This window comes from Thunnus albacares, chromosome 19 (genome assembly GCF_914725855.1).
Source record: "Thunnus albacares chromosome 19, fThuAlb1.1, whole genome shotgun sequence".
Lineage (NCBI taxonomy): Eukaryota > Metazoa > Chordata > Actinopteri > Scombriformes > Scombridae > Thunnus > Thunnus albacares.
In genome coordinates, this window is record NC_058124.1 from 4,558,339 (window position 1) to 4,619,286 (window position 60,948).

Genomic DNA, 60,948 nt, shown 5'->3' on the forward strand with positions numbered 1-60,948 from the left:
CTGTAGTTTTAGATTTTGAAGGTGGGACTTTTACTTGTAATTGAATATTTTTATTGTGGTATTGTTACTTAAGAATGAAATGATGTGAGTACTTCTTGCACAACCGCTGAAACATCTCTTTGGGAGTTTTTCTTGATCTAAATCAAGGCTCTATGGATAGAGGATGCCATATGGTGTGCAGATTGTAAAGCGCTTTTTAACAAATTTATGATTGGGCCATATAAATTTGACTTGACATGACACCAAAATGGCATTTACTTTTATACAGACTAATATACAGAGTAAAACTGAAGGAACCATGAATAATAACCCTCCCTTTAATTACTGTGTCCCACTTTTCATAAAGCAAATTGATCGGTTTAAAACAGTGTATGTGCGACTCAGTACTTTCTATCTCAACATCATTACAATTAGTCTTGTTTCTGTTATTTCAGGTTTGTTCATAGCCTCTAATCAGGTTATATTTAGCAACATTCAACCAGAATAAAATTAATTCCATATTCAACAAACATCTGTGTGCATGAATCCTTAATATGGCGTCACATTTAATGTGACTGATCCAGGACTTTCATCAAAGCACCACCAGAGGGAGACACAGACTGCAGTTTTAATGAAGCTGATGCACAGACTGGACTAGTTGTGATGTCACTGATACACATCTATAATCAGCAAAAACCTCTTTCTAAATGTATTTATTCACTGGATCTTTGATAATGATACATTATTTTTAACACTTGACTATAGAACATGTTATCAACGCTGTGAGGGTCTTTGGCCAGTTTTTCCACCTTTCCTCCAGCAGGGAGCAACATACATTTGAGCATCGTTTCAGTACTGTCCACTGTAGCGGTTTATATATAACCAGTCAAGAACAATTACTTTACAAGAAGTCAATATCAAAAAAGTAGATATTTCGGTTTGTCATGTTATTGAAGCACAATTAAGAAATGCTGAACCTTATAAGTTCAGTCTCATTGACTGGAGAGGTTACAGTGTCTGCTTGAAAACATGGAAATGTAGACATTTATAAACTGGATTTGTTCATGGAGAAAATGCTTTGTTGCTCAACCTGCCACAGTAGGACAACACACACAATAATTTCAACACCAAGCAAAACAGTTTGTTTGCATTTTTTTTTAATTTGTTTTAGTACAACAGTTCAAGTCAACTAGCCACTGAATCTATTGAGATGCCAAAGTGTATTGCTCTTATGCATTCCATGTGTAGACCCCTGTTCAGTGATATTCAAGATGGCATCCATTTACATGTCTGGCATGTTAATTCACAGCTGTACAGCAAGAAGTCATGTGCTTTGAAGACAACCCCAATATTTTTACAAAAGCGAAGAATCAGCAGTGGCACAAAACATGATCTGCAGGAGCAAACTAGCAGAATCTGGGTAGCAAAGCTGCACTAAAACACCTGTATGTGTAACAGCCAACGCCTTGATCAAACCTTGTGCTACTTTTTTTTTGTTGTTTTTTTTAAAATACACAGTAAGTGCAGAGAACAGGTGTGGTTCACAGGGACAGTTTCAAAATGCACTATGAAATAGGCAGGGATAAAAGACCTATGCATAGAAACATGCTTCCTCAAAAAGGATAAGTACACACTGCTAATTTTCAAAAAGGGCAGAAGCTGCACTGACAAGCTACATATCAGATGGATTAGACTCGACAAGGGGGGAAAATAATCCACATGTAAAACCAGCGCAAGTACACTTATAGCAGGAGAATTGAAAAATTCACAAAGTGGAACTTGTTTTATTTCAAAAAGGTGGGTAGTGAACACAACAAAAATACTGGCCGAACAAAAAATAAATCAATCTTTGGATACGTAAAAAACCCTATACAATCCCCCGTTGGTGACTTTCAGTCTTCCGAAGTGCCTTCTTCTGAGTTCTCTTTGGTTTCCTTGTTCTTTCGCACCTCTTCAAACTTTTTGTCCTGTTAAACAGAAGATGAAAATGCAAGGTTAAGTCCCAATATCCTGGCAGCAAACTATTTTAGAGTATCCATTTACTATCATGTGAAACACTAACCTTCTCCTTGAATTTCTCATTCATCGCTGCCATAATTGCTGTGCGGTTCCCTTTGTTGGCCTCCATCTTCTGATTGAGCTTCTCCTCTGCCATCTTGCTAAAGTTGTTGTTCTCCTCCATAGCTTTCTGTAGCACTTCCTTTTCATGCTCACGCTTCTCAGCTAAGTGCTTCAGAACCTCGGCTTCATGGTTCTGAAAAAGCATAGTTAAAAAAAATATCACATTTTAGTTTTCCCACCCAACATCCTCCACACACATTCAAATGTATGAAAACTGATGAGCTTCAGATTTTAAAATAAATAAAAATGTATGTTTTTGTTTCTGTGACAATCTGGGCTCAAAGATTATTATATTGAAGACATTTTTACCTTGCGTCTCTCCTCTGCAGCGTCCAGCTTCCTCTGGATTTCCTCCAGTGAGACATCCTTTTTCTTGGGAGGAGACAGGGGGAACTCACCCTTGGCGTCTGGGGCAGGAGCACCCAGGATGACCTCAAAGGCCTGGCCAGAAGCCCGCTTGTCGAGCTCTTTGACCTGGATATCTGCACAGAAAAAGGCAAGACAACGCATTACAGCACACTGAACCATTATTCAGAATGATTTACATTTTTTAAAAAAGAAACTTAAGATATAATTCACCTTCAGAGGCTGCCATCTTAAGAGTGCGCTGCAGGTCAATTTACCTAAAGGGGAAAAATAGAAGAAAAAAGTCAAATTGTTGTGACAGTGATTTACTGTCTGATTAATTCATGTTAGCAGATGCCTCTCAAATGAGTGACCTCTAGCGGCTCTTTCACAGCATATCCTAGCAACCACCTCCTTCAAAAAAAAGCCAGATTAAAACAAGGCCCTCAGTCGACACCCCATGGCCGTCTTCAGCACTGCAGCCAACCACCGCCCATCAATCCACATAACGGCAAAGGCATTCAACGCCTGCAGGACACACACACCATTGTTTATCTTCAAACTTGTGGCAGCAGTGACATTCAGATCAATCTGCAAGCCATTGAGCCGCTTCACTAGACAAGAGGAAGGCCTTTCAGAGACCCATCTACCGCCGCCTTAATTGTTAATGAACGACACAAGCCACATTTTGTTGAAACAAAAGGCTGTGATCAGGGTGGGTACAGCAGGCAGTGCCAGGTGCAGACAAGGCCTACACCCGGCCTACTAACAGCCAATATCCACCATCTGAAATCAGATTAGTGAGCAATGAGAATATCTGGGGAAAATCATCATCAGGGAGCACCTGTTCTTTTCACCATGTGTTTGAGCCACAGGAGGGGGGGTGAATACACAAGTGTACAACAACAGCCGACTAACCATGCAGGAGGGGGGAGCTGGTATAGACTGATCCTCTAATGTAATAAATATATAATTTGAAAGACTTCCAAATTTCAAAAATTGACTATAAATCTAAGGAAGTGATAGAACAATGACAAACAGCTGTCATGTCATTTGGTCAAGTAGTTAATGAGAGTCATAAACGATCACCAAAACCAGCTGGGCTCATTGAAAGAAAAGACCCCTCCCCTGATATTGCATAAAAGGCTTCCAACTAGCTAAATGTGTCTCTTATTTGACGTCTGCTTCCCATATAAATCCAAAAAACCACTATAAAAATCTCATTTTGACCCAATTAGAATGAGATTTGGCAGATGCCCACACCTTGCAAACACCAATTTGCCACCCACGGTTGGCATTTTTTTGAACTGTTGCCTGGCATCGTCTTAACAATGTCCTCGTTGACAATGACGATACGTCTCCTTCATTCAGACACAGGTTTCAGTCAGTTTGCTGGTGTCATTAGCTCAAGCATAATAAGCAGCATCAAACAAAGGCGCTTTTGACAGCGACGTGACTAGCAGCTGCAAACAAAGAAGAGCTGACGGCAGGTTGCTTCCACAGAAAATGTCGAATAAAAAAAAGCTTTTCACACACACACATACACACACACATACACACACTGGTGCGGTGGAGGGTGTGTATAAGAATTGGGAAAATGTGGCCGCAGCCCACCGATTTCACCGACATGAAAGAAGCCCTCCAAGTCTGTCCTCGTCTGTCTGTCTGTCTGTCTGTCTGTCGGTGCTGTGCCAGTGTCTCCCACCATACAATAGGCGAACCACCCGCCATAAAGCACACTGCCAGGCGCCGTTTCTCTCTTTTCTTTCGTTGAAATAATCCCAAACGAATTTTAAAAAAAGCCTCACTAAGTCGAAGATATCCACCTACAACTTATCAGTCACAGTGTTAGTTAGCTCCAGTGCTACACTAACAAACACACAATTCACAACAAAAAAGGATGAACAAAAATTCAAACAGACCGTCCAAAAATAATGCCTATAACATTAAAATATTAAACTTGTCTCGGCTGCATCTCTTTACAACATCATGAACTCAGCTATGTTTGTACTTACAGACTAAACGAACAATTCCTGTAGACTTTTTGGAGGGTAATAAAGATGCTGTCTGTCACACCCACCTTCAACAAGCCGTGGATGCTGTGCTCCTCTCTCACAGAGTTTACCGCGAGCCCTCTGCACGAGCTGTAAAAGCTCGCACATAAATGGACCAACGCGAGTGCCGTCACGCCGTTTGCTGCCAACCATTGGTTGGACCCCAACTCCTGGGGGCTTCTGGGAATTGTAGTTATTTGTGACTTTATGTGTAGACAATGAGCTTCAGTTACTCCACTACAAAAAATGGGTTTAATAGAATTTATCATGACTATGGAGGGCAAATTATGTGAAGTAACAATCCATGATAATCTACTGAAAGCTATATATAAGAAAAACACATATTATGGGAGTTTTAGAGTTCATTGTTCCCCCGAAAGTGATTGTTGCCCCACCCAATTATTAATATAAGTGTATGTTGGAAGGTTCAATGTCACAAATGGTTTTATTTTTTGCATTTGAAATATTATGAATTTAAAAATGTTTAGTTCATGTCCATGACTGAAGCATTACATGATTTCAGGGTTTCACTATATTACACAGCACTAGAAGATATGGTGTAAAAACTAGAATAAATAAGTAAATAAAAACACAGGAGATTCTTAGCCACAAAATCTAAGCAAACTCCCCATTATGATAACTAAAAATACACATTTTGATATGTTTGGTTTAGGCTGTTTGGAGATTTAGATTTAGGGCCTTGATGTTGGCACACCCTGTGCAATGAGACTGTTGTCAGTATGATGTCAAAATAAGTGCAGGACAAGACTGAAAAAGGCCAATCTTGAGACAGATCATGCAGGTTCAAGCCCCTACATCCCTACCAGCTCTGACCCTGACCTTTGACCCTTCTGTGAGGAAAAGGAGGAGCAGAAACAGTCAGTAAGGTAAATATAATTTTACATTTAGATGCAAAGGATTCCTGTAGGGAAATTGTGACATGAATGTAACACAGGTGGCAAAGTCAACACTGGAATATGTAAGGATGTATAAGAAGGATGACTGTGCTGCTATCCTTGTTAGTTTGAGTCCTCACTCCTGACACAACATTTAAGTGAGACATGTGGACAGCAGATGCCCTGAAAGCAAATTGAATTTATTGGGAGCAGTCAGCTGTAGCCCAATGTTCCTATATAGCTGATCAGTGACATCGACACACACAGTCTTTACTCTGTAAGTTAACAAAGCTGAATTAGCAATAACAACTGGTGCATGATTTAAAGGCCAGTATGCCAGGCATGCAAGGGAAGTAGAGGGAGGTGCTGTTGTGGTATGATATAAACTCAGTCCATGGTGTACATTTCACTTCTAGTGCTTAAAGGTCAGAAGGTCACATTCACAAGATATTTGACGTGACAGTCAAAAATTACATCCTTGGAGAAACAGGCTTATTGTCATTTTCAAGTGAGTTGACAGTCGCCCTTTAAAGGACTGTCAGGACACATTGTAACAAGAAAGGATGAAATTAAATCCTTAGAATTTATCTTTTCACCCTCAGAATCTATACGATAGTGCCTCAAAAATACCAGGTCACGGAAACACCTGAAAAATTTGGCAACCCACTAAGCTTCGGAAAAGAAGTTATATTTTATATCAACTTTTCTTATTTTTGCTGTCATTATAATGCCTTTTGCGTCTGTAAACACCCAACAAGCCCTGTTCCACTGTCTATACTCTAAATAATAATTGGTCATAAGATTCAACCTTGTGTTGCTGATTTGTTTCCACAAAACCCAATTTTGGTCCTTCTCAGTTAAAATGTTCTGTCCCTTTTAATCTGATTAATTATCGAAGCTGTTGTTCATCTATGTTTCCCAGAAGTTGAAGTACTTCGTGTGCTCTTCTTAATTTGTTCATCTGCAAATCCAATCTAGTGTTAAAACTGTAGGTTTTAAGTGATATCTCTGAATCTTTGTGGCTCCTGGCAACCAATTTCCAATGAAACTGCCAGGCATTATGTAAATGCCAATGCCTGGACTGAATTCAGCTTCAATCGACCTAACCCAGAGTATTTGATTTATTCTGTTCTATTTTTAGTATAACATTATTCTGATGACAGGAGGAGCAGATCAGTGTTTTTTCAGTCATCTTCAGTTGAAGATGCACTGAAAATATTTGTAACCACAGGGCCCAAGTTAGATCTATTTTTACTGTCACCATTTGGATGTCATTTCATCTTGTGATTTGGGCCACTGATTTATATTTTTGTTGAAGGGACTTTCAGTTGGATGTGTGAGTGCAGACAGGGAGAAATCAGTCCATGCTGCACAGTGGATGCATGTCCTCTCCTCCGTCGTGTCACTGAGTGCAGCTCTGGCTGGACTGATCAGATGGTCATGGATAGCCTGTGGACATTCAGCTTGATTCAGTCTCACACTTTACAGTAGCAGAGTCACCAGCACGGCTGCATGGTCTCACAGTCTGAAGTGAATTATAATTACTCACATCAGCACTCAGACATCATTCTTCACTCCCCAAAGGTCACCAGTTCAAATCCCCAGAGTCTGGGTGGGAAAATTGAAAGAATAACACACTCAGACAGATAAGGGTAAAGGTGCCTTTGAGAAGTAAACCCACTGTTACTGCAGGACTTGCACAGTGGTCGGCAGTGCAAGAGTGCAGCTACTGAACAGTGTGAATGTATTAACTATATAAATGCAAAGCAGTACAATTTTGTCCAATTTTGAAAAATAAAGATAGTCAGGAAGAAAATAATCATCTTTTAATTCTTTTCTAATAAATGATTATTTTTTTAGTCTGTAAAATTTCTAAAATGATGACATTTACTCATCACAGCTTACAAGAGTTAGTTACATATTTTGTGTTGTCAATTTCTAAATTATATGAAATGTAGAAAAGAAAGCAATCCTAATATGACAATAAAGACTGTGGATTATCCAGGACAACCAAAACATTGCTTCTGCTGAGTTTTTAGATTCTTAGCATGAAGAAAATTCAGTTCACGTCCATCACGGTCTGAGGCATTAGAAGTCTCAGACACTAGAGATTACGTTCATAACACTCATTTGCAAAATACATTTTCTAAGAAATGTATTGTTGTCTGGATTGCATTTGTTTATTGATTAAATAATGTGCAAAGTCACAAAATGTTCATACTGAATGTATCTACTAAGCTTTGAGTCACTTACAGCGACTAAAGCATTATTAATGTTTGTGTGGTTCTGTTTAGGCACTCACAGCACTTGATGTGAGGGAAGGATTGTGGTCTTGAATATTGAAAAAGACAACATTGACTTTAAGCACAAAACTGGATTTGTTTACTTTTTCAATATTTAACTGAAACCACTGTCTTTTTCTAACCTAACCAAAGTCTTTTTGTTGCCTAAACCTAACCACACACAGGACTCAGCATGCAAATCCTCGTCTCTAATTTCAAAGGCCTGTGCTCTGTGCACCAAGAATGTAATGCTTCCTACACTGAAAAATAACTACAGTGAACATATCTGCAGGCAGCAATAATGTTTCTTTTAAAGGTGCAGTGTGTAGAATTTAGTGACATCTAGCAGAACAGACTTGGCAGAAATGGAATACAATATTCATAAGTATGTTTTAATTAGTGTACAATCACCTGAAAATAAGAATCATTGTGTTTTTGTTATCTTAGAATGAGCCCTTTCTATCTACATAGGGAGTGGGTCCTCTTCTATGGAGCCCGCCATGTTGCACCACCATGTTTCTACTGTAGCCCAGAATGGACAAACCAAACACTGGCTCTAGAGAAGGCCTTTCGCATGTTACGCAAGTTTTGCGCTTGGAAGGGTAGGGGAGGGAGGAGGGGTATTCAGTCGGTTGCAATCTGCAACGTCACTGCTAGGTGCCACTAAATCCTACACACTGGTCCTTTAAAGTATATTTGGAGGACTGTCCTCCCAAGAAAAACGACAGCTTTCTAATTCTTGCAGACACATACAGTTTATTCACCTGATGCACCAGATGGTTTGTTAAACAGAACCATCTGAGAATTCATCCTTCAAACTGTTGGAAAAGGGCAGGCACTTTAAAAAAATACTTGGCATGTGATATGATGAACCATCTGTCTATTACTATCTATCATGGGGTCGTGTAACATGCCGTCAGGGTGACAGCATCAGGGCGTTGTGTCATATAGTAAAGTGGGTATGTCATGTAGGGTCATGGTGAGTCTGCAAGACTGCAGCTAGACCCTTCTCCCTGTCGTCACACCTAAACCACGCCCACAGCTGCCAGGAGTTCTTCATAGGATGCTGATTGGTTGATAAGGGTCTATCTGAAGTCTTGCAGACCTACACAATACACCCACTTTACTACATGTCACGCCCACTTTACACATGACATATACCCCCTGATGTTGTCACTGGAACAGCATGCTGCACAACACACCACCCTGACCCCTAACCCTAACCATCTCACTGCTCATGCCTGAGTCTAACCAAGTGGATGTGTCATGTAGATACTGCGAGTACACAGATAGACTTACTTGGATTGGTCCGAACCACCGTGGTTTGGCCACAGGTGCATAACTTGAAGACTGACGAGGTGGATTCTTGCATGTTAGGTGTGATCTAACATAACACGACATAAAACAAAATCTATCTGCAATGCAACCAGTGGTGGAATGTAACTAAGTACATTTACTAAAGTACTGTACATTAGTGCAATTTTAAAGTACTTGAACTTTACCTGAGTATTTTCATTTTATCCTCTTTATACTTCCACACTACATTTCAGAAGAAATATACCTTTTACTACACTACATTTGTTTTACAGCTTTAGTTACTTTTCAGATTAAGAATTTACATAAAAAACCATAATGATGAGCTTATAAATTGCACTGCATTGTTAAATAATTGTTAAAGATTAAACAGTGGTTCCAAAACTTTCTGGCCTGTGGCCCCTTGCAAAAAATCCATGTATTTATGTCCCCTTATCATGTTTCAGATGTCTATGAGTTTCTAGCAGTTCCACCAAAGAGACATTTTCTCTCTAAATTCCTCCTCACATGGTTTCAAATAAATGATTGTTTAAGGTAAAACTTTCCAATAGTTCACAAAAATACAAAGATTAAAGAATGAAAAAAATAATCCAAATGTATGTAACAGGACTATGTTTTTTCTTCTTTCCTACCCAAGTTATCATCTCACAACTGGTCAGTTTTATCTTGTGACCCTTTTAAAGCAGTTCAGACTAGCTCCACCCTGACCTGCTACAACTGTAAGATGCTGGTTATGAATGTATTTAATATATCAGTCACAGCCAAATTATCTGCAAAACCAGTACTTTAACTTCAGTACATTAAGTATATTTATTACATTAAGTTTATTTAGTGGGCAATACTTCTATACTTTTACTTAAGTAGGATTTTAAAGGCAGGACTTACTGATCCTTTAACATCATCATGTTTATCTTGTCTATGGGGATCAATATTCTGTATATACTGTAGGAATTCTATAGGGTGGATACGCTGTGTAGATTTTATCCCATAAGCTAACTTAAAAAAGCAACATGGTAGCACCTTATGTGTCACTTTTGGTGCATCCAAATGTACAAAATCCAAAGAGAATGAATTGGTACATAATTTGTACAGTAAATAAAGATCCAAACAATACATGATCAAATCTAAAAACCACTCAAGTCAATCTGCTATAGATCGATGAATCAACTAATCATTACAGCACTTACATACAGTGTTACGCCGGTCGAATGTGACCCATCTTACTGTTCTTAATGATGTAAACAGAAAAATAATAGTTGTCACGTAGTCTTTCTGCAGTATTTTTCACCTATCAATAGGAGCCTGTTGTGTCTTGTGTGTTCAGTCATTTCAGTGCTCTGAGCGGCTCTGTCTTGGTGAAGAGGAGCAGATGGTGTTCACGGCCTGCCAGCATCAGTCTCCCTCACTAACTGGATCTGTGGTGCTTCACAGGACAAAGACGGGCAAATGAGAGAGGGGCAGAGAGATGGGCAGGGCGGGGGAAGGCACAGGAGGGCTGTCTGTCAGCACGGTCCAGTGGCGGAACCAGCCAAAATTTGCAGATGTGTGTGTGTTTGGAAGAGGATTTGGGTCTTGGTAAAGTATCTTGTGTCTGGGGGAGCAAGTGTTCTGGACTTTATGTGTGTGTTTGTGTTGCTGATTATCTTTTCATACATTCAGCCTTGTGGCTAAGATTTGAAAAATCAGTTTCGGTATTCAGGTCATTGCTTTGAAACAGGAAATTTACTTGCTCATTTACATTTTTCGATGAGTTTTCAACAGCAAAACTGAACATTTTCAAGGCCTCACATTTCCAAAAACAGCTTGGCAGAAATGATTCATGGTCCAATTTGATCATCAGGGAGTAAATTCTGCTTGCTCAGAGGTTTCTTCCAATGTTAAGGTTTAGATTTTATGTTTATCCGCCTTGATTTATTCATGCTGTCTCCTCAGAAATGAGTTTCCTGCATTGTGAAAGTGTTAAAAACATTTTCACGCTAAAGGAGGATGCTGTCCGATGAAGCAGCGCATTGGGTTAACTGCATTGAGATCTCAAAGCTTTGTGATAAAAGAGAGGGCAAGTGGTTGCATGATGGGAAACAAGGGGGGTTACTAATAATCTATGTATCTCCTACTGGGCTGCCACTGTGTCACACACATATCAGCAGCTGATCCACAGGGTGCATTCCTTCTAAGACGGCGGAGGAGTGAGACCCTCCTTTCAGAAGCACTCAGCCATGCTGGTGTGTGCTGTGGCTGGAGCTGGAAGCCTGACCCATTTTTAGTCCACACAAACATAGTGTGGGCCACCTCCCCACCCTCCCATTCATTCCCTCCCGTCCACAGAGGCAGCAGGATCCAATAGTGAACAGATCAGGGAATATGGGGACCGGGAGTCCTCTGTGTTCCTAGGCTGCGCCTCTATTGGTTGGTCCTGTAATTGTTCAGATAGGAAGCCTGCAGGCGTAATGTGTATGTCTGGGGCATGCAGAAAGGAGGCTGTTACATGTGCAGGTTGCCAGAACACAGCAATTACACATATTCCACAGAGGTTTATGTATTGGCACAGTAACGTGATGAGCGCCAATAAGGTATTCAACCCTATGAGAAATCAAACACTGATTCACAAGGAACACAAAAGCCTTTTTTTGTAAATATGGCATGCAAGGCGACACAGTATGTTCCCTGTTTCCATGAATCCAAACCTATAGGGTAGTCATGTTTAAGTATAGTGATAACTTTTATGTAACTGTGGGTTACATAATCTCTAACTCAGCGGCTCTCCTCTCTGGGAGGCTGCAGGCTGTCTAGAAGTGGCTTCAGCATCCCTGCCCCCACCCCACATTTGCTCTGCATGTGTGTGCATACTGTAAATGTGTGTACGTCTGAATGATGGCTCCTCATGTGCTGAATGTACAGTGTGTCGCACAACAGTGCTGTGCTGTCAATTCTGAATAAGTTGTGATTTTTTATTTAAAGCTGGATCACAAAAGTCATTGAAAATACAATATATATAAAATATTTGTGATCTCTCAAATAATAGATTAAACTATGGATTATTCAGTCTTAATATTATTGTTCTTAAATACATCAAACAGAAACAAAAAGATAATATGATTAAATCCTGAAGTCACACACATAACCAACAATTATGACAAAACTGCAGCAGAAGTGGAGGACTTTGGTAATTATGCACATGGAGACATCATGTTAATCCTGGGAAGCTAAAAAAAAATAGTTTGAGTATTTCTATATTTTAAGTTTTGTGGTAACTTTGATATATTTTATTTATTTAATTATTACTATTATGCCAATGCTGTGTAATAAGTGATGAATGCCAGTGTGATTGCCAGATGTGAAAACTATTTTAAAACAGTAATATGTGGTGTGACACATGTGTCTCATACTGTACGATAATTTCACATACAGGCACATTATGCACTGGCCAATGGTGCTTTTGTAATGATAATACACTAATGTCAGTGATCTACAGAGCCCCCAACCCAGATAGCAAAATTGCTGTGGCCCATATCCGGCCCACACCCGACACTTTCATGTGGCCCACAAACCGCATGGAATGATGGCACTTGGGCTGTTTGCTAGATCCGGCCCACAAGCAAACCATAGCAATGCCACATCTAAACCAAAAACCAAACAAATAAACCAGATCTGGCCCACATCTGGACCACAGTTAATTTTTATTCTGGCCCTGATCGGGCCCACATTCCATATCCTCATTTGGCCCACATACTGCATGGAATGATTGCACTGGGTCGTTCCACTCCTGTTTGCCAGATCCGGGCAACAAGAAAGCCATAGCAATACCGCATGTCAACCAAGAACGAACCCAATAAACAAGAACTGGCCCACATTTCTAATGTTCATATGGCCCACATCCTGCATGGAATGGTGGCATTTTGGCAATGCACCCCTGTTTGCCAGCAACAGGCCTTGCAACATTGTTTTTGCAGTCACCACAGTCAACATGGTTTGCAAATTCCGAGACCTGTGGATCAAGCATTTGTGTATCACTGGAAAGACAGCTGCCTTACGCTGTGCAGCCCCCAACAAGGTGCTATCAGTTAATCAGTTCAATTGGGTACATGTGGGGTTCAACCCTAATTGCACCAAACAAGGCAATGGAAACCAGTTCATAGACTAGAGGTGGGGACTGTGGCTGGACTGTTAGGACAATGATCTCTGGACTAACATGGAACAGTAAATTCCATGTTTATAAGAAGAGGAGGCCAGGGCACGCTTTGCTGTAGAAAAATAATCTTCTGGGAGCAGTGTGCCATATCTTGGCCAAAACTGGCCCAGATATGTTTTAAGATGACCGGGCCACATTGGCTGCATCATATGTTGGCCACCTCAGGCTCATTTCCAGATTAGCCAGTACTAATTGCGCTGCATCTTTACCTATAGTGGCCCAATACTGTTCAACCATATTTGGGCCATATTCACCATTTCAGATATGGGCCATACTAGGCTCACACCCTGATTAGCTAGTGCTTACTTAAGATAAACGGGCCACATTTGCTGCATCATATGCGGGCCTCTTCAGGCTCACATTCAGATAAGCCAGTACCAGTTGTGCCACATCTTTACCTAAAGTGGCCCAATAATGTTCAGCATTATTTGGGCCATATTTACTATCTCAAATGTGGGCCACATTGGGCTCACACTATGACAGCCAGTGCTGACTGTGCCATACAATGCCAAAAGTGGGCCAAATTTGTTGTATAGTATTTAGGCCATATTTGCCATATCATATGTCGGCCACTTTAGGTTCACATCAAGTCAAGCCAGTACTTATTGTGCCGTATCTTTGTCAGAACTGGCCTAGGTATGTTTTAAGATAACCGGGCCACATTTGCTGCACCATATGTGGGCAACTTTTGGTTTACACTCGCAGTGCCACATCATTGCCTGAAGTGGCCCACTTCCGTACGCTATCTGGGAAAGTACTAAAATATGATGAGAACATCTTGTGCTAACAAGACATTCATGTGTATACATAAATTATAATCTTGTGTGCACAAGTTATGGATCTTATGCAAATCAGATAATGATTAATATTACAAACATTGATAGTATTCAGAGGTTTGTGTGAATGTTTGTTTAGGCCCCCTTGAAATCAGCCAAATTCTGTGATCATAAGCATACCATAGTAAAAGTAAAAAAATATGGACATGGCCACCGTGACGTCACGCATTGGTTTCTGAAGAGCAGTTTTGGCACACAAAGTGGGCGGCTCTGGTCATCACCATTGGCAGTGCCTGACTCCACCTAACTCCCAGCTAATCCAAATGGGCAAAGAGGTGGACCGGAGGCAGACCAAATGAAGCCTGGTTGCTGAAACAAGCCACCTAGTGGCTAGCGACCTGTCACTTAAAGCGGCCAAATCCTTAATTATGCATAACTTTACAACTTAATAAAATTTAAAAGGGTGAGTTATAAAAAAAATCACTCGTACAGTTGGGGTCTATGGGGATTGACTCACTTTTGGAGCCAGCCTCAAGTGGCCATTCAAGGACCTGTTTTTGGCACTTCTGCACTGCAGTGGTTGCCACTTGTAAACAACATGTGCTTGGCTAGCTAATAACAGCATATAGTAATAATAGCATATACATTTTTAACATAAAACCTAGTTATGTGGCTTATAGCTTATTACATATATGTGCAGGCAGTGTTGTCAAGGTGGACAGTAGTGACAATTCTTGGAGGCCACAGCAGCCCCTAATAAATGCCAACAAAATGTTATTTTAAAACCAGAGAAGCAGTGAGTAATGATATCAGGAATTCCTTTCTACATCCCTGCATATACTGTTTTTTAAAAACACTATGATTTTTAATGCCATGTGTCATATTTTGTAATATTAATATTTACATGTTTTGCATATAAAGACTATTGCCCATTTAGAATACAAACCAGAGCCAAGAAAGCAATTGGTAAAACATAAAATGTAGTTCAAATATCATCATCATAGTTGATATGAGTTCATTAAATTTGATACTTCAATCATTATATTTTATTCATAATCAATAAATGATAATGGCTTTAATAGAGATTAGCAGATAGAGTGGAAGTGTCTTTTTGAAATTATACCTATGAAAAGCTTCATATCGATTTGATTAAGATGACGGCAAGGACTGAGTGGTGTTTTGGCAAGGTATTCTGTAATTGTAAAAAATGAATGAACTGACCCTTGAGGTCAAAGCAATTGCCTGTGTCAATATCTAGATTCCTGACCACAGCTACCACTCCTGCGGTAAAGCCCATTCGTCCCATTAGCTAGTCCTTTGCTCTCTCCTGATCTAAGACCCCTCCCCCCCGCCCACCCTTCCACCTTGGCCTCGACCTCCCACTGTCCTGTCGCTCCAGGCATTTGTCTGCACACAATAGTCCTGTTTTGGGTTTTTTTCCCAAATGAGGCCCAACAGATGGGACTCACACCCATTGAAACAGCAGGCAGGGACAGAGTTGAGAGTAATAATTCTGTTTGTTCCGCTGGCTGTCAGAGAACAACAGTGCGTGACATAGATATGAGAGTGGTATCAGTCTTCTCATGTAACTCCAGCAAAAATGGGAATATGTGTATTTTCCAAAATGGTGAACGATTACTTTAAGATGCATGGCTATTTGATTCTAGCTCTGGACCAAATTGAACTGAAGGACTGGACATATTACACAGAATGAAATTTCCCCCCATGGGCCAAAATCCCAAATGATTTTTAATTTGGTCTCAATAGAATGTACTAGTGTTTTCTAGATACACATTTGAATAGTAAAAATAGTCATAGAAAAGAATTACATTTGATTACTTATAAACAATGACCTCTGAGTTATGAGTGTGTCAAGGTGAAGTTATTACAAGGACAATTGAATGTCTTCTTTCAAAAATATTGCTGATGAGGCAAAGCTGACAAAATGCCATTATCCTCATGTGCTCCCAGCATGCATTATTAATCCAGGCATTTAAAATATAAACCACTGCTCAATATTTTGCTCCTGGTCGATGTTCTCTCACATGATAGCAGGACAAACTACTGTACAGTAGTGTACTGTATGTTTTGTACGGAGCTGGATTAGCCTAGCTTAGCATAACAATTGGAAGCAAGGGGAAACAGCTAGCCTGACTCTGTAGCCTACTAACACCTCTAAACCTAACTAATTAATATGTTACATCTTGGTTGCTTAATTTGTGCACAAAAAGAAATTAAAAGACAACTATTTATGGTTTCAGGGTGAGTCTGTAAGGGCACGATAGTACCAAACCTGGCAACCTCACTGAGATGACAAGACAAAAACAAGTCTTTTTTTTTGCATTTTTTTTTTTACATTTTGGACAGAGCCAGGCTAGCTGTTTCCCCATACTTACAGTTTTTATGCTAAGTTAGGCTAATTGCCTTCTGGCTCTATCTCAGTATTTAAAGGACCAGTGTGTAGGATATAGTGGCATCTAGTGGTGAGGTTGCAGATTGCAACCGACTGAATACCCCTCCTCCTCACCCTCCTGTTCCATGCGTGTAGGAGAACCTACAGTGGCCGCATAACTCGTGAAAAACACAAAAGGCCCTCTCTATAGCCAGTGTTTGGTTTGTCCATTCTGGGCTACTGTAGAAACATGGTGGTTCAACATGGCAGCCTCTGTGGAAAAGGACCCACTCCCTACGTAGATTTAAAAGCTCATTCTAATGTAACGAAAACACAATGACTGTTATTTTCAGGTAACTGTACACTAATTAAAACATAGGCTTCTCATGAATATTATATTCCATTTCTGCCAAGTCCGTTCTGCGAGATGCAAATAAATTCTACACACTGCACCTTTAAGTCTTAAATTAAGTCTTTCTTTATGCATCCATGTAGTTAAATTATTACGCTATACTAATGGCAATTGTACACAGAGACGTCATAATAAAAAAGAACATATACAGTAAATTATTTAAAAACTGATTACTTCAATTTTCTCTTCAAATTTTTATAATTTGCAGACCCTAATGATACAACCCAATTTACAGTGCATTACCACAGTGTCACAATATTTTTGTTTAGCATTAGTTAAAATTATATTGTTTTTAGTGCTCTTTGAATTATTCATCATTTAGCTAATGTGGTTTAGATGATGGTACTATACAGACAATAGTTTGCTTAGACCTCTCTTTGTCTTCATTTGTTGTTTTTCTTTTTTGCATCATCACAGCTGGAAACTTTGAATGTTTGGCAGGTTCGTGCCCTCTCTGGCCTGTGTTCAGCCTCCCTCCCCATTTTACCGGTGCTTTTAAGCAACATTTTTAAAAATTCATTTCAAGCCCTCGGACTTCTTATCTTCGAGTTCTTTTCTGTAGTAGACATTTCTTCACTGCAAGTGAGACACAAATGTTCTTCCTTGAAAATGGGAAGCAATCTTGTCCGAAAAGACGGTGAAATGTAGAAGGTAATACTTTGATGTTCTCTTTCATATTCATGCTTTAGATAAATATTTCATTTTGGTGTTGCCCTGATGTTTCCCAGTAATGCACTGTAGCCACCCCAGGCACAGCCTATGGTGAAATAAGAGCCCTGCCCACATGGGAGAGCTTGTTTTCAGCACAGTAAAAGCAGTCTGAATGCTGGAACCTCCTTAAGGCTGGAGGGGTGGAGGGGTAGAGGGGTGATGGGCATGTTGAAGGGAGGAGGGTTGGAGGGAGAAAAAGATAGATGAGGAGAGGGATGCAATATACATGGGGAGCAACCGCTGACTCAGAAGTGATGCAGGATGGGAGCATAGACGGGACTACTTGGTGCTGAATCAGGGCTTGTTACCATCACAGGGCTCCTCTGGGACCATGATGTCAGCCCCGGGACAGAGAGAGGAAGGGAGACAAACAAAGGGATGAGAAGGGAGAGGGAGGTGGAGGTGGCAAGGGAATCCACGGGGGGATTGACAAAGACCTACAGAGATGATCCACAGATGGCTGCTGAAAGCTGCAGGAAAACACAAGGCATCAATAGAGACGTATTGCAGAGCTACAAATCAGATTTTCGTCCCCCTTGATGAAATTAGTTTCATGACTAGAATGATACTTATTGGTTTCTTTGTAATTATGGTGATTGATACAATGGCATGGTGCTACAACCTTTATTTACTTGTTACTGATTGGCCCAAACTTGCACTGACTCTGCCTTGTTTACGGTTGCCTCGTTAGATGAGGCCTGAGGTATGGAAGAAAGACTGTTTGTGTGCTGGTGAGTGATAATCATAATCCCAATCTGGGCGATTAGTGTTATCCTGATATTATAATATTATCATACCAACATCCACTCATACAAGCCAGATGTCCTGATGTGACGCTCAGTTCAGTTCATTTCAAAGTATTATCTCAGACTGTGTTAGCGTTTTAGTGGCCCTTAGCTTTCAGCTCTTAGACATTGACACTGATCTCTTTAGCATCGTTGAGGGACAAAGCAAATCCCATACGACTGTAACTGACGAAGGAAATGAAGTAAAGGTGTGTGGGGAGAAACTATTATCTCAATCTCAACAGATAACTTTGACTGCTGCCTCAAAGTATTAGAATTTGCAATAAACTTTTGTTCCTACATGCAGCAGATTAAGATATTTGGTATTAATTTGCATTAATCAGAGTATTAAGCATTACAGCAAGGCACCATAGGTGAAAATGACAATAATTGATCAAATCTATTGTTGATTAATTAAAATTTTAGATATGCTGTCTATCATCAAAATCATCTATCAATATTTTGAACACACCATAACATGCCCACTGTGTACTGAGTACACAGCACAAAACTAAAGATATTAGCTGCCATTTTCTGGAGAATGATGTTTACGTTTCCAAGATAACATCTGTCAGGTAACATTTGCAATATATATTGATTTTAGCTACGCTAGTAGCATTGCTTGGGCAATGTCTGTCGGTCAGTCTGACACCACTTTGGACCAAATATCTTACTTTTGGATGGATTTCAAATAAATTTGGAACGTTTATGTTTCCCACTGGGTGAATTGTTATTTACTTTTGGTGGTCAATTTGTTTACTATGATCAAATATCTGCAAAACTAATTCCCTTCAGCCTCACTTGTACTTTGTGTTCATGCTAATTAGCAAATAGGTTACTAGAATGCTAACATGCTAAACTAAGATGGTTAACATGGTAAACATTATACCTGCTAAACATCAACACGATAGCATTGTCGTTGTAAACATGTAAGCATGCTAACTTTAGCTTTAAGTCCAAAGCATGGCTGTAGCCTCTGTAGTCTTGTTTTCAACTAATTTTGTGTTTATGGTCATCAAAGTTAGCCTGCTGCCTCTTACCAAAATGTAGCTGGTAATATATAAGTTATAATGATGATGCTATTGATGTTGTTAGTTCTTGTTGTTATTGAGATATTTAACAAAATAGTCTGATAATTGCACAACAATATCATCATTTTTACATATTGTAAATACTGTAGTTAAGTATTACATTGACAAAATAATCTTAGGTCCACTTACTTGCTTTTTCCCACAGCTCATTTGTCATAAAGTCTCTTTAATTCTGTTGCCAATGATAAGAATAAACTTTTATCAACTGCTAACCATTACAGCTAAGTGAACCATCAAGTTTTTCCTTCAATGAAACTCAATGAGAAATTAATGTAATAATGAGCAAATTCATACATTTTAGTGAAATATTAGCTTATCTGAATATAATAATAATAATATAAGCCATAATACAGGAAGTGATTTCTTCATAGAAATATTATGATATAGTGCTAGAGAAAAAGCCTCCCCAAATTTTACTTAAATGCTGATACATTCAACTAATAACAGTGTCATTTGTATTTCTGGGCTCTGGTAGTTTCTTATTCTAGTGGATAATTAATGAAAGTGAGTCACGATGTATTTCCAGTGCTGTTACAAAAGGGCTTGATTGCCATTCAGCAATCTACATCATCGTCAGCAGTCATACAGACATGACAGGAGAGACAGCTGGATGCAGCCAAAAGAAACTGTCAGCCACTCCTCTCTACATCCACAGACAAAAACGAACTGACATGCTTCAGGCACACAGTCTGAACATTGAAATTATTCTGGGAGGTGTAGGAGCTCATTAACTGATGTAGATATAAGCGAGGCAAGTTAAGAGAAAATTTAATTCCAATGCTTCATCCCAAAATAACTTCTGGGGTAAATCACAGATTTTTGATGTCCTACTGAGTATGAACATCTCTGCACTGCAGTAAAGTATCTAACAGATATCAAGCTTCAGATACACACGATAAGATCTAGTAGTTCAATTCATACTGCATATGCACTGGCCTTAAAAGTCTATAAAAGGCAAAGTCTGCAGACTAACAGTGAGTCCATTGGCCATTATTATGCAGAGAGAATATTGATGAGATGGAATAGGGACAGGGGCATTCCTTCCCTCAGAGGCTGCAGTTGAAGATAGCCAATTAAGAACAGAGGTCAGTCGGAAAGACAGAGGAGAGGGCAAGATTTGGGGGGGGCGGGAAAAGTCTGCCCCTTTCATCTGAGTATATTATTACCAAGAATATGCTGGAGAAGAGGAGGGAGATTTTAGAAAAAGGCCAGACATGGCAGACCATGGTGATAGCACCACATAATGTCAGCGCAAAGTGACTTGGTCTCCGTGAGAACGGGGTCAGGCTAATGCTCGTTTCATCTTATTGGGGGAGAGTGATGCCAAGCTGAGCTGTCTGACAGAGAGCTTATGGAGGGAGAGGAGTTGTGCTACCCCACTATGTGTGTGTGTGTGTGTGTGTGTGTGTGTGTGTGTGTGTGTGTATGTGTGTGATGCCAGGCTTAACGCTGCCAGTCTCCGCCCCATCACTGCTTGGGTGATGTCATATGTCTGTGTGTGTGTGTGTGTGTGTGTGTGTGTGAGCATGTGTATTTGCAGCCTTGTGATCCATCTCTGGACAAAGAATCAAGTCACTGCCAAGCTTGGATGCAGTGGAAGGAAGGAGGTAGGCAAATTCAGAATAAATCACATGGGTAAATAAACAAACTGAGCTCATTTTTAACACATTCTTTTCTCAGTTTCAGCCCCCCTTCAGATCTTGACAGTCTTGGTATCTTCCTTACATTGAGGACAGGGGATTAGAATGATGTTTTGGTCACACTTACTTAACTTGATTGATGCCTGGCTGGTGCTTAACAGCCTGTTCATAGAGTACACAGCGCAAAAGGTCTGATCTCTGATTGTCTGTTCAATTAATTGTCACCAAATGCTTTCATGTGATTGTTTTTCACTCTATAGCCCTTGCAAATAAAGGATAGGGCTGACATTATTTTATAATTTATCTTATTATCAATGACCTGAACGTACAAAATGTGTTTTGTACGTTTTGTACCTTCCAGACTTCCCCATCCTTCCCCAAGTACATTCATTCCTACTGAAGATGTAAATATTTGTAAACAGGTCATAAATGAATACTTTCATTTTTCAAAAAGGCTCAATAATTTCCTAAAACACCTGGGCACTCTAGTTTTTTAGCTAATATTACTCAACAGGAGTAAATAGTGCATTTGTTGGGGACTATTTTCAGCTGTGGATTAATACACATTGTTGCTCTAGTGAGTATTCACAGCAGCAGAACAGTGTATGTGGGATTTAGTCAAAATAAATAACACTATGTGTGTTCATGGTAATGAAGGAACATGTCACCCAGTACAACTGTGTGGCCCATTGATGTGTTTCTAATAGTTTTTGGACAACAACGGGGTTCTACGGCACAGGTGTTATATCAGGCACAGGCACAATATTTGTTAGAAGGATCAATTCATTGTTGATTTTGGTCTTTTCATGGGATTAGTTAACTATGAGAAAAATATAGAATGTTTCTAGTCTTATGATTCAAACCCCAAGGCTCCTGAATCTCTGGGAATTTTCTTTGTGACTTCAACAGAAACATTCATTCATTCATGTCATAATGATGACTCATGCAATTTACATTTACAAGGATACATTTCTTTTATGTCACTTTTTTTTCCTTCTACACTGTTTAGGGTCAATCGCACAAAACGGGGTGTAATTATAGATTAAAAAATCAGGCAAAAACTCACAAGGTAGACGGGTGACCTATATTTAATAATTAATTACCCTGATGAAATCACTACACATCTTTGTGTTGCTTCACAGAAATGAAAGGATAAGGCTGGCACTATTGTTGCTGTCTCTTATTGCCCAGAAACCCCATGAAAAGACAGAAACCAACAATGAATTCATACTGTTTAAACAGGAATTATGCTTTTGCAAAGATAAATGTAAAAGACCTATGCAGAAGAGGGTGCTATAGGTCAGTATAGGTCCCAGAAGAGCCAACGCACACATCTCCCAAATCTCCCAAATGCTTATTATGCAAGTTAATTTGTTGATCTGACTTCTGTCGATAGATGTGTTTGAAGCAGAGACAAAAAAGGTAAAATATATATAGTATAAGTATAAAAGAAACAGCCATGCAAATGTCCCAGTGCACATTCGCCTACATGCAGCCCAGAGGACCATGTTTCAGCCTTAACAAAGCTTGATATAGCTTATTCCTTTGTCTATTGATGTTCAAAACAAACATAAAATCACATAAATGAGCCATGATGAACATGAGCACTGAAGTTTATTATGAGTCAGTCCCTCTTAGATTACTGCTGTAAATACTCACTAGTGCACCCAATGTGTATTAATCCACAACTGAAAATAGTCCCCAACAAACGCACTATTTATTCCTGTTTGAGCAATGTTTCCTAAAAAATATGGATGCCAGCTGTTTTAGGAAATTCTGAGCCTTTCTTTTTAACACGAAACTATTAATTTGTGACAAATTTGTCAAGAGTTACATCTTTAGCAGGAACCAATGGGAAAGTATTATGAGATGGATCAACACAACGTTAGATTTGGTCTTTTCAAGATATTTGTCGACAATAGAAACATATAGAGCAATTCCAGCCTTCTCCTTTTGTGTGTGGATATTTTGCAGCAGCATTTCCACGGCTCAGGAGTTTATTGAACTGAAGCTCCTGTAGCTTACAAAGTCTTTTCCTATCTCTCTATCTTGTGTTTCTATCCTCTCTCTATTTCTCCCATGTCTACTATCTTTTCTTCTTCTCTCCATCTTTCCTCCTGAGGCTCCTGTGTGTCGGAAATGGCACGTTGACTTCCACGTGAAGGCTTTTCTATTCGCTGGGCTGCCTGCCTGCCTGGCATCCTCTCTGTGACCCATGTCTGCATGGCCTCAGTGCCAGTCTTATCATCCAACCTCCCTCCCTCTCGTTTTGTGTCCTTCTCTACAGTATATGTCTCTCTATACTCACTGTCTCCTCCAGAGCAGCTGGATTTCTCCTTCATTTGCCTGGCCATGGGGGGTTAGGGACTCACAGAGAGCAATAGAGGCTGAAAAGCACAGAACAGTTGAGTACCTAAAGGCTGCTGCTGCTGTAGTTCATTCACTTAGGTTCGATTGACAACACAGCGTTTGGCTCTAATCTGCCTGTGAAAGGAACCGCAGTGCATTTCTGAGGCAATCACACAACTTCCTTAACGTAAACCAATAGCTAACCGCTTATACCAGGCTATTCAATTATGTAAGAAGACAGAGAGCTTTCCTCTCCTTCTGCTCTGTGGAATTACAAACATACTGTCTCGTTTCTTTAGATTTGTAAAAGTGTGTACAGTTAGATTCTCAGTGTAAGAGCTGATGGATGATTGTGACATTTAGGCCTGACAATTCACTGCATCCACAGCTACATGTGGATATTGCATCCACATGAATTTCTTGTCATTTTGGTTTATTTTTCAATTTTTTTTTTTTGTGTGTGTAAACTGCTCACTTGAAGCTAACAGGGCCCCACACCTTACCATACCCAACTGACATCATGCATGTCCTTTGTCCTATGCACATCATATGTCCTCAGTGCAGCCAAATCTATTTTTCACTTTCTCTCATACTCTAAAAAAAACATGATTGCATACAATGTCATAAGGCCCAAGCTTCTCTCAAGGCTAGGTTACCCTAGCAACAAGTTACGTAGCAGCAGTCTGGGCGAGGGGAGCTACCTCAGAGGAGAGGAGGATGCCTGACAATGGAGGTGGAGACTAACAGGGACATTTTAGCAAAAACAATAAGTCACAAATGGATTACACATTTCTGTTTTGCATGAATAAATTATGAAGATTAATACATAAACACACCATATGCAGTAGAGCCATTGCTATATGTTAAAGAAATAATGTTTCTCTTCTGTAATATATGGGCCAAAGCATTAGCTAATATAATGTAATTCACACAAGTGCTTTACTGTGTCTGCAGAGAGACAAAGAGCCATGGGTGTATGGTCTCATCTCCTGTCAGCAGGGATGCTGGGGCGCAGCCAGACAACCAGCCTGCACAAAGGTTCACTCATGGCTTCCAGACACACACACCCTCTTCACTATCAATCTCCACCTCCACAGGTTAGAAGCAGCATTCGAGGTGATTAAACCGAAACAAAGTCGAGGAGTGAGTTTTCTTGATACTATTCCCTACTAACGTCGAGACAACACTGGGTGTGTCCAAGTCAAACTCCTCACTGGGTTTAATACTAAAACCCCGTGCAAGAATGTAAAACTAAAACCTTCAATTCATGGTTTTAGTCACCACATTTATGTAACAAAATGTATTTATGTCAAAGTTGATGTAAAAATTGCATTTTAGCCATTTTCTTTGTACCAGACATAACAAAAGAAATTCTCCCGTCGGTGTGGAAGCATGATGTGGGGTGAATGATAATTTAGTGAATGTCTCCATCTGCTGTACACCCAGAGGAACTGCTGCATTATGTAACAGGAGTGTGCTAAGAAAGCTACTACAGAAGGAACAGAAAGAAAGCATGTCTTGCCTTGTGTTCCCTTCAAGTGCTCTTTTTATGTTCTTACCTTACACTTCAGAAGATGTAAAATGATTGGCACCATTTCAAGTGCCTTTCAATGGACTGTAATCCAATACAAGGCAGCTATGTAGTACTTAGCATAGAAGAAAGAAAAGTGTATAAATTATCCTGTTATTGTGGCAACACGATCTACATCATAAAAGAACTCAGGCTCTCCATGCTGTATGCTTTGATTTGCCATTTTGTGTGGTCAACTTGTGATATATCCAATAGCTGTAGGCAGCATGAGACTGTGGTTAATGTATAGCACATGAAATCTGTATTGGCTGTGCTTTAAGCAAAGACAACATGTAATGTCAGGTCAGCAGATTGTGGTAAAAAAAAAAAAAAGAAGTAATTTTGCATGATTGCAAATCTAAAGGTCTGCTAGTATCCACTAGAGGCTGCAATGTTCATTATACCCCACAATATGAAACTGTGGATGTGATAACGAACATACTGATACCTGTAAAAAGCTATTGGGACATTAAAATAACATGAGTTTGTTTTCTGGAAAGAATGAATATATATGCTCATCAAAATTCATGGCAACCTTTCTAGACTAAAATATATTTGGTTAAAGGCAAGCAGCAACTATCACGGCTTGAGGCTGAAGCCAGTGTGGAAGTACATTAAAGTGCAGTACCACTGACGGTCACTAGATGCTGGCTCAAAAAAATCCCTGGACCCAACTGACTCCTATTTTTCAAGTCATTATGGTCTAAATTGCTAAATTTGAGCCCTCTAATAAGTACACTGGTGGTCATTTTGAAAATTATTGCTCCTTGACATGATTGATTCACAATTCACTCACCTGCTGCTCTCCCCGGTTCTGGGACTCACACTGAGTCAGACTATTGTTGCAATATTTCGGTAAATTTAATATTACTGGATTATGATACATGCCATGTTTTTAGCCCGAGTGTGCAACACTAGCGTTCCCAGTGAGCGAGCATTTGCTTTGGTCCAAGGTAGCATGGTGTGTTTCCAGATTGTGAAAGGCAACACCCTGCACTCCTTATTTGGAAGGTCCTGGCTCCAAACGGAAAAGATGGCACCGACCATAAACTGCAACTCTGGGCTTCAAACCTAGTCCAATGTAAACCAGTGCATGATGTTAAAGGTGGTGTTTTGACCTGAGGATGATGCAACAGATCTTCATCAGTTAAATGAAAATTGAGTGGATTCATGAATTTTACCTGATGAAGGTCTGAGAACGGAAACATCACAAATAAAGTGAGTACAAGTGATCAACAGTGTACATTTGGCCTGATGGTGGTGCTTTGACCACCACCATCAGAGAGAGAGAGAGAGAGGAAAGGTCAGTGAGGTCAGCGGAAGCATTTGAAAACCTCTATTAATATTCATACTGAATTTCATGGCAATCTGGCCAGTAGAGGTCAAGATAACTTTTTTGCACTGTGTTGGATGTTGGATAGATTAGTCCACCAACATGACTTCCATAGACCCCCTCACTTGAGGGATCTAAGAGCTAAAACTAGAGCTGCAACAATTATTTGATTTGTCGATTTTTGAGTCATTTTTTAAGACAATAATGTCCAAATTCTGTGATTCTAGTTTCTCAAATGTGAATATTTTCAGGTTACCTTGGGCTCTGGGTCGACATTTTTCACCATTTTCTGGTAAATGGCTGCATTAATATGGCACTTTTATCCAAAGCGCTTCACAATGTATCTGCTGCTCATTCACCCATTCACACACCAATGCCTGCAAGCTACCATGCAAGGTGCTGGTACAACCATCCAGAGCAATTTGGGGTTCAGTTTTTTGCCCAAGGACACTTCAACATGTGGACAGGAGGAGTTGGAGATCAACCAACCTTCTGATTAGTAGCCAACCTGCTCTACCTCCTGAGCCACATCCACGCAAACAAATGATCAAACTAATCGATTAACTGAGAAAATAACTGACAGATCAACCGATAATGAAGACAATCGTTAGTTACAGCCCTAGCTAAACAATATTATTGTATGCTGATATCATTATCATAATTTCAAAAAATCACCATCATTATTGTCATCTAACATACAGCAAGATTTCTCAATACCACTCCAAAAAGCAAAACTCAAACTAAACATTTTCTGAAGTTCTGCTCTGTCTGTCCTTCCTAAATTATAGTCATAATCATTTAAATATCATCCTTATTTTCAACATACCTTACCGAATGTACGCCAAAATGTAAAGGTCAAGCATTAAGACTGTGAGCCTTGTATAGAAATAAAACAATTGAACACACTGATATGTAAAGCTTGTGGGTTTAATATGGCAAGTTCCACCACCGGATAGAATCAACATATGGGATTCAATCCAGCTAAGTAAAATATATGCACCACTTAGAGATCAGGACACTACAAAATACACCTCTGATTCATCAACCCCCAAAAAAGTGTTGCTCATACAGCTTCAGATAGACCATGAACACTTTCTCTTCAGCATTAGTAGTAGTACAGCATCAAAAACAGAGGCTGGGCAGCAGCACGCCAGGCTTTCCTTGTTGCATTTGTGAAACACATCCACATAAAGACACGGCCACCGGTAAGACATCTTCAAATAGAGACAATTACACAACATCACTTCCTTGTGGGTACAGTATGTGAATAAAGTCTGGTAATCATACAGGCAGTATGTATGACACACATGGGTTATACTACAATATAGTATATATACAGTAGCAGTGAGTGAATAGCTGTCAACTGTGGACTCTCACTGTGTTTCTCGCTCTCCGTCTTGTGTCTTATTCACAGCTCTGCTTATGTGTTGATGAGTGTGAACAGACTTTTCTCCGTGCAGAGCGGCAGAAGGCGAGTGTGCTGCCGTTTTCTGCACTTGAAACACATTGTGGCTGTGGTGTTGCTTGATGCTTGCGCCCGTGCCCATTCAGTGGGCATATGCTGCTGATGCTATAAGCACGTGCGAGGAGTCTTGCTCTGCAAAAAGCCCTGCTCAAGTTTACGCAAAACTGCCGGCTTTTCCTGACAGATAGTAAGATCTGCAAATGCAGATTTGCAGAATGTTACAAAAGTATTTTTCTTTGTTTTTCTTCTTTACAGTTTAAGCAGTAAAGATGTGTTGTGATAACTCCCATTAAAATTGAGGAAACATCAGTAGCCCCAAAAGAGTTGATAACAGTACTTCACAGAGAAATAACACAACACACATTTTCGGTTGTAAACTGCCACTAGGCACATTTTCAGAGGTTTGGAAATGAAGAGACTTTTAAAAGCAGCCTTGAGCAAAGAACAAAAAGGAAATCTTAGAATTTTTCCCAGTATTATAATGAAGCAGTGTGTATATTGTTGGCAGTGGAACACTATTCTCTAAAGGAATGTCTCAAGATATGGACAGCTCTTCCACATTATCACCTCACACCATATGGACACCTAAAAAAAATGGATCAAATCCCTGGTTGTTGTTACTAGGATCAAAACAGTCTGGTGATGAGGGGTAAAAACTGCACATTTACAATGTAGATATACTGTACAGCCTCAGATTTTAAAACATACAGTAGATCAAAAGCAGAAGTGAGCAAGACAACACAGAGAGTTCCCAGTTTTCTTAAATCCACTGTTTTCTTATTTCATGTGTTCCATTTTGCAGCCAGTTAAATTAAAAAGCTTTCAGCACTGCCGGCTGCTTTAAAACTCCCTCCTACTATTGTCAATGTAAAATAACACACATCACTATAAAACAAAAATCAGCAAGAAATGTAAGGAAATGGTACATATTACAGTTTGACTTATGAGATCTTTTTCTTTAGAGATTTAAATAAATCATACAAAAATAGTAGTGTACAGTTTACAATCTGTCATGGTCCCTTTGATTCTCAGTGTAGTGTCCGTGGTGAGTGTATAACACACACACACTCACTGGTTCATAACTAAGTGATGTCTGACTCTTTTCAGATAGTGCTGAGTGCCAAACAGTCCTAAGCTCGTGGCTTCAGTCCTTCAGGAGTCGGTCCGTCACTCTCCCTCCGTGGTTCAGTTGTTTTGCAAACAGACTGACTCTCCACAGATCATCAGTCTTTCTCCCACAGGTCTCCCTCTATCTCGTTGTCCGTCCCTTCTCTCAGGTTATCGCTGCAGGCCTCCCGGGAGGTAAATAAACAAGTCCCTACGATCCCTCTTTCCCCTCGGAGCTCTCCGGCGGTGCTGGAGGCTCCTCGGCTGTGGGTGACTGGGCCCCTCCTGGACCATCTGCGCACAAACCCAAGAAAGACACAATAAGAAATATGTTGCTATGCTGTTGTTATTTTCAAGTGCAAAAAAAATGTCATTTTATGGGTCCTATTGTATGAAAGAATACCAAAACAGTTTCAAAATCACCAATTGCACCAATTGCTTTAAACATGAAGTGTGTTTCTCAAACATCTTGGACTAATTTGGGGCTATAGTGGGAAAATTCATCATGTCCAGAAGTCTAGGATCATGGGGAAACAAATAAGTGTATGCTTACTTTAGATTGTTTGCACTTTCATACACACAATGTTCCAAATGTAACGGAACATTGTAAGTTAATTGACTTAAAACTATTCAGCAGGCAGAATTGGCTGGTAAACAGTCTTAAGATTTGACAGTGCACAGAGATAGGCTTATAAAGACAAGAGTGAGCAAAGCCAGAATTGTACTTCATTACATTTTGGAGCACACAAGACTAAATTTAGCACACCTGATAGCTACTCTCATGCCAGAGTCGTGATGAATGACTGAGGGATGATTCTGGCTTGCAAGGAGCAATCCTAGTCCAGAGCTGGCCCAAATGCTTATATCTGGAGCTGATTCTCAGACCAAAACAAATCTGAGACTTTGTCATATCTGACAGCCATATATGGACCAGGGCCGGGGCCCGGGGGGCCAATTGTCACAGCCGAATGCACAAACACTCAGCTACCTGGGTAGCTAGTGGTGTCAGGCATGGGTTGGATTTGAATTGGAAGTGAAACATCATCACATTAGAATAGGTTTTTTCTCAGTGTGCCCCATCTTCTTTTCTTTGCCTGAAGGATTTTAACTATTAAAAAAAAATCTGAACATGTAGATGTAGGTCTGGTAAAATTCTTGGCAGGTAACATTTCACTTCAACTTAAGTACTGAGAATCTAGCAGAGTCTAACAACTGACTTTAACTACAATTTTTTTTGTTGTGCCTTTGCCTTATTCTCAGTATTGTAATGATAAAAAGAAAGAAATCGTGGTGCTCTTCACCTTTGAGGGACAGCTCAGCCAGTTTAAGAGGCAGGTCACCAGGGTTTACACCTGCTGGAGAGCCCAGAATGTCAGGCAGGGCATTTCTCCTCCCCGAGCGGCCCGAGGAGGCAAAGTCCAACACCGGCTCTACTTCCGTCATTCCGACCTGACCCTCTGCAATAAAAAGAGGGACAGAGTACAATGTCACATTTTTGGTTGTCCTTGAAAATAGTCCTCTACAGCGAAGAAAAAAAGAGGGTGATTGTCAGTTAGAATGAAGCACACAATATTGTGCTCCATAAATCACACATGTTCAGTTCCGTAACATCTATGCTAACGTGATGGAAACATAAATAATGCATTATTTCACTTTTTTCAATGTAAATCCTCACAGTTCTGAGTGATATTAGCTGAATTAGCTGAATATTAGCTGAATAGCTGTGCAGTTAAAGTAATACTGCTGTTTGCTTGGTTTGTTAGTTAGCTAGCTCTTGCTAACTAGTTTGTTGGAGAGCTGAATAGCAAAAGAAACAGATTCGTAGTAATGCTAAATATTAAAGATCACCTGGATTGGCACCAATTACATGAGGCTGAATCTTTAACTCAACAACAAGGATTTTGTTCTTTTAGCATGCATGGGAAGACCTATGTGTAATAAAGTAACAAACCTGCACGGAAACAGCAAATTAACTCAACATTAATTCCCTGTTAATTCTCAAAGTTATCCATGACACAGGTTAATTAGCATTAGCTGTCCAGTTACAATTTGTGTTTGTCCAAAAGACTAGCTAGGGCTAGCTAATCAATTTATTGGACTATTGCATAGCTAATAGAAAAAGAAGCAGAATTGTAGAAATGTTGTTGAATAATAAAGATGTGTATTTTAGTCTGATGTAACAAAGATTTACATGATTTACATGTATTTCTCGGTCTTATTTTTATAAACTTATTTTTGAAAACTAATGAGAAAACCTCTATATACTAGTACAGTAACTAAATTCCACTCCAAATACATTTTAAATGATGTAGTTAGTCTGTTATTTTTCCCTTAGCAGATATGTACACCGGTATTTTTTTTATGTTTTTTTATGTCATTACTTCTGAAATAATCTATAAATTACACTTTCAGTAATACGGAGCCCAGCTGTGGCCGTTTATCTTGACATATATATCTTTAAAACAACATGCATCTAATCTGTGTAGTGATTTGAGCGTCAAGAGAAAAGATTTATCACTGAAGCAGAGGATGTGTCTGTCTGGTCTCATGGCAACCAGCAGCTGGGGAGTCAGCTCTGGGCTACACTGGTGACAGGCAGAATTACATCCCTTGTCACACACACACACACACACACTCAAATACAGCGAGCCGCTGTTGCTATGGCAACAACACAGAAAAAGCACCACTGGCAGGTAAACATATGACTCCGACCCATTCTCTCACTATCTCACTTTCTCTCCCCGTCTCTCCCTCTTTTGTTGTGTTGCCTCGCTTTAAATAACCATACCATTCTGTGGAGCAAAATCCCATTTCCCATCGCTCTCTTTCAACAAAGGAATGACATGTGAGTTAATGCGTACTTGCAGCTATAAACTCACAGACATACACACAATTTAGATTTCTAGAAAAAGGGCCACAGGTTGGCCATCTGTTAGCCTCAAGCACACTTGCAGCTTAGCCATTGAGCTCATATAAGCCACACTAGTGTATTGTGGCCTATTTTTTTTAATAATTCCGTGAGCATAAACATATTTCCTCCAACACTTTCACATAATCACATGTTAAGTGCTGAGCCTGTGACTCTGCACATAGAGGGAGGAATGACTGTAATGGCAGGGCAATGTAAACACAATGAAATGGCAGCTTCTGCATGGCTTTGATTGATTAAAGGTGACAGATGTAGCATTTTTAAACGTCAGTACATCATTATCAAATTTAATTGTGCTACCCATCATTACCATTACCATTACCATCAATTTTATTCAATTCAAGCCCATTACTTCACTGCCCCTCCCCCAACACAGCATCCTTGGCTTAACTGAACATGATAAACATACAGTAAGATACTAATAATTAATGTAGTCATGATTTATTGATGTCAGAATGCTGCAAATTTGTTGCACATTTAATGTCCTGCCCTGCAGGACACCCTTACAATACTACGACCAGGGCTGTAGCCATGATTATAACAATGAGGAAAAGAGTTCTCCCAACACACCTCCCCACCACTCTCAAATTATTTTAAATGGAAACCAAAAAGAAGTAAGCATATTTTTATAAATTATTATGATTTTCATCTTATTTATTTAGTTAATTTGTTCTAAATGCCATTTCAAAACCAGGAATAAAATGATGGGGGTGTTTAATGTTTTTACAATATTTATTGATGAATTTCCTGTCAAATTTAAATGTATTGTATCAAAAAATACTGGAATCAGCCTATAAAATATCCACTACAGGGCTTTAAAAAAACTGCAAAAAACAAACAAAAGAAACCCAAGTTTGAATAAACATCTGATTCTGAACCTTATCCTAGTCCTACACTATTTGGATTGATGTTGTTTCGTTCATTCGGTGTGCCTCACTTGACTGACAAGCTAACATTACAGTGAGACATCTGCATTTTACATTTTCAGCAAAGAAGCCTTACTATTAGCCACAGTTGTTGTGGTGTCAAATCAAAAATGCTTACAAGCATTACATTACATGCTTACATTACTTCTTCATGCTAGTGACTCCATTTTGCATTAGCTAAAACATCAGCCTAGCAATGGTGGTCTATGGCTGTGTCTGATATCACTCTTTCATTCACGCATTTACTATTGTCTATATACTATAATAGACATTCAATAGTGTACTGTACAATTGAGGTTTCAAGATGTATTTAGCATCAGCTTTAGTCATACATTGGTAATTGTTGCATCTATAAAATGTGGTGCACCGCATAGTGGAATTGTTGCAAAAAGTAGTGAACATACTGTGGACACTACTTTTTTTCCTTTGTGGAATTACTGATAGCACTATATAGTAGATACACACACTCAGATAAAATGTTGATACATTTAGTACACTATAATTCAAACAGATGATTATAGAATATTTAAAAAAAACTGAATAATAGTTCACATTTCAAATAAAAAGTGACTGCATAATCCACCATGAGTGTGATTTAATTGTGGAATGTTAAGTCCACCCATTTTACTTAACTCCCCAAATGAATATAAAGTACAGCTGGCGTGGCCTCAGTGTCCTCAGCGGTAGCTTTGGCTAATTTCAGGTCTTTGGATTGAAGTGGTGTGGTGACCCTGTCTGCTCAGTATTAAACATGGCATTCAGTAGGATTGTACTGTAGGTGTCCATGTGAGCCAGGACATTGTTCCAGTTTTCCTTCTTAGGCCCCACATGTCAAAGCTCCTCTTTGTCTTGGATCAGAGGCTTTAACTGAAAGTCAGACACAATAGGAGTGTAATCACAGCTGAGCAGCAGGTAGGACACTTCTCACAGCTTGTCTCTCTGTCCTGCTTCGGTCTTTCTGACAGGCTTGTCAAACTGAAAAACCTATTGTTAATGAAAAGCTAGGATTTGTCTGTTAATCTGAATAATGAAAACTAGACCTTTACTGATCTATTGACTTTCCGTAATGTCAGGCCTATACTGACCTTTTATTTAATACTACACACTGGCCACAGTCACACATTGCTGATGTGACAGCTTTCTTGTATGAGGTGTGAGGATTTTCCTCAGCAGCTTCAGGGGAAGCTGCCTCAGTCCTCCTTAAGAAGCTGTTTCCCCAGCTATAGAATTGGTTTTAGCATCCAATGATGTTTTAAGTGTAGCATAAAAGTCTTCCCTCTTCGTAATTTTTTAGATAAATATTCACGGGGCATCAGTACAAATCACTGGCTTTCAATGTTTTCAATCCAGAAATATCAGTGTCAATAACAACCTTGGAACACCACCATTAGTCAAGTCCAATCCTAATTAGAACATCTGTTGGGTAACTTTCATTAAGCCATCCGATTATACATTGAACAGGCAGTGACCCGTCATCTGAACAGGTTTAGTTTAGCTGTTAATCCAACAACAGTTTAGATAGGATTATCCTGTCAAGAAAATTGACCTAGATACTGTGATGTCTGCGCTAGCTCAGTCAGACACAGGAACAAGCCGCAGGTATGTTACGCAACAAGGTAGAGTTATAAAAGCCTTTTGATAGAAGAACTGTCAGAAGTCAAGGATTGTTTACTAAGAGGGTGCAAAGATGCTGATTTAAAAAAAAGAAGACAAAAAGACCATCCTTCTTGTTTTCTCTAAAACTGTGAACATGTGACAGCATTGCAATTAAATAAGAGCTTATTAATATTGCAAATTGCTACCTGGGCTATTTCTAAACACAGTGACCTCTATAATTCTGCAACAAATTGTACAGTGTGTACTTGAAACATCATCCATCTTGCAGGGCCACTGTTTAAATAATCATGCAGCTAAAATTATTCGCTCATATCTTGTCAGTTGGACACGTGCAAATGAAAAGAGGCCTTTTTATCCATGTCTTCTCCTGTGCATTTAAGAGAGCAGGTCTGTTGTATCTCTGATCTTAAACAGCCCTCACTGAAAGCATCACATTCAATGTTGATGGGTAATTTTGACCACAACAGCAGAGGGTACTGTCTCTGATCAAACCGCACAATAATCTCAACGGCAGTGAGAGTGGCTCTATTCAGAAGAAGCCTTGGTGGCTTTCGAGAGAGTGCCTTTTATTTTAAATGGAATACATGTCCAAGGACCCTGAGCAACAAGAAAGCTTGTCTCAACAAACATTGCACTGACGGTGAATAGAGGCTTTCAGCACCACGGACAGAGCAAAAGAAAGAAAACGGGTGAAAACAGACAGAGATGCTGGGAGCTCGATAACCTGTCAACCAACACAGACACCTCTTCTGGTGTGAAGAAAATGTCAAAACCAAACTCTATTCAAGAACCTGTCAGGTAAATGTGTAACATTTGTTATTGACAAATCCTACACACCTAGTATAACATGACTGTAGACCTTTCAGAAACAGATTCATTCTTACCCACCAGGACACCAAGACACTTGTATAACATTAAAGATTCAGCTTTTAGAGCTGGTTGGCCACAGTCTGCTGCCACCAAAACAAGCAAAGTAGGGCAGTAGAATTGCATTGAATTCATCTGTGGTTCTTTTTTATATGTAAAAGACCAGTCAAGTGTGCACAATATGTAGGAAGTGTATAGTTTGACATTTTTTGATACTAGTGCCAATACAATGCTTGAAATTTGGCACTGGTATCAAATATATACTATTTTAGTACTTTTCATGGAATATTTTTTAAAAATTCAACAAAACCCTTTTCCTTTAACAAAAGAAGCATGAATCAGACCAGGCATTCCACCAAACATGCACTGAGGTTTGATACCAAGCTGTTGAAAAAATACAATTGTTTTTTTCCTTAACTGCACAAATTAGCAAAGCCATTCAAACAGTCACAGTACCCGCCATAAAAAAATCATTTAAACCTCAGATGTTAAAAAATAATTGGTTCCTAAATAATTGGCCCAAATATAAGGTGACCCTGATGATAAGACGACCCCCCCTTTTCCAACTGCTGGTTTTGGAGAAATACTTTTTGAATATAATACTCACACACTCTCCTACCAGGCTCCGTTTTGTTAAACCTGCAGTAATTTATTTTTGGCCACTTTAAAGCAACACAACAAACACAGGATTGACATATTAGCACCTTATTAAGTTAATATAGCAAACACGTTAGCGAACAGTTTTTTATTACACGTCAAGTAGATGCAGAGCAACATAGCCACATGTCAGTCCACCTGATGAATGTAAGTCCAATATTCATTCTTTTCAGCTCTGTTTTGATCTCTACCAACTCCTGAGAAAAATATCTGGCTCTTTAGCTGCTAAATGCTCTGCTATGTTCATCAACTAGTCGCTAACATTGTCTGTCTACTGTTTGGTGCTGGGAAGCTACTGTAGGCTACAGCTGTTTTTTGCTGTCTGCTATGGCTGGAAACAAGGCTGATATGAATGAACCAAAACAGTTAAGTTGCTGGACGTAAAACCAAAACAATGAGCTGACAGTCACTAAAAAGCTCCGTAGAGCTGAGGGGAACTGTAAAGTTGGGTCATTTTAACAAGCCACACCTTTAATATTACAGATCCATTGTTAATAAAAAATACTGATTAGAGCTTGCTCCTAATAAAGTCACAGTAAAGTCATCTCAGTGGGCGGTGGTTAATTTTGATTTTCACTGATTAGAGCAGCTTTAACATTTTGTTGTTACACAATTTGACACAATTTATCAAAAATACTGGTATTTTGATAGAAAGCACTATTCAGATTACTGGTTTCAAGATTAAAATATATTAACTATAATTAGGAATAATATCAAAACTACAATAAATGGGGTCATTCTTGATATGTGTAAAGAGTTGCATAAGAGAAGCTTTTAAGGATCCACCTGCTGTACAAAAAAGCATGAGCGAGGTTTTTGAAAATGTCATGCTCATTACAGTCAGTGGTTATGTCAAAATAAATGAGACGTGTTCTGCATTTACTGTGTCGGAGTCATGTGTTCTTATCTCCTTGAGTGATTACAGACACTTGGAAAAAAGGTGTTGTTTCGCAATAAACCAGGACAAAGTGCTGAGAAAACCACTCTCTAAATGGCTCAGGAAAATCTTTGCTGTTTGACTCCCAAGTCTCAAAGACATTTTAATAAAGCAGAATACTACAAAATGATTTGAAAATGGAAGCAAAATGCACAATCTAAGACACCCTAAGACACTCATTATCATTGCTGGATTGAATATATATCAGATCGTGACAGCAGAGTAACATATCAAATCAAACCATGATTTCAATGAATTGTCACCCCGCTATGTGAAGGTGTACTTGCGTTTTTATGAATTTGCACTAGGCATAAAACAGTAAAAGAGTTAACAAATATGAAATACTAGCACGACAACTAAACTAGCTAATGGAAACTTTGACATGAAAATATCTGGCACTGACTTTAAAAAAAGCCACATCAGTCAAAGCTTTCTTCTCTTCAAACAAGAGACAATGATAGATATCAGTTCTCTGAGCCAAGCTGCCTGGCCCTGCCTGCTGCCTGAGGCTGACCTCTATTCTGCTTCTCATCAGTCTAGCACTCACAGTGTGACAGCCACAGAGAAGCAGCCGACGTCACCGCTCACACTAGAGCTTCACTATAGCCTTTACATTACGGAAAAGTGCATGTAACATATGAGCTGGCAATGATTAAATTAAACGCGATCACATTCTCTGGTCATTTATGGCATTATTTAGAGAGATGTTAAATTAAACGTTTGCAAGCTGTCACTTTGGATGTTTTTCAGTGAAAAGCAGTAGTTTGGTCCTCATTACACAATCCCATGCTTTTCTCTCTTGCTTCCTCTTAAAGTGTTGCAAAAACTGTTTCTTAGAATTAATAATGAGGAAGTAGGGAGGTTAATATAGGTTGCTTGGGGTGATCAAAAACCAGTTTCTTTTACTATGCAGCCTGTATATGTCCATCCAGTGTAGTCTTCTTGTAGGAACTGTACCCCCCTCCTCCTATAGTCATGGTGTTGTCAGTCAGTAAGACTGTTGTGGTTTAGGTCGAAAAACTGCCTGCCTGCCTGCCTGCCTGCCTGGCAAGGAACTGTAGAAGAAATGATGTTTACACAGCCTGCACAGACACGAGAAGTTTTAGATGAATAAATAATGCCTGGGATTAAGTCCCTCACTATTTTTAGTCCCTCATACCCTGTGATTATTCCCTGTCCTTCTCCCCACTTTTTTCATGGTTATCCTAAAGCTTAACATGCTCTAGCTGCCATGGAAACTGCACCATTGTTATAAAGGCAGCCATATAGTGGAGGAGGGGAGCCAAGGAGGAAGCAGACTATCTTTATACAGCCCTGGTATTGGTTTTTGTCTGCTCGTGGAGGTGTCTTTCGTTATGTTAACATCAGATTTGATGTTAATATGAAGTTTGGGAAAACTGGGATTGTTGCTGCAGGTATCAACAATAAAAATAATACAGAAACACAATAAAACAGTGAGGATTTTGTTATAAAGGAGTGTATAATATAAAAAACTGGTTAAATAGAAAAAGATGGTTGAAAAATGCAGCATTTATAATGAGAAAATGTAATGAAATAAGATATATGCAGTGCAAATGAACGATATACCAGCTGAGAAAGAATGTGAAGAAAGAAAATGGGCTTCACTCATCATATTCACATTACACATCACATAACTGCACAGAAGGTCATATATACAGTACACACAAAGGCTGGAAGGTGAAGCACGACTCTGATATCAGCAGTTGATTTTCAGAAAAAGCTGTTTTTTTTCTTCTCCCAGAGCAGCAGCAGAAAGAAAGAGAGGGAGAGAGAGAAGCAGGGAGGTGAGACTGATCTAATGAGACAGTGTGATCACAGCCTCCCTTTAGATCTCGCAAACATCCCGGGCAGATCTTCCCGTCTTTTCCGCTGATCCGCGCAGCCCTTTTTCTCACTATGGCTGCCTGCTTTCATGTTTCAGAAGCCAGGTCTTGCAGACAAAAACACATGAGCGCAGGCTTTTACTTTGTAGATAATTTGCTTAGGAGGGGGATCATTTGAGAGAGAAATCATCAAGGTCTTGTGCTACAGGTCCGTGCATGTACAGTATCACCCAGATAAGCCTTTCAGTGGGCGAAATGTCTTGAAATAGAAGAATTTTCCAGGAATTTTATCAGATCAGTCAATACCACTCTTAGAATTTGATGGATGGATATTTTCTTCTTCTTACTATTAACAATATTATTACTTTTAGTGTCCTGTGAGGGTCCCCCCAAATAGGAATTCAATTCTGGGGGACACCTGTCCAATTATAGCTTACTGTAAACTAGGTGCAGCAGGTCTGTCATGCTAAAGCTGTGTGCACTGGGCTCTGGTGACAGAGATACTTGCTATTGCAAGAGTTCACTGGGTGACTTCATTTTTTTAGCCTTTTCAAAAGCAAAAACACAATAGCTAACGACAGTATGTTAGCAATGATACCTTTTGTGGGGTTACAGGTTACATTAGAAAAAGCTCCATTCAGGACTAAACCAAGATTGTGTTACGTTTGCCAAACTCATCAGTACACCCTCATTCTCAATTTTTTTCTCTTGTAAAAATGACACATATTGTTTGAAAATACAAACGATAAAGCTCAAATGTAATAGATGCATTGTTTGCCTGGGACATGTAGCTTTAGCATTAGTCATTTAGCATTATGTCATGTATGTAGCTATTAAGTGCGTATAACCTTTTTCGTACAGGGTTTGTGTTTTAGAATGAGTCAACTTAAAATCTAAAAAGTCAGCTGGAGTTTTCAGCAAACTCACAGAGTTAATTAGCTAGCCACCAATAGCAGACAAACTTTTGTATAACTTCTGTGTAACATTGAAGACCCATTGTTTTAAAAATTACTACGAATTTCAAGTGGTAAATCTCCAGCTGTTATCAAGGTAAACTGCATATATGTCATGCTAGGTTGGAAAGCTTGACATGTGTAGCTAGCTTAGCAAAGAGTCAATTCTTGTCTATTTAATCCTTGTTTATTTTTTAATTCTTAAAAGCAATGAAAAAAGACAATCAATATAAATATTATAGCTTTCAACTTCAATCTCCTGAATATTAGTATTCTTTGTCAACACTACAAGGAAGTTACAAGCACTGACAAGCTCATATCATATAGCTATATTGTTTACTAGTACACAGGTCCAAAGAGCACCTCATGTTGCAGCCCTTCAAGTAGCACCTAAAAGCAAACCGCCCTGTCTGTAATTAACTGCATTTAATGTGCAATAACAACAAGCCATTATACAAAATGAGGCCAACAAAGTGGCCTCCACGTTGCCAAATATGAGACAGATTGAGCAGCTTTTCATAAGGGTCAATCACAACAAACGGAGCACCCAGCTATTTACAGCAATTAGCACACTTGACAGAGAGCTGTAAAGAATGGCTGGCAGGCAGCGCTGGCAAAAGCATCAGGGGCAATACGAAGAACAGAACATATCGAGCCAGAACAGACTGTTTTGGTGCATGTACAACTTTTACACTTCCTGTTCTGATTCAACTGTGATTATCAACTGATCCCGATCATACGCAAAGAGCCTTCCTATTTGTTAGAAAGGTCAAACATGAGAGAATCACAGTGTCCTCAACCTACAGAATGTCCTATTTTTGCCTGGTGGTGGCAGCACACGTGACACCACTGTTTCTATTGATGTATCTCTGCTCTCGGTCTTATTAGACTGAGAGAAAGTGGGCATAAAGCCGTTTGCTGACTCCCATCTTAACCAGTTGGGTTTGATCAACAAATGATCAAAGGGTAACTCCATCGATTTTACACATCAAAGCCAGTTTACTTGTCAATTGGAGAACTAATCAGCCTGTGAAAACAGTTGGAGAATGACTTCTTGGGCTCTGCAGCTTTGTTAAGACAAAATAACACTTATCACGTTATCAGGGTTTTCTCAGCTTGATCTTGGACACTACATATTTTTCAGCTTGCATTGTAACTGGGGACGCTGAGTGAGTTGCATTATGGGAAGTATAGGATCCAGCATTGTTGGAGCTTTGCCCATACCAGGAACTAAAGTCAGGATATCGCTGCCTCTGCTGCATCAGTTTTGACCATTCTTATTTAATCTCTCCCTTGCTAATTCCCCAACTTTAAGGAAGTGCAATACAAAATATCTGGAGCACTTTTTTAAATACCAGAGTGATGACATCTATTTAGACTGCACTTTAAGTTTTATATTTTATTTTTCTGGACAGCTGTAACTCAGAGGTAGAGCGGGTCATCCACTAATCAGAAGATCGGCGGTTCGATCCCCTGCTCCTCCAGTCCGCATGTCGAAGTTGCCTTGGGCAAGATACTGAACCCAGAATTGCTCCCGAAGGCTGCGCCATCAGTGTGTGAGTGTATATAAATGAGCACTAGAAACTCCTGATTTGCAGGTTGGCACCTTGCATAGCAGCCTCTGCCATCAGTGTATGAATATGTGTGAAAGGGTGAATGTTGGCATGTAGTGTAAAGCGCTTTGAGTTGTCTGAAGACTAGAAAGGCGCTATATAAATGCAGCCCATTTACTATTATCATAGCTGTGAGATGAGACACAGCTGTAAAACTCATATAGAAAGGGAAGTTCAAATTATGAGTATTTGACTGACACATTCATTAGTGTTTTTGTGTCACTACAAACTGTATTTATTATTTATTAATCAATCAGTTGTCTCTATGTGAAGCACTTCACCTAAATTGATTCCAACCATACAAGCCTGCTTGAAGAGCGTGCAATATCACTATTATTATTAGTTCTAATAGCAGTACTCAAACTTGACAAAAATGTATCTCTGGGGGATGCACTCAATATTTTATATTTATTTTTTTTATATTTATTTGTATTTATTGTAAACTTTTTTCAAATTAAAATCTTGAAATTATTGAAGATCAGTTAGCAAAAGTTTTAATCTAGGGCTGCATAGTGTTGGGTATTGTTTGAAATTTTTTGATACTGATGCCAATATGAAACTTAAGTTTAGGTGCTGATATAAACTCAATTCTCTTTTAGAGACATTACAGACATTCAATGGCAGCTTTTGGGTATGTCATAGTTTCTAATAGTCATCGCTACAGACACAGTTTGGTCAGCACTAAAGAAGCATTGACAGAGAAATAAGTCCCTTTGACTGTAACTAGCAATTATTCTCATTACAAATTAATCTGTCAATCAATAATGCAGTCTAAAAACTGTAAAAATAGTCAAAAAAATGACCATACTTTCCCACTACTTGAGTTGACATGTTCAAACAGTGTAATTAAAACAAAGCAAATCCTCACATTTGAGGGGCTGGAATCAGTGAATGTCACTCGATTGACTAATCAATTCATCACCTGATTGTTTCAGCACTTGTTCAGTGGAAAACTAGTAGTGTCAGCTTTCAGAATCCATATATCACTTGTACCCTAGTAGCAGCAGTGATGCGAGAGAATAAATCTATTGTATTTGTTACACACGCGTTGGATTCATTTGTGACACCGTGAGGACAGTGTGTGCTGCCGTCACATCAATATTTCAGCACAAAGCCTGTTGTTTTGAAGAGTGTAACCGAGGCCGTCCTCCACCCCAGGCGCTCTCTGAACTAGACCATCGTGTCAACAGCGATGCAGCCTGCACGTGCTGCTCCTGCACGCTGGCTAGCACCCATGGGCCTGTGGCACTCTCTGACAACCACCATGGCAAAAGGGGCATCGGCACACACACACACAGACTTTGCTGTAAAGCGAACACACACACTGCCACCCAGCATCAGCAGACGTGTCATGCTCTTGTGTTGTATTTGTGATTAAAGCTGCACTAAGCAATGAAGATAAAAGAGGAACTGCAACAGAGGAGACTTTCATCTCCACCATTCATCCATCCCTACTGCCATTTTTTAACACATATCTAAATTTAAAAGAGTGGGACCAATATTCTTTTCCCAGCCACTTCCTCCAGCTTCTCCAGGGAAATCCCAAAATGTTATGGACACCCACCAGCATATTCTGGGTCTGCCCTTACAGTTGCCCTGGAATACCTCTACAGGTATCCAGGAGGTATCCTGATGAGATGCCAAATCTACCTTAATTGGCAAAAAAAAAGCCAGAAAGAAGGAGGAAGAAGGAAACTTGTGATGTCGCCCAATAAAATTCCAGCATCATGTTTGGTCTCTTCTCCATCCTCAGAAAGAGATGAATCAAAATTGAAAGATGACAGACAAATTGTTCAGATCAATTTGGTCCATAAAATGTAAGAAAAATGCCAGAACAATTTTTTAATGCCCAAGATGAAGGTATCAGATTGCTGTTGTCCCACCAACACCTTGAGACTGCAGATTATTATCACATAAGACAAACATAAGTAGCAAATCTTCACAATTTAGAAGCTGCAACCAGAGATTATGATGTTGATGGATGTCGTGGTTATATGTCATGCGTCTTAGCCAGTAGGTTACTGGGGCGCGCCAGCATTTTTGTTTTCAAGAAATTACCTAAATTATGACTCAATTATCAAAATAGTTGCAGTTTATTTGCCTGTTGATTGACTTATCAGTTAATTGACAATTTTCAGACGTAATCGTGTAACCATCATGCAGAGTTGCCTACCAGTGCTTCTTTAAAGGGGACATATCATGCACATTTCCAGGTCTACTTTCTATTCTGGGGCTCTACTGGAATATTTTTGCATGATTTACAGTTCAAAACTCCTAATTTAACTCATACTGACCCTTTATGCAGCCCCTCAGTTCAGCCTCTGTCTCAAACAGGCCGTTTTAGCTCCTGTCTCTTTATTACCGCGTACAGACCAAACTGGCAATGCGGCACCACCACGCAGGGTTCTGTGGAGGTGTGGACGTGTCACTATATGGCCCGTTTGTGAGATGTATCTAATCATAGTACAAGTAGAAATACTAACCAGAAATTACAACTTGCAGCCCAATAAAACACCAAGCAAGTGCACACACAGTGATTTACGTCTTTGTACTCCCTCACTGATTGGCCAACATGGCGCCTTGTCGGATCACATCATGTTGCGTTCCGGCAAAAGTTGAGCCTGGGTCAACTTTTTTTGCCAGACCACTGCTGCAATTTTTTGCTGAGCCCGATGCAATCCCCACCCTTGCGGTGTAAACGCACTTCCCCCTTTCAAATGAATTGGAGAGCTGCCATTTTTCACACATTGCAGAATTTGGTCTGAATGTGGCCTAAGGCCCCCTCATGAGGAGCCCACTCTGTTCTAATTGGACAGCTCCTGGAAGCTACCCCTCAGCAGACATCCGGCGGCTCAGGAGGCAACATGAACAAACTATAGTAGTAGGATTTCACTTCTTTTTCTCATTCTTTACTTGAAATGGAAACTTCTCAAAAACGTCCATACATGTTCAAGCCAAAATCCAATCTGAAATATGCAAGCGGACAACGCAAACAATACATGGAACAACCTTAGCAACAAAGGTGATGGAACAGACGGCAGTTTGTTGGCATGCATAAACAATCTGATGTCATCATGAGGAGTAAGTAGAGGTAATATTGCAAATGTAGCATTCTGAGCAGGTTGAGGCCCAGGCTTTTGACTTTCAGGGAGCATTTTTACATACCTCATCTTTTGGACCTTTTGGACCTGAACTATATTTAAAATAGACATTCAACATCATAACAGTATAAAAATCACAAAAAGCATGATACCTCCCCTTTTAAAGTGGCGTTAGCTTGAAAGGGGAGCTGCAAACATTCAGACATATCAAAGTTGCTTATTTACCCAGCAGACACAGAGTAATATTAGTGTTCATTTAGACTCTAGTTTCTGGCCACCTGATGAACTTAAATCTCATATCCATTCAATTTTTGTCTCTTTTTCGTTTCCATGGACTACTGAGAAAAATATCTGGCTCTTTAGCTGCTAAATGCTTCACTATGTTCACCAGTCAGTCACTAACTTTGTCTGACTGCTCTTTGGTGCTCAGCAGGTTGCATACAGTAGGTTTATCAGGGCTTAAAACAGCTGCCTGCTGCAGCTGGAAACAGTTGGTAAGAGCAGAGTTTGTTGGCAGGAAAACCAAAATAATGATATATAAGAGGCTAAAAAGCTCCGCAGAGCTGAGGGGAGCTGGATGGTCCTCTGTGGGTTGTCACTAAAGTGTCAGGCTTCACATTATAACTTATCATTTGATCCTTTGTTAAAATAAAAAATGTTCCCAAAAATTTTGTTGCAGTATACAGTATTTGCGTCTGTAAGGCCTCAAAGCCCTTCTCTAGTCATCCTAGACTTTGGGTACAGTTCACTACAGTTCATCTGAGGACTGATCATTTTGATTTCTGGATGATAACACTTTATTATTTCCAAACATTTCCCTCTTGTTGCCATTTGAAGATGCAAATGTGCCAAGTTGCCAGGTGCAGCTTTAGAGGGGCATCCTTAGTGAAAGCCATGGTTGATGGTCCCCATTGAAATGCAATTCAAACAGCAATTGCACCTCTCACCCTCTTATAGCCTCTCCATTTGCCCATCAACAGAATGAGCTCTTTAGATGGTTGATGTCTGCCAAACCGTTCTGAGATGCCGTGCCTGTTTCTAGGGCAGACGGAATTCCACGCAGTAATTACGGGGGAAAACGAAGCAGCTGATTCTATTGTGTGGTCTGATACACTGAAAAGGTCACTGATCTGTGGACTGAATGGATGCCTTGGGAATTACAATAAACCCTTTGTCTCCACAAAGGAACCATCCCATCTCACCTACTGTTCCCTTCCCATCTAATCAGTATGGAAAGGCTGGCAGCAGGAGAGATGACATTGACGAACCACAGTCCTTTCCCATAGAGCCAGGCAGAACCGGGCAGAGGCATGCTGGGGGAAGTCTATTGAGTTATGCTGCCACCCCCCTGCCTCTCATCAGGCTGGACTGCTGGGAAAATGGGCACGCAGAGGTTCAGGTCAGAACAGTATAACACAGCTTCTTAGAGGAAGCAGGTCCCCTCTGTTCCTATTATCATCCTCCGTCCTCTACATCTCTGCAAAACATGTCCAGCATCTTATATGTCCTACAAACCCAAGTGGGAAAGAATTGACTGACACGTTTTAATGGCAGAAAGATAAAAGTAGCGGTGGCCAAATGGCAGCCAGTCATAGGTCACAGTAAAGGGCAATGGGTTTTACAGAAGCACCGGCTCAGACTAGACTCTTTTAGGTCACTGGTCAATACAGAGGAATAATGAATGAATAGCATTTAGCTTGGGAAATTACTGTTTCCATCCTCAAAGTGACGAAGCCCACAATCAATGAGAATTGAATTTTGGCGCCGGGTGGTAAAATTGTAAGTGACGGGTGACACAAACCTGTCGTTTATCTTGCTGCAGAGAGACAGATTTCAAAAGTGAGGAAACTCTTCTGTTCCTCAATAGCAATTTATGGTGGAAAGCAGGTGCAGAGACAGGGTTGATAAAAACTACTCAAAAGAAGACTTTTCATCTCCAAAACTTTGCAAGGATCAGCAGGGCTGGGTATCTTTTGAAATTTTTGTACCATACCTTCCAATATTAAAACAATACTTTTTTCAATACCTTATTATGAGGAATATGATCCAAACTTTTAAAATGTTAATGGTTATCTAAACACAAGCAGCCATGCAAGAACTTTGCCTAAATAAAACACAGTATTACAGCGGCAAAATTATCATTTAAATTAAATCAAAGCGTTAGTAAACGAGAGAATGACTCTGACCAGATTCCATGCCAATTTCCTGAACTTGACAGTTATGATTCTTGATACTAGGGACGCAGTTTGGTTGGTGCCAAAACAGTATTGAGATTAAAATCCCAGCCCTAATGATGCGAGACAGGTGTTACTGATTGGGAGTAGTTGGGTTAAAACTAACCAGCTGATGAATTTTCACAAAGCCCATGGTGAAGTCTTCAAATGGTTTTGTCTGTCTAAAGGTGTGTTAAGACTGAACGTAAAGAAAATTCTAAAGGTGGCTGAGTTGAATATCAAATCTATGCAAAGACACAAGTAGGCACGAACAGATGCAAAATCGCCCTGAAGGGCGCAAATTTAGGCGAAGCCACGTCTGCACAAGTTGACAATATTTTTACTTGAGCCAAAAATTTGCACCAGTCACCCAAACGTTTGGCTTGATAAATGACTTACATGATTAATCAATTATAAAATGTGTTGCTGATTAATTTTCCAATATTCAACTAATTAACTTTTGATATGCAAATTTTGGTAGTTCTATTGGAATAGCAACACAAAAAATCTGTATCATATGTACTCCATATTGGTCTAAACCTACTTGAAATTACAGTAGGTTAATCTCTGTCTTGGCTCTTCATTGAGGGAAGTGATAGATAGATAGATAGGGGATGAAGATAAGCTGCTCAGTAATGTTGAGGCCACTGGAGATTAAGCAGATTGTATAGGTAAAGCAGTTACCTGTTCACTGATTACGGTTGCAGCCTTTGTTCCCTTGTAAAAGATAAAGATAAGGCTGAGTGGGGCTGCTCAGGAGGTTAGTGATAAAGGACTGAGCAGCCAGCCACGTTTGGCACCTCTGAGACTCCAGAATCAGACCGGGAGGTTGGAGGGCACGTGGTGCGATGTCATCATTTGTCTGCCATCATCTATGTTAACACATAGTGACATGAAGCCTGACTTCCAAGAAAGAGCAGGATGTGGAAGGAGAACAGATGATAGGAAGTCAGATGATTCACCCAGCGGTGACAAAACAGAGCGGGCTGCCTGCGATGACGGTGTGAGCAAAGTACCTTCACTTCCCATGACAAAATATTAATATTAATAATGAGAGAGTTTAAACATGACTAGAACTGACTGTATTCCCACGACTGTGATGCTGCTGTTCCCTCCTGCGCCATAAATATAGTTACACAGACACATTTTAAAGCTTTTCACTCTTTAGCTTAAATCTATACTGTCGTTTGCCAACCTCTGACCTATTTGGGTCACTGTTGATCTCAAATACGTATACTGCGCATTATATTCATATTATACTATACATTTTAAGGCTGTAACATTCAATATGTTTATGTTAACAATGGATCAAATGACTGTGTAATGTGAAAGGTGCCCTTTACTACCTGACTGTGTAGTTCCCCTCAGCTCTACAGAGCATTTTAGTATCTTTTTACTCTTTGTTTCGGTTTCTCTGCCTACAGAATTTATGATTTGGTTCAGTCAACACTCATTAATCTTGTTAGCAACTGTGGCAGGCAGCTGTTTGTAGCAAAACAGCTCTGATAAACTACATGTCCAGCACCAAACGGCAGATAAGTTAGCAGCTAGCCGGTGAGCATAGTGTAGCATTTAGCAGCTAAAGGTTTTTCTCAGAGGTTGGTGATAATGTAAACAGGGCTAAAAGGAAAAGTGAATATTATATTTGACATGTGGCCAAAAACACTAATGTTACCAATCTGCTGAATGTGTAAATAGGTAAATAACTGTTTGCTAACACGATGGACGTAACATGTTTTCAGCTTGTTTTTCTGCCCCAATGGAGCCAAAAAATCCATTAATGCAGCTTTAAAGTAATAAACATTACATTTATATAACCGTAACCTTTATTACTGTATGTAATGTAACACATTAGTGACTGAAATGGCCAGTTAATTAACCCATTTTCCACATGTTTAATAATCTTGTCTCACCGTTTTTTGTTGGAATAAACAGAAGAACTTGGTAATGAGTAGGAAGCCAACCCAAGACACTCAAATATTAGCAACACAAAGAGAAAAGGAAAATCTAAGAAAAAAAGAAGTCCTTGTGCTGCCCACACTGTCTGACTGACAGCTGGTGATCACTGGGCTGCTGAGCCAGAACACCACAGCAGCCAGCCACTGAACCAAGGCTGCTGAGTAATTTTTAAAAAATGACCTCACGGATGTGTAATTAACATGAGACGGAGTCATAAAATTAAAGGAAGCGCCTTGAAGCTAAATAAAAAATATGGAGGAGCTGCTGGTAGACCCAGGCTTCATTTTCCCTTCTTGACATTGTGTATCACATTAAAAATGTGCTAAACAGAACATTCACAAAGACGAGGACTGTAGCAACTACATGGAGACACACTAATACTGCTTTAAATCTTTGTCTTCACATTGACCAAAACATAAAGACTGAGGCTTGTTCAAGGGCCTGTGCACACACCTGGAACCGCACTTGTGTGGATGTGAAAAATTCTTTTCTAAGGTCACAAAGGGGTAAAACACACACATGCAGTTTAGCGGAGTTTAATATCAGGAACTGCTCAAAGGATATATGGATTTGCTTGCAAGGGTCATAAGATATTGATATTACATCCATTTTTAGATTTTAAAGGTCTCACATGATGGTTGGAAATTTAGTCTATTTTTGAATGCAAGGTGATGTGCAAGGTGGCACGAAAAACTGTCCAGTGGCTCCAAGTTTTGGCCTTGAAAAACTGAACCAACAGCCTGGTATGCTTGTTCTGAGAATGCATGAGCCTGATTCTTAGTTTTAACCTTTCAAATGTTAGTGTCCTTTATAAATTCAGACTACTACTTCAGTTTACCATATCATTTTCATCATCTGAAGGTCACAGTTATGCACCTTTCAATACAACACAAAGCAGATAATCCATCCATACAGCTCTCTGCTGGGAGCCTGTGGCATTTTAATGTGAACAGCTGATACACACAATGGTGTGAGCCCATATGGAGGTGACAGGTAGGCTGATGGAGTTGACTGGAGGCTACTGTTGGCATATGTAAATGTTAACAAGCCTGCAGCTATTGCCAGATTTGACTGGTGTTTGTAGATAAGTTTTATCACATGAGAATTTGTTGATACAGCTCCTGTTTGGATTTTCTTATCAGTTTCTGTGCAGATAATGGCTCCAGCACGGATCATTGATTCTTTCCCTGCACGCCTATAATTTTATTGTAAGCAGCGTCTTCTTCTCCAGCGGTCATTCCTCTGCTCGTGTTGTGTAGGTTGGATGGTCGATGTGTTAGCGCACAGCAGCAGAAGCCACTCTCATGTCCTACCTGTGGAGCAGAACAGGTGACAGTGTATGTGCGCAACGACGGACACTCACCAACTGATTCAGCGCGCTTTGCCAAGGAAAAAAAAAGGAAGTCCGAAGTTGGAACTAGCCGCCAGCCACCATCTTCAGCAGGGACGAAGAGGAGAAAGTGCGGAGTGTCAGGGAGTCCGTCCGGTGCGACACATTACACGGCGTCATTACAGGTGACACGGCTGGAGCCGCGGCACAGTGGACTGAAGAGCGCTGAACCCACTTCACTGTGCGCTCATTCTCAGGCAGCAGCAACAGGGAGGAGCGTCAAGGTGTACGCAGTAAGGCCGGAGGAAACAGGAAACCTGTGGAACTGGCCTTTAAAGTAAAAGCAAAACAGCTGTCTGAAAAAAACAAAGGGAACGAAAACAGCTTTCATCATTTCCATGTAGGGTAATGGAATATTGCAGAAAAAGCAAATGTTATAATACATATCAAAGCAAAATATGAATATATCAAAATGTAAATGGAGTAGCTATAATACCAACAACAGCTATACAAACTGAATCAAATGGGCTACATGTGAGCGACCTACAGAATATATGGATTTCAGAAGAAATTAGCTTGATAAAGTTCAATATAATATGAAAAAAATGAGATCATGTCACTGGTGGCTTTTCTGTCTGACCTGAAGCTCTCAACGTGTAGTAACAACAATATTAAAGCTTAACAGCTAAAATAGAACATTTAGTTTACCTAGAAATACCATTCATCATGATACATGTAATGTGTTAAATAATGACATTTGACCTATTCCTTAGTTTCACTTATTCAGTTACTCAAAATAGACAACTTACTGTAGCATAGAGTGTGGTACATTTTGTATTATTATATGTAGTAATAGTAGTAGTAGTAGTTGAAGTTTTAGGCCTATAGTAGTGGTGGTAGCAGTAGCACCAGTAGTAGTAATGGTAATAGTAATAGTAGTAGTAGTAGTTGTTGTAGCCTAATTGTAGAAGTGCTTGAAGTATTTCAATGTTTTGAGTATTTGGTTTTATATTGAAGCGACAGTAGTACCGCTTCCTGTGTAATTCTCGCGAGCTCTTGCTGTTTTGTCTTGCCGCTGCTGCTCAAAGGTTTGTACCATTGTCTTTTCGGTAAGGGGTGCACCTTATCTACACATTCAAATATTTAGAAATGGAATCGCCTGTTTACCTGGCATTTGATCCAATCACTCACTAATTTGTCTGCGGTCTTAACCTGTACATACACTAATCTAATGCTCATTAGAGGGATAATAAAGCCGAGGAACGTGTATTGTAGATGCTACTGCCTTAAAATAGAAACATTGGTCCAGTAATAGCAGCAGAGCGAAAAATCAACTATGTTTCCAACAGAGAAATGGCTATTTTAGTCATCAGGTTCTCACAGTCTCACTCTTTTCTTTTATTTATCTTATTTGCTATCAGCTAATTAGAAACATATGAGAACAACTAACAGAGGCTACTAAGCCTGTGAAAATGCGTCACAATGAACTCACTGCCACCAACAGGCTGAAAAGCCACAGGAACATAACAGGGAACACACTGTGCTGATAAAACGACTCATAACTATAAACACGTTAAGATTATTATAAAAATATCAAATCTAAAGAAGAGAATAATCATTACTTTAAACAGAATCAATCCCGTGAGAAATATCTGGACATTGGCATAACATTGTAATGGAGCTGTTATCGGATTACCATCAAACTCATTAGACTGCTCATTAACCCGTGCATTAATGAGAGCTATGAGTAAGCCCCTTGTAACTTAAACTGAGATAAATAGCGATGTGGAGAAGCAGCTTTATCTTTGCACTGAAACGGATTATACACAGGTGAACACCTTCACTGTATTTCTGAAGGTCAGACACAAACAAACAGATGGAGGATGGCCCCCCTGTTGCTTTAAACTCACCGTCTGACCTTCATCATCACACGCCTGTTTATTCACTGTCTGCCACTTCTTAGTGAAACAAAATCATTATTATTCCTATTTTGCCCCTATTTAACCGGCTGTTACAGTGACTTTGCAATGGCCTTATTTTACTTGTGGGCTATTAGGGCTTTTGCTAATCATTTCCCTTCAGTAGAAAAATATGAATACATGTTCAAATGCATTATACATATTACTTATGGCTCTCACTGTTTTCTTAACAATATAAAGCTAGTCTAAAAAACATGTTTATGCAAGAAGAGATGGACTCCTCCACCTAACATATTGTGCCTTTTTTATTGCAGCTGACCGTCATTCTGATTTACGTCAATGGGTTAAAATGTAACACACAGGCTACCTCGTTCAGTCAATTTTAATCTTTCTCTCTGCTACTCAGAGATAATGAGGTCCAGATTTTCAAACAACATTTCGTTAAAATAAACCTTGCTACTGCAATGAGGTTGTGCATTTAATGGCTTAGTTGCACAACTCACAGACAAGTTTACTGGGGACTTTGAACAGAACAGGGTTTAGCAAAAGTCAGGCAATTAGAACAAGCGACCCAGACCAAATCTAGAGGAGCATAAACAGGCGGGCAAGAGTCCAAAAAGGAAGCAAGGTTAAAAAAACAAAGCAAGCAGGATACAACAGGCTGCGACAGGTGTGACCTAACAGATGATATGGTGGAGTATTATGGTTATGGGCAGGTTTTGAGCGCAGGTGTTCAAGTGGGTGATGAGGAATAGTAAGAAATACAATGGAGACCACTGCTGGACAGGGAGGGGATGGCAGGCTCTGAAATCTCAGGAGAGATCACTGACTGGCAAACTGACAACAGAACAGATGCCAAAAAAATTATGGTTTTATTTAGCTGTCACCGTGATAGTCCAACCAAACTGAACAATGTCCGTTTTGACAAGAAAAGACTTCCTTCTGTATTTATTAAATAGTTAGAACTTTTAGCACTGCTGATGAACATGTATGTTTGCAATATGTATATACAGTATGTTCATCAAAATATGAATATTTATTACCAACACAAGCGCTACAACTGGAAACATGACTATATATCCTTGTACTAAATTCCCTGGTACAGAATACAGAGTCATGCACAAACCTCATTGGCTGATGATGTGGTTATTAAAGGATATAAAGTTTCAGTATATGCTTATGAAAAAGAATAACAACAACACATCTCCAGAGGGGAGAAAAGACCGTCCCTATCCCCTCCATGAAAACATTTCAGGTGGTAATTACAGGTCTATGATAAAGGGATGGTCTCGTTTTTGCGCATTAACATCCAATTGGTCAAACTTTTAGAGTGAAGACTCAGTGAGCCAATCACAGTCTGGGTGTGATTGCAGACGCTCGTCATCGTGTTGTTGACAGGCACGCCCTGCATGAAGTCAACTCACGGATGTAAAATACCGAAATTCACCCGAACAATGTCGGAAGTAGAGAAGAATTCCCATTAAAATAAAACAGCGTTAACACAGACGGTGCCAACAGCATCTAAGTATATTACTCCGTGGGTTCATTGCCTCCCATATAGATATATTCCCCCCAAAACTCAAATATACAAACTGAGATGATATTATATGTCGTTAGTTTGTATGATAAATAAACAGTCACGTGCACATGCGGCGTAAAGCTTTTATTTTGAGCGAACTACACGGATCTCCGTCGGTTATTTTAAGTGACGTGACGGCGCCATTTTGTTTTACTTTCTTCCTGAACTTTTCAAACTTCTACGACTTCCATCGGAATTGTGAATTAAATCAACATGGGTGCTTGTTTGGCCGTGAGTTCGCTGGCCAGCTGTGTGAGTAAACATTTACCGGTTGTAATGTTGCTTCATGAAGTACGTAGACTTAATATTTCAAACAATTTCTCGACCAGTGTAACTTGCTAGGTTAGGTGTTGATTAGCCAAGACGGCGTTAACTTGCGTGTTTTGGTATCGACATAACGTCATGTGAAACTAGCGATAAAAATCACATATTTTACTGCGTAAACGTTTGTACATGTCTCATATGGCATATTAGTCACTGTTAAATTCTGCATAACACGCTACGTCCTATAAACCTGTTAACATATGAACATATTAACGTTAAGTTACATGAATGTGTAACGTTACAGTTTGATAGCGTTAACGTTCTCCCCTCGCGGAGAGGTGTGAAAATAAACGGCCCATCAACGTTTTAAGTTAGCAAAGTGGTGCCGTCTTAAAGTTTAATCAAACCAGACCGACTTGTAAAACATATTTAGCTAAATGACGTTTTATGAGGCGATACAATTTTCGGATATGCAAGGCGACAGCGAATTTCCAGATTTCTGAATGGAGTTTGGCGTGAGAGCAGGGACGTACTTGTGCTGTCTTTTGACTTTATTTAGTTGTCTTATAAGGTATTTCGTCTATTGACGTTTAAGAATTACCCTATAAGCAAAATGTAACACCATGACCGGTTAAATCTGTAAGCTGTTCTCCAAAAAGACACTATTTCCGGGTTTTGCTCATGGATCCTACGCATTCCTGTTGGAGTTGGGTGTCGCTGTTTACTTGTTACGGCCATTATAATCATTCTTTCTTTGATCTCTTTGTTGTGCATTTACTCCCATCGGACTTTTACAACATAGAATCGTAGTGTGTGTATATATATATGAGATTTTGACACTGCTACAAAACATATCCAAAATGTAAAACCCACTAAAAAGGATACAATTTCTAACACACTGAATACTTTTCAGATTACAGTAAGATCACTGAAAAAATGGAGGAAAGCTGTAAATCTTCCTCAAGTAGGCAGTTCTCAAAAACTCTTTGAGTGTTTGTGTGAGAAGGACACTAGTGATGGAGGTCACCAGCTGACTCTCTTCATACAACTATGTCCCGAGTGTGCAGACAGTCTCAAATAACATCTGGGCTAGTGTTTGCCAGAGGGCATGTGTGAGAGTCAGAAACAAAGTGGAAGATGTTTCTGTGATCTGATGAAACCAAAACTGAGCTTTCTTTCCATCATGCTAAACACTTGAGCTAAACACAGCAGCAGAAAAGCACAAGTGAAAGCCCGACCTGGCAGAGTCACGCCCTGAGGGTGTTTCTGTGCAGCAGGCCTCTGGAAGGCTGGTAAGGGCAGTACTGCAAAATACTGAGAAATCCTTAAGAAAATATGACTACAGTCTGTAAGAGAGCTGTGGACTTTACAGAAGATTGACTTTTCAGCAAGATAAGAACGACCTCAAACATCAAGATAAGCCTTTACAGGGACAGTTTAAAAACATTTACGTCCTTGAGTGTCCACATCTCAATCCAAACCAGAATCTGTGGTTTGTCTGTTTACATTTTACTCACTGTCTGCATGAAACCTGTCAAAGCTGAAGCAGTTTTGCAAAGAAGAATGCTAACACAGACTGATCCCCTTAAAAGTGCAACTGCTGCCAAAAGTACCTCTACCAAGTATTGACTTGAAGAATATTTTTACAATTAATGTTATGTTTTGTATTTTATAGAGATTTTTCTGTTCGTCCACTGTCAGTAATTTGAATTTTTTTGGCACTCGTGCAGAAACAATACATGATCTTTGGTTCAGATACCAAGATGATACTTTTAATGGTACCTTACTTTGAGGAATGAACATTTTTTTCTACAAACAAATCAACTATTCTGATAATCATTAAACTGTTTCAGCCCTTTTTCAAGTAAACAATGCCAAACATGCTGTGGTTTCAGCTTCTCAGATGTGAGGATTAGCTGATTTTCTTTGTCATATATGGCAGTAAATTTAATATCTTTTGCTTGTGGATTGTTAGACAAACCACACAAATTGAAGACATCACCAAGGGCTCTGACAAATTGTGGTTGGCAATTCTTGAATTATTTTTTAACAATTTATAAACTAAAACAATTATCCGACTAATCGACAGAATAATCGTCAGATTCATCAGCCATGAAAGAATCACTAGTTGCAGTGCCTGTTAAAGTAATTGGTCTAAACACAAGAATCTGTACCAGAACTTTGCCAAAACATAGTACAGTCTGATCAAAATGCACTAATCTGAGCAAGCATTTGATACAATCTTTCAGTACTTGTGATACTCTGTGCTATTAGTTTACACAAAAAAAGTGTCATTGTTCGATACCCAGCCCTATTTAATGTAAAAATAAAACATGAAAAAAGGCACTTTAGGCCAGTGTAGTTTAGAGTTGTTTGTTGCCAAGGCAGACGGTGTGAGGCTAAGGCCAGTCTGAACCATGGAAACTGGATTCTCCTCGTCACGGCTGCAGCCCAGGGCTTGTGTACTCTGGTGCATACTCATATTTAGTGAAGGATGACTGATCTGAGCCACAGCCTCCGCCTCGGTGCTTCACACACTTCTCAGCAGTCTGCGTTTGAATCATGCAGGAATCCTCTGTGATCCTGTTCACAGTGCCGGATAAGAGACGGAGAGATTTGTGAAGATGGCGGCTCTAATCAGAAGGCTGATTACCGCTGCTGTGAATCATCATTTGTCTCTGGTTTTCTGGAAGCGTGAGGGAAGAGAAAGATGGTTGCCGTGACAGCAGACACAATGTTTGTTTTGTTTTTTTTTCCTCATCCACAGTCGTTGCAAGCCATGCATGCATTACCCTGATTATCCCGCACCCCAGAGCTCTGTCCCTGAGTTTCATAAAATATGAATCTGTATGAATGCTCCGCTAATTCTCTCCCCGTCTCTTCTCCAGGCATCCTGTTTGTGCGGCTCGGCCCCCTGCCTCCTGTCATCATGCTGCCCTTCAACGTACAACTCCACCATGAGCCGGCTGGCCTTCTCCTTCCTGCTGCTGCTCGGGACTATGGTGTCCGTCATTATGATCCTCCCGGGCATGGAGGAACATCTTAAAAAGGTACTTTAGATAAGAATAGATCAAATGTAATGATCCGCATGGGGGATGTCGCGCTGTTGCACCAGCTGCCATTAATCTTTTCATAAGACCCAAGTTTGCTCAACCCACGTTTCATTTCCCATTCAAGAAAAAATGGTTTCACAAGTTTGTAACCCAGCAACAGTGATATTATAGAGGAGCTTGACCGGATGCTTGGATTATGTGGGTTTTTTTTTTAATAGCCAGCTGATTTTTTTAATTTCAGTAACGCAAAGTGTTCAAGTTGATTTGAATCCTCTGCTGTCTTCCGCTCATTATTTCCTTCGTTTGTGTTCACATGTCAGATTCCAGGTTTCTGTATGGGCGGCACAACCATACCTGGCGTGGAGAACAAGGTGAACTGTGACGTCATCGTGGGCTACAAGTCTGTGTACCGCATGTGTTTCGCCATGACCTGCTTCTTCTTCCTCTTCTCCATCATCATGATTCGAGTGCGCAGCAGCAAGGACCCCCGAGCCGCCCTTCAAAATGGGTTTGTACTAACTGCAGCTTCAGGACCACAGATCTCTATGATGACAGCATGCTGCACTCTGCTGGCCAAACATCAGCACTGCACCACTAAGACTGTTGTACACTGTCACTGAAACCTGTTTGTTCTGCACATATTCAAAATAACTTTACTTTTTTCTTCTCAGTTTCTGGTTCATCAAGTTTCTGATGTTGGTCGGCATAACTGTGGGAGCTTTCTTCATTCCAGATGGCATCTTTAATACAGGTAGAATGTGTATTAGTGTCATAAGCGTCAATACATCACCACAGTGTGTTTGAACTATCCATCGAAAACTATTTTATTTTATTTTATATTTTATTTTAGCCACAAACGTTTGCTCAGAATCATACTTTTTTGTTTTTTGTCCTTTTTTTTGATCAGACAGTTTCAGATTTAAATCATAACTTTGCAATGTTAGTTTTCATGGTAAATAACCTCTTAAACCATGAACTAGTTTCACTCTGTGTGATGAATAGGAATGTCAACACCAGCTTTCTTGAAAAACCATCCTTCGATTCTCGTGTGTATGCTCATAAATAAGCTAAACATCAGTTTATATAAAACAACAGAACTGATCAGTTGTGAACTATGATGGTGCACACTGTACTGAGAGTCCACTGCTTTAAAGTTTAGTACTGTAAATTAATGTCATTCCACCTCCTAATAACCTTCTAAACAAATGTCCTGAACCCTCCTCTGTCTGATCACAGTGTGGTATTACTTCGGCGCGGTGGGTTCCTTCATCTTCATCATCATCCAGCTCATCCTGCTGGTAGACTTTGCCCATTCCTGGAACCAGTCCTGGCTGGAGAAGGCAGAGAATGGAAATCAAAAATGCTGGTTTGCAGGTAGAAAGGCAACACACACTCACATTTATACCAAGAAACCTTGAAGTACACCTGCATGGTGGTGATGAATGTACAATCAAACTACATGAACTGCACCATGTGAGAAACAGACAACACTGACTGAACTATGTGAAAAAGCCCAGTGTTCATATAAAATAGCTAGAAATGGTGAACTGATACTGTCATCAGACTCAGCTGCCAAACCAGCAGGTTTCATTTGAATGTGTAATTATTTTGCTTGTTTTTCTCACAGCTCTGCTGTCCGTCACCATCCTTTACTATGTCGCTGCATTTGTCGCCGTTGTGCTCTTCTACGTGTATTACACCAAACCTGATGACTGCACAGAGCACAAGGTCTTCATCAGCCTCAACTTCATATTCTGCGTGATTGTGTCCATCGTGTCCATTTTGCCTAAAGTTCAGGTAATGTAGACTTTTATAGAGGGCAGATGCTAACATGGGTTTTTGTACTGAAGCTACTAATCATTGATTTTTTGTGCCCTGGTCTTCATATTTCTTGTATAGTACTGTACATGTGATGCATGTATATCAACAAAAAATTAATTTCTCTCTCAATCTAGAAGACTAAAGCTAAAGCTGTGATCCCTTTTATGAGCCAAGACAAATAACTTTTTATTACTGCAGCAGTGGAGAGGGGTTTGTTTTACCAGCACTATGTTATTTACTTTACATCCCTTGCCATCTCCCCCACAGGAAGCTCAGCCCAGCTCAGGCCTGCTCCAGGCCTCCGTCATCTCCCTCTACACCATGTACATCACCTGGTCAGCCATGAGCAACAACCCCAGTAAGTCCAGTCAGTCACAAGTCACAACACAACAGCATTTTATTTTACAACTTGAATTGGATAACTTGCCTAGCTGACATTGTTTTCTGTGTTTCCTACCTTAGACCGGCAGTGTAACCCCAGTCTGTTGAGTCTGGTCCAGCCCAGCAGTCCAACTCCTCCACCAGGACCTGTTCTTGCTACACCAGCTCCAAGCGTCCAGTGGTGGGACGCACAGGGCATCGTGGGATTGACCATTTTCTTGTTCTGTACTCTTTATGCCAGGTAGCTTACTGTGAAAATTGTGGTTTTCATGTCATCATGATTTACATTTACAAAGAGAGAGTTTTATACATAACTGACTATAAATTTCATATTTTTCTGCAGTCAAAAACATCCAGCCTGATCTTTCTGTCAGTGCAATGATTGAAAATGTCAGAAGAAAATCTTATTTGGGAAAGATTTCCATTTGATAAATGCAACACTACTCAAATACAACACTGACAAAAATAATACTGATCTAGTAGGAGGGTATAGCAACTGCAAAATGAAACAATTGGTTATTGTGAGTCACAAAAATGTCTGTAAATATCGTACATTTGTGCTAATAATTATCTACCCTTAATTCAAACCTGCACTTTGACTAAAACAATCTGTTTACATCTGAGATGAGCTCGCATCCTGGATATAAATACTGTTCTTTGATAGCACAAAACCACAAAGATGCATTCACGCTCAGCTTTGGACATCGATATCTCAGATGTTTTCATATCCTATAATCTGCTACTGTATGTCAATTCCTGTGCTCTCGTCCGCCACAGTATCCGTTCCTCCAACAACGCCCAGGTGAACAAGCTGATGCAGACGGAGGAGGGCCAGGGTCTGACCGCTGACTACGAGGCCGCGACGGGAGAAGACGGAGTCCGCCGGGCCGTGGACAACGAAGAAGACGGAGTCACCTACAGCTACTCCTTCTTCCACTTCAGCCTCTGTCTGGCCTCTCTCTACATCATGATGACCCTCACTAACTGGTACAAGTAAGTGTCCTCCCATGTTGCCTTGCTCCTGACTAACTCTCACAGACAGGCCGACCTCCCTCTGACTTCATTCTTGGCTCCGCAGGCCCAACACTGACTACCAGGCCATGCAGACCACCATGCCTGCCGTCTGGGTGAAGATCGGCTCCAGCTGGCTCGGCTTGGCCATCTTCCTCTGGACCCTGGTGGCCCCGCTGGTGCTCCCTGACAGAGACTTCAGCTAAAAACGGTGAAGTCTGATAACAGGTGGTTGCTAGCCTTTTGCTATTTGCATCATAAGGAAAGAGAGCTTTAGTATAAAGTTGTTCTGCTTGATTATTCAGTCTTCTTACAGCTCCCCATTTAAGGTTGCAAACCGAAATGGTAATATGCTTTGTTTTAGATTCCAGGTCACTGTACACGTAACCTAAATGTTCATTCTTGTGGCTCGAGTTTAAATGAGCAGTTCTGCAGAAACATGGGAATGTATGAGTTGAGATTTAATCCCACATTCCAGTTTTTCATCTCAGGTTATTTGTTCAATTTTGTCTTTTTTCTTTATTGTTACAAAATATTCAAATTGAGAGCACTATACGCCTTTTATAGGACGAGACCAAATGAAACTGTAAAGAATTGTTTTCTTTCACTACATTTATATTGTGTTTATATTTTTTAAATCAATCCATTTAAACAGTTTGATTTTATGGTAAACTGATGCCAAAATATCTGAGAAACCTTTTCTTAAACATTTTTATTGCACAGCATCGTTCTAGAACCCAGTTTAAGTGCCTTCTTATATTTTGCACACAAAATCTATTCAGAGGGACCATTTTTATATCTTTAAGCGTTTATATGACATTCAGATTTCGTTGTTAAGTTGCTTCCTCAATATATGCACACTTTTCATTGTAATCAATAAAGGTTAAAAAAGAAAAGCTGTTGAGTCTCTACATCAGAGTGTAGGCACCAGTTCTGGTCTGTAGGTGGTGCTGCTGTTCTTCAAATTGGAATGTTTTTTTTCTTTTTTGTTGCTGGATTTCACTATAAATAACTGAATTAGTCATATAGTATGTGTGCTGTAGGCTCTCTAAACCTACATATGAATCTGTTCTTCTTATACACGCCACCTTGTGAATTGACCTACATTTTCTCCAGAAACTGCAAACACAATGTCATCAAGTCTGGTCAACAGGGATTTCCAA

At 39.8% G+C, this 60,948-nt stretch overlaps 3 protein-coding genes across 6 annotated transcripts; 1 reads left to right on the top strand and 2 right to left on the bottom strand.

The window, feature by feature from the left end:
• Window positions 1-1,119: 1,119 nt before the first annotated feature.
• On the bottom strand, window positions 1,120-4,609 carry LOC122970250 (stathmin-like). Of its 2 annotated transcripts, none has more exons than XM_044336353.1 (5): window positions 4,526-4,609; window positions 2,680-2,723; window positions 2,410-2,582; window positions 2,042-2,233; window positions 1,120-1,946 (listed from the first exon to the last, which is right to left on the bottom strand). In XM_044336353.1, the coding sequence occupies exons 2-5, from the start codon at window positions 2,693-2,695 to the stop codon at window positions 1,872-1,874; spliced, it is 456 nt and encodes a 151-aa protein (XP_044192288.1). In that variant the 5' UTR covers window positions 2,696-2,723; window positions 4,526-4,609; the 3' UTR covers window positions 1,120-1,871. The 2 variants fall into 2 exon arrangements, with proteins under 2 accessions (XP_044192288.1, XP_044192289.1); XM_044336354.1 differs by having other exon boundaries at window positions 4,461-4,551.
• Window positions 4,610-27,148: 22,539 nt separating this feature from the next.
• pkib (protein kinase (cAMP-dependent, catalytic) inhibitor beta) lies at window positions 27,149-50,323 on the bottom strand. Of its 2 annotated transcripts, none has more exons than XM_044335440.1 (3): window positions 49,791-50,323; window positions 30,113-30,268; window positions 27,149-29,105 (listed from the first exon to the last, which is right to left on the bottom strand). In XM_044335440.1, the coding sequence occupies exons 2-3, from the start codon at window positions 30,252-30,254 to the stop codon at window positions 29,023-29,025; spliced, it is 225 nt and encodes a 74-aa protein (XP_044191375.1). In that variant the 5' UTR covers window positions 30,255-30,268; window positions 49,791-50,323; the 3' UTR covers window positions 27,149-29,022. The 2 variants fall into 2 exon arrangements, with proteins under 2 accessions (XP_044191375.1, XP_044191377.1); XM_044335442.1 differs by lacking the exon at window positions 49,791-50,323 and adding an exon at window positions 47,153-47,376.
• Window positions 45,382-60,699, top strand: serinc2 (serine incorporator 2). 2 transcript variants are annotated; one of them, XM_044335438.1, is made up of 10 exons: window positions 45,382-45,654; window positions 56,408-56,569; window positions 56,893-57,080; window positions 57,244-57,323; window positions 57,809-57,946; window positions 58,200-58,369; window positions 58,661-58,751; window positions 58,856-59,015; window positions 59,552-59,767; window positions 59,853-60,699. In XM_044335438.1, the coding sequence occupies exons 1-10, from the start codon at window positions 45,397-45,399 to the stop codon at window positions 59,989-59,991; spliced, it is 1,602 nt and encodes a 533-aa protein (XP_044191373.1). In that variant the 5' UTR covers window positions 45,382-45,396; the 3' UTR covers window positions 59,992-60,699. The 2 variants fall into 2 exon arrangements, with proteins under 2 accessions (XP_044191373.1, XP_044191374.1); XM_044335439.1 differs by lacking the exon at window positions 45,382-45,654 and adding an exon at window positions 53,380-53,507 and having other exon boundaries at window positions 59,853-60,696.
• Window positions 60,700-60,948: the final 249 nt, after the last annotated feature.

Excerpts from the sequence above, each read along its gene's own strand:
- LOC122970250 (XM_044336353.1), bottom strand. Across the intron at positions 2,234-2,409 it reads CTGCAGAGGAGAGACGCAAG|AACCATGAAGCCGAGGTTCT; the intron begins GTAAAAATGTCT and ends ATGCTTTTTCAG. Across the intron at positions 1,947-2,041 it reads ATGAGAAATTCAAGGAGAAG|GACAAAAAGTTTGAAGAGGT; the intron begins GTTAGTGTTTCA and ends TCTGTTTAACAG.
- pkib (XM_044335440.1), bottom strand. The coding sequence starts at position 30,254 with ATGACGGAAGTAGAGCCGGTGTTGGACTTTGCCTCCTCGGGCCGCTCG. Across the intron at positions 29,106-30,112 it reads GGCTGAGCTGTCCCTCAAAG|ATGGTCCAGGAGGGGCCCAG; the intron begins GTGAAGAGCACC and ends GTTTGTGCGCAG.
- serinc2 (XM_044335438.1), top strand. The coding sequence starts at position 45,397 with ATGGATGCCTTGGGAATTACAATAAACCCTTTGTCTCCACAAAGGAAC. Across the intron at positions 45,655-56,407 it reads ATGGGCACGCAGAGGTTCAG|GCATCCTGTTTGTGCGGCTC; the intron begins GTCAGAACAGTA and ends TCTCTTCTCCAG. Across the intron at positions 58,752-58,855 it reads AGCCATGAGCAACAACCCCA|ACCGGCAGTGTAACCCCAGT; the intron begins GTAAGTCCAGTC and ends TTCCTACCTTAG.